The sequence below is a fragment of the Marmota flaviventris genome, chromosome 18, assembly GCF_047511675.1.
Source record: "Marmota flaviventris isolate mMarFla1 chromosome 18, mMarFla1.hap1, whole genome shotgun sequence".
Lineage (NCBI taxonomy): Eukaryota > Metazoa > Chordata > Mammalia > Rodentia > Sciuridae > Marmota > Marmota flaviventris.
This window is the reverse complement of record NC_092515.1, coordinates 27646990-27719078: the sequence shown is the minus strand read 5'-3', so window position 1 is coordinate 27719078 and position 72089 is coordinate 27646990. Positions and strand designations below refer to the sequence as shown.

At 40.9% G+C, this 72089-nt stretch overlaps 1 long non-coding RNA gene across 1 annotated transcript; it reads left to right on the top strand.

Annotated features, from left to right (window-relative positions):
* Positions 1-54694: 54694 nt before the first annotated feature.
* LOC139702716 (uncharacterized) lies at positions 54695-57663 on the top strand. The gene is made up of 2 exons (XR_011705293.1): positions 54695-55244; positions 56863-57663. It is a non-coding gene; the product is annotated as an uncharacterized lncRNA (long non-coding RNA).
* The last annotated feature ends 14426 nt before the right edge of the window (positions 57664-72089 follow it).

The following is a 72089-nucleotide window of genomic DNA, read 5'->3' as shown; positions in this document are numbered from 1 at the left end:
TAGTGAACTAATACACATTTTTTAAAAACAAATTCTGTAATTATCTTGTGAGCACCAGCCATGTTGTACTGTGGCATCTTAAAAAGTATCTTTATTGGCTGTATTTTATTTTTGGAGACTAGGAATTGAACCCAGGGGTGCTACCTCTGAGCAACATCCCCAGTCTTTTTATTTTATTTTTTAAAATTAATTAATGAGTTAATTAATTTTTAGTATTGGGGGTTAAACCCTGGGGTGCTTAACCACTGAGCCATATCTCCAGCCCTTTTTTTGTATTTTATTTAGAGACAGGTCTCGCTGAGTTCTTAGGGCCTCCTGCCCCAGCCTCCTGAGTCTCTGGAGTTACAGGCATGCACCACTGTTCCTGGCTTTATTTTTCAATATTGAGACAGGTCTCACTAGTTGCCCCAGGCTGGCCTTAAACTTGTGATCCTCCTGCCTCACTTCTGAGTCGCTAGAATTATAGGTGTGGGCCACTATGCCTGGCTGGCTGTATTTTAAATGTACCTCAAGGTGATGTGGGAGGAAAAATAGATGAAATGGGGTTGATAATTGTTGAAGCTGAGTAATGGGTAACAGGAGTGTATTATACTATTTGATATTTATGTGTATTTGAAAATACTTCTTATAAAAATTCAAAATAAACCCAACACATATACAACAATGTTTTCCATCCATTCAATTTTTGTTTTAAGTGGTCTCAAAGCCTCGGACAATCTTTGGAGAAAATGCTTAACATTTTGGCTGGTCAATGCGAGTGGGAACCTTCTGGAAGACTGATGGGTGTCATGGGAAGTGTTCCAACAGAGAATTTTGAGATGGCTTTAGCTGCCAAACAGACTTGGTCTCTCTTTGGTCTTCCCCAACTTTTTTCATCTTCAAATGCTTGGTGTGTCTGCAGATACTTCCCCAGGTGGCTGCTGGAGTGGTGGGAAACCTGGGTGTATTTCTATGGCTGGGTGTTGGCCCATGCCTCAAAAATTCTCTCATCCTATTCCCTGCACATTGAAAATGAAGCCTTTCCTGACCACCCCAAGTGCAAGTGGATGTTTCCTTACATTTTTGTACCTCTCTGATGACTTTGGTTTCTCTGCAGGGTTCTTGGAGTGCAGTCTGTTCTCCCTGGAGTGTGTTACCCAAGCAGAGACTTGAGGTTCTTCATGAACGTCCACTGGTCCACCAGAGGTGCAGCCTCCTCCGTGCCCCCTTTGCCAACAATGGACTTTCCTAATGCTGTGGGGGTGAAGGGCTTAATGGTGCTGTTTAAAGGGCAGGAGACCTGAGTTCTCATTTTGGCCTTGTCCCTGTGTAGGGCTGTCAGCAAGCCTGTTCCCCTGAACCTCACTTGTCTGAGGTCAGGATACAGAGCTGTGATCTCCTGCTGCTGGAAGGGACCAGTGACTAATTGGCCATAATGCTCCCCAGGTCTGACTACTTGGCTCAATTTGCTGTAGATGGCGCCCAACGGCTCCTCTACATGCCAGAGAAGTGTGATACATGCAGGAGCGGGAGAGGGCCTGTCCCTGGAGATCCCTACATTCCTGCCTGCTTGTGACACTAATTACTTGAGACACATCTGAACACATCTGATGTGCTGGGGACGGTGGTGGCCTGCATCCCGTTTGTCCCCAGTGATGAGCTGTCAGAATCATGACCCTGTTCCCAGCAGAAGAAAGCAGATGTGTCCTCTTCCATTAGTGATCACTCTGTAGCAGAGGGGACACGAGCATTTTTTTAATTTTAGGAAAGAATATCTGAGACAATCTCAGCACATCCCTAGAGGAAGGCCCAGGGAAAGACCCTGATAATGGGAGTGTCTCTTCTCTCCTCTCTTCCTTTCCTCTTAGGCTCAAGGAATTAAATGACATTTATAACGCCAGGAAATTCTTTGAGGGCTTTTTTTTATCTGAAGAAACAGTCGAGGATGGGAAGAAGAGAAACACTAATGGTTTGCTACTCTTCCTCCAAGTAGCCACTGCAGGGTCCCCCTCAAAGTTGCCTAGGGCATGGGAACCTAAAGCCCTCTTCAGACCAGCTCTTTGCCCAAGAGACACTGATGGATCCCAAGTGCCTCCCACAGCTCTCAAGAAGTTAGTGATCCAGCTGGGGACATGGGTAACTTCTCATGCCAGTAACACACTTTGTACACTCTAAAGCTCGGAACAGCATAGGGCACACCATTATTTTATGTGTCACTAAATAAGGAGATCATTCACCTGTGCTATCACTGACTTTTTCTTTTATAGATATTAAAAAAGACCTATTTAGATGCAGATATAAACTAAATAAATTTGTTAAAATATTTATCAGACTTCTTCACATACAGAATCTGTATTTTTCAAGTGGGGTTTCCCCTTTTCTTTTTAATTTGTTATTTTTAGTTATACATGACAGTAGAGTCTATTTTGACATATTTATACAAACATGGAGTATGTCTTATTCTAGTTAGGATCTCAGTCTTGTGGATATACACAATGATGAGATCAAGCTGGTTTCTCATGGAGAATCTTTGATGTCCATGCTTTTCTGTATAACATTGTTCTGTACTGAGAAGAGCCTCAGTTGTGTAGCCTTTCTTGAAAGATGAGCTTCACTCTGTTACTAGGATTATTTGCCAAGTCTGATAATACTAGTCAGCTTTCTGTCACTGTGACAAAATACATGAGATAATGGGAGGAAAGGTTTATTTTGGCTCACACTTTCAGAAGTTTCAGTCCACGGTTGCTTTGTCTCATTGCTTAGGGCCTGTGATGAGACAGAACATCTCGGAAGCATGTAGCAGAGCAAAGCTGCTCATAGTATGGCTGCTGGAAAATGAAAAGAGAGACATAGAGGAAGAGACTGGGGTCCCCATATGCTCTTCAAGGACATGCCTCCTGTGACCTACTTCCTCCAACTAGGCCCCTCTCCTAAAGTTTCCTCTACCTCCAATAGCACCATCAGCTGGGGATCAAGCCTTCAACACATGAGTTTTTTTGGGGGACATGTATGATTCAAACCATAATTTCTTTCAAACTTTGATTCTCTAACACAACAATCACAACTGTCTCAACTAGGCCTGGCCAGAGCAGGGGCAGTTAAGCCTCATCCCCATTGAAAAGTTAACTTTTTTAAAAGTGAATTTTAGAATCAAAGAAATATGGCAATAGAACGTGTCAAAGGCACAAGTATTAAATCAAGAGGCAGAAACAAGGAAAGGCACGAGTGCATGAGGTCCCAGGGAGGCACAGGTAGGAGAGGTCAGGCCTAGGAGGCTTCATGGAGGAGGTGGGTCTGAGCTGGGCCATAAAGAGGTGTGGAGAGGAAGGGGCAGGCACTTTAAGCAGGGCCCCTGGCAGGGGCATTGAAGTGGGCTGCCCTGAGGAGCACGAGAGCAGGGGGAGCGTGGACTGCTGAGGTCTCGGGGTGTGCAGTTAGCCTGGGCGGCAGTGGGGAACCACTGAAGTTTCTAATCAGGCAGTGAGTGCTAATGGAAAACACCTTTTAGGAAGAACACTGGATGTGCAGAGGTTGAGGCAAAGGCAACAGTCAGGAGGGGGTCTGGGGATGGAGCCCAGTGGTGGAGCACTAGTCTGGCTTGTCCTGGATTTGATCCCTAGCACTGGGCTGTGGGGAGGGAGGGTTCAGGAGACTATGGAGGGAGCTGAAGGGACAGAGAATCTGGAGCAGGGGACAGAGGGCTGCAGGATTGGTGAAGCCTGGGAGCGCAAACCACTGTCAGGTCTCACTCATGCCCGTAGCTGTTTTCCTGTGCAGGCTCCCCTGCCCAGAGGGTCTGGGCTTTGGCTAGCTCAGGTCCTCTCCCCAGGCCCACTCCAGTCCCCAGGATCCATCGTGGGAACATTTCTCCTTCCAAAACTCAAGGTCTCCCTGGATTGGTTCCAAGTCCTCTAAATATAGGACAGCATGTCATCTGTGATGGGTCTAGCCACAAAAGGACTGGCATGGGTTAAGGGGCAGCCACAGGCACGGTGAACCTTTTTTTCTTCTGTGATAAGACCTCTCTCTTCCAGAGCAGCACTGACTGCCTCTGCAGCCACTGACAAGCAGTGTGTCCCCCAATCTTCCAGGGATAACATCTGCCTTGCCCTGTGAGTCCTTCTCTCAGTGGTGACCAAGATGGCTTTCTGGCACAAGCTGGAAACACAAGCTAAATCTCCAGTGGGCCCCCATGCTAGGAGGCAGAGAGGGGAGGAACAAGAGACCTACAGGGAGAGCCAGGAAGCCGGAAAGGCTGCTGGTTGTGCAGAGAGTGGAACCGGTGTGGGACAGGGCATGGCAGTGAGCCCTCAGCGCCTGCAAAACCCTGACAGCTGCTTTCCTCTCTGGATCAAGTCACCTGAGGGCTTGCTGATGGCCCCAGAGGTGTCACCCTCACCTCACCTTACCTTACTTCACCTCCCCTCATCTCCCAGTGCCTTCCCAGGGAAACTTCTCTGCTTTCTTGTGGCTGCCTTTTGGGGTAGTGCAGGCTGCTCCCTGCAAGGACTGGGTGGAAGCCATTAAGCAGAAGTCTATTATGAGTGAAGACAGATTTAATTTGCCCCTGAGGTGAGAGCTAAGTGCACTGATTAGCTGTGCCATCCTGCCCACAAAGAAAAGTGGTTGAAGGGTGTGCTAACCATTTTAATTTTTAGATGGGGTTTAAAATAAACATCTCTTTAAGTTTTGAAGGCTTAATGATTCCTGAGATCATTCTAAATTATATGCTACTGTAATATTCAATTTCTGTATGTTTCTCCACCTTTCATAGTGTGCTGGGATTCCTTAACTCTTAGTTGTGAGGGTTTGGGTTCACTGATGGCGGGAGGTAGTAGGGATTTGTTGAGGACAGTTTCTCTGGAAGAAGGTATGTGACATAGGAATATGTGTGTATATGTATGTACATGTGTTTGGGTATGCATTTGTGTGTACAGGTGAAATTTTGGGGCGGCATGTTGTCTTCATGCACACCGTTATAATAATTATTATTATTTTGTGGCGCTGGAGATCAAACCTAGGGGCGTGCACATGCTAGGCATGTGCTCTACCACTGATCTACATCCCCAGCCCTCATGCACACCATTATTGGCCTGCCCATTAAAGGTGAAGCTCAGTCAGAGCTGTGCCTCTCCAGGTTACCTACTGAGTCTGTGTTAGGGCCACTGGAAGGTGTTTGCAGTCCCTGACCTGGTATGAAATGCCAGACATGATGGTATTATTAAAACTAACCTTGAAAAATCCCTTAGAACATACAAGGATTTGGGCATGCAGTGCTGTAGGGTCCTTGCACACCACGTTGAACTGAGGAAGAGTGCTATGCAGCTCTGTGGCCACTGTCCCATGAGGCCATGGAATCACCTGGGGATGGGGAGATGGCTGTGTATCCTCACAGGGTTTATTTCATTCAATTTAAATAGGAAGCCTCTTGAACACGGATTTCTGATAATGAAATTGTTTCTTGAGGTGAAGATCAAATAGGACAGTGGGACAGCCCCTTCTACACTGAGGTCAGAGCACTGCAAAGCACTGGGCTCAACATCTGTCACAGGACAAGCTCTCCCCTAGAAGCTGCTAATATTATTATGGGAGACTAGTATGAGTTTCCTCTAGGATGAATCTCAGAATGTCAGAGGTGGTGACGACCTTACTGTATTACTAATTTGATAATCACTATTGTGGGTGGCCAACACCCTGCCAGGGTAGTTTCCTGCTCAGAAGATGATGAGCCACCTGAGAAAAGAAAGTCTGAAATAATTAGTAAAGAAATAAGAGACAGAACCAGAAATTAGGTTCAAAAAAGGGGAGCTCCTGATAGGTTTTCCCGTCCACATAGGAGCTGGAAGCGAACGATTAGAAAATGGCTCTGGTTCTTTATTTAAGGAAGAGTAAGTACATCAAAGGTAGGGATAAGGTTTCAGCCAATAGAGTCTTGCTTCATGGTGTCTTGCAGTCTACAGGTTGATTGGCATCTTGGCAAGTCATGCTGTAAGGATGGCCTTAGGCTTAGCCTAAGCAACTCCATTTTAAAACTCCAGTTTGAAACCTGTAGTCTCACCAGGCACACCTATGGAGCCCTCCAGTATGGCCCTCAGATACAAACAAGTCACTTCTCCCCACCCTGACAAACTCAGAGTGAAGTCTCTGGCATGTTGCCCTCACCCTCTTTCACTTATAAGTTATTCTATTTTGCATAGAAGGAACCTGAGAGACTCTCATAAGAGTAACTACCTGATGAGTTATAAAGATGAAATGAAGGAATACACATAAAGCACTTGTAGAATGTTTCTTATCTTCTGGAACTATTTGAGTACTCTTCATAATACTTTTTTTAATCCTCAGAGAGACCCATGAGACTATCAATCCATTTTTCAGAGAGGAGGAAACTGAGGCACAGAGAAGTTGAATGACGGCCAAAAGTCATACAGCTTATCAGTGGTGGAGCATGATTCAAACCAAGGCAGTCAGTGGTAGAGCACTTGCTTGAGTTTCTTTCCTTTTGTCAAATTGGGAAAGCTTAACCAATTTCCAAATCCAGGTACCTTTTTGAAGCCTCTGAGTTTTAACAGGAAGACTTGCTATCCCGTTTTCTACCACGTGGCCTCAAGGTCGACATTGGCTGCCATATTTGGATGTTCTGTTATGCTGCAAATGCTGATTGCCTTTTTATTCAATCAGGCACCATGTGCTTAATTCTCCTTAAAAGAAGGTCTTGAATATTCATCAGGATATGTCTTTATGAATATCTCAGTTTCTTTGTCTGCTACTGCTGTTTTCTGCAATTATTAGTATTAGTTATTGGCTATATCAGCTGGTATTTGTCTCAATACTTAAAGAAATTCTTACGCTTCTTATGAGCTGCCATGATTATAATGTCCTATAACCTCACAGAGATTGATGGTTCAAATATATATAAGGTGGGAGAACGTAAAGCGGACCTAAGGTCTTCATGTCTTACTCCATCTAAATGAGAATTACATTTTAAAATTTCATAGGCATTTTTTTTGTGGATCCTTACTTGTTTTGTGTTACTTTTCTGAGTTTCAGCTTATGAAAAGGGGGCATGATAATTCGTGTACACATATATGCACACACAATGTCATGTGGGGTTAAGTAGACTGTTAGCCCCATATCATCAGGTATTTCCTAGTGGAGACCTTTGAATTGAAGAGAGAACACATTTCCAGAGAAGAGGGGAGGCTATTTTTATGTGTATGCAATGTGATGAAAAATCCATCATCAGGCCAGGCATGATGGCACATGCCTGTAATCCCAGCAGCTTGGGAGCCTGAGGCAGGAGGATAGTGAGTTTAAATCCAGCCTCAGCAAAAGTGAGGCACTAAGCAACTCACTGAGATCCTGTCTCTAAATAAAATACAAAATAGGGTTGGGGATGTGTCTCAGTGGTTGAGTGTCCCTGGGTTTAATCCCCAGTACCAAAAAAAAAAAAAAAAAGCCATCATCAGGAACAACAGGAAGCAATTATTCTGGAATACAGAGAAGACCAGGATGAGAGTCGAGGTACACAGGTCCTTGGCTTTGGGCAGGTAGGAGCAACCTAGCATTGACCTAAGCTTACCTGCTGCACTGAGACAGGGGTGCCAATCCCATCCTAAACAAGAGCTGGCTTTATGATCCTTTTGAAAAACAACTCCTCGATTTTTATTTCTTTAACTGGTGGAATGTCAACCTTCACTGAGTTCTTGACATTGAATGAGGTGAGATGTGCCTGAAGTTGGCCACTGATTGCTGAGTTTCTGCTGTGTGCCTGGCACTTGGGTATGGGTATTATTTAGGTGCAGTGCATCTCAGAGCCTCAGGTGAAATTTTGCAGACTCAGCTCTGAAAACTAGGATTCTTGAAATTAAACAAAATTTTAAAAACCCCCCAAATTAGAAATCCCAGGATTGGAATTAGATTTATCACTTGAGTGTGGGTGCCCAGCAGTGTGCTCTCCTTTGTTGGGGCTTTTGTCATGAGTCAGTGGTTTTGCAATTTTGGGTGATCTGGACAGCTGAGATTGCAGTTTCACTACTTTCTTGGCTGCTTCTAAAAGACTCTTGGACATGTGACCTCCCTCCTGCCTGAATCCCTGCTGTTCCCTCTGATTGGTACATACTCTTCCTGTATCTTTTGTTTGGGAAGTTCCTTCTCATTCTCCTTCCATCCAGAGAGGATGTCAGGGAAGCCTTTTTTATTTTTGTTTTATTTTTAAAATTTATGTATTTATTTATTTTTGCACTACAATACTTAATACACCATTATACCATAATTTATCATCTCTGATTATATATTAGGTATGTTGACACCAAATTCACATCTTCATACATGTATTTTGTATAATGATGAGGGTCTCCTTTCACCATCCATGCTATTCCCATTCTCCCTCCCTTTCCCTCCCACCCTTATTCCCTATCTAGAGGTAATCTTTCTCCCTTGCTCTCCCTCCTGACCCCATTTTGAGTCACTCCCCTTATATCAGAGAAGACATTTGGCATTTGTTTTTTTGGGACTGGCTAACTTCATTTAGCATAATCTATTCTAATGCCATCCATTTCCCTGGAAATGCCATGATCTTATTATTTTTTAGTGCTGAGTAATATTCCACATTTTTTTTTATCCATTAATCCATTTTGAAGGGCATCTTGGTTGGCCCTTCAAAATGGATTAATGGATAAATGCCACATTTTAGCTATTGTGAATTGTGCTGCTATAAACATGGATGTGGCTGTGTCCCTGTAGTATGCTGTTTTTAGGTCTTTTGGGTATAGTCTGAGAAGAGGAATATCTGGGTCACATGGTGGTTCCATTCCCAGTTTTCCAAGGAATCTCCATACTGCTTTCCAAATTGGCTGCACCAATTTGCAGCCCCACCAGCAGTGTATGAGTGTACCTTTTATCCCACATTCTCACCAGCACTTGTTGTTGTTTGTCTTCATAATAGCTGCCATTCTTACTGGAGTGAGATGGTATCTTAGAGTAGTTTTAATTTGCATGTCTCTGATTGCTAGAGATGATGAGCATTTTTTCGTGTATTTGTTGATTGATTGTATATCCTCTTCTGAGAAGTGTCTGTTCAGGTTCTTGGCCCATTTGTTGATTGGATTATTTGTTTTTTTGGTGTTTATCTTGTTGAGCTCTTTATATACCCTAGAGATTAGAGCTCTATCTGATGTGTGAGGAGTAAAAATTTGTTCCCAGGATGTAGGCTCCTATTCACCTCACATATTATTTCTCTTGCTGAGAAAAAACTTTTTAGTTTGAATCCATCCCATTTGTTTATTCTTGGCTTTAATTCTTGTGCAATAGGCATCTTATTAAGGAAGTTGGGGCCTAGCCCCACAAGATGGAGATTAGGGCCTACTTTTTCTTCTATTAGACACAGAGTCGCTGGTTTAATTCCTAGATCCTTGATCCACTTTTTTTTAGTTTTCGGCTGACACAACATCTTTGTTTGTATGTGGTGCTGAGGATTGAACCTGGGCCGCACGCATGCCGGGCGAGTGCGTTACCGCTTGAGCCACATCCCCAGCCCTGATCCTTGATCCATTTTGAGTTAACTTTTGTGCATGGTGAGAGATAGGGATTCAATTTCATTTTGTTGCATATGGATTTCCAGTTTTTCAAGCACCATTTGTTGAAGATGCTATCCTTTCTCCAGTGCATGCTTTTGGCACCTTTGTCTAACATAAGGTAGTTGTAATTTTGTGGGTTAGTCTTTGTGTCCTCTATTCTGTACCATTGGTCTACCAGTCTGTTTTGGTGCCAGTACTATGCTGTTTTTGTTACTATTGCTCTGTAGTATAGTTTAAGGTCTAGTACCACCTGTTTCACTCTTCCTGCTTAAAATTGCTTTAGTTATTCTGGGTCTCTTAATTTTCCAGATGAATTTCATAATTGCTTTTTCTATTTCAATGAGGAATGCTATTGGAATTTTGATTGGAATTGATTGACCTGTATATTGCTTTTGGTAGTATGGTCATTTTAATAATATTAATTCTGCCTATCCATGAGCAAGGTAGATCTTTCCATCTTCTAAGATCTTCTTCTATTACTCTCTTTAGGGTTCTATAGTTTTCATTGTAAAGATCTTTCACCTCTTTTGTTAGATTGATTCCCAAGTATTTTATTTTTATTTTTTTGAGGATATTGTGAGTGGGGTAGTTTTCCTCATTTCCTTTTCAGAGGATTTTTCACTGATATAAAGAAGTACCTTTGATTTATGGGTGTTGATTTTATATCCTGCCACTTTGCTGAATTCATTTACTAGTTCTAGAAGTTTCTTGGAAGAGTTTTTTTTTTGGTCTTCTAAGTATAGAATCATATCATCAGCAAATAGTACTAGTTTAAGTTCTTCTTTTCATATAGTTATTCCTTTAATTTATTTCATCTAATTGCTCTGGCCAGTGTTTCAAGAACTATGTTGAATAGAAGTGGTGAGAGAGGGCATCCCTGTCTTGTTCCAGATTTTAGAGGGAATGCCTTCAGTTTTTCTCCATTTAGAATGATGTTGGCCTGAGGCTTAGCATAGATAGCCTTTACAATGTTGACGTAAGTTCCTGTTATCCCTAGTTTTTCTAGTGTTTTGAACATAAAGGGATGCTGTATTTTGTCAAATGCTTTTTCTGCATCTATCAAGATAATCATATGGTTCTTATCTTTAAGTCTATTGATGTGATGAATTACATTTATTGATTTCCGTATGTTGAACCCACCTTGCATCCTGGGCATGAATCCCACTTGATCATGGTGCACAATCTTTTTGATATGTTTTTGTATCCAATTTTCCAGAATTTTATTGAGGATTTTTGCATCTATATTCATTAGAGATATTGCTCTGAAGTTTTCTTTCTTTGAGGTGTCTTTGTCTGGTTTTGGAATCAGGGTGATATTGGCCTTGTAGAATGAATTTGGAAGTACTCCCTCTTTTTCTATTTCCTGAGATAGATTGAAGAGTATTGGTATTAGTTCTTCTTTAAACATCTTGTAAAACTTGGCTGTATGTCTGTCTGGTCCTGGGATTTTCTTGATTGGTAATCTTTTGATGGCTTCTTCTATTTCCTCACTTGATATTGGTCTGTTTAAGTTGTGTGTATCCTCCTGACTCAATCTGGGCAGATCATATGACTTAAGGAATTTATCGATGCCTTCACTATCTTCTATTTTATTAGAGTATAAGGTTTCAAAATATTTCTAATTATCTTCTGTATTTCTGTCGTGTCTGTTGTGATATTGCCTTTTTCATCCTGTACACTAGTAATTTGGGTTCTCTCTCCTCTTCGTTAGCATGGCTAAGGGTCTGTCAATCTTTTTTTTTCAAAGAACAAACTTTTAGTTTTGTCAATTGTTTCTTTTGTTTCAATTTCATTGATTTCAGCTCTGATTTTAATTATTTCTTGCCTTCTACTGCATTTGCTGCTGATTTGTTCTTCTTTTTCTAGGGCTTTGAGATGTAGTGTGAAGTCATTTATTTGTTGGCTTTTATTTGTAAACTCCATGTAATGAATTTTCCTCTTAATACTGCTTTTATATGGTCCCAGAGATTTTGATATGTTGTGTCTGTGTTTTCATTTACCTCTAAGAATTTTTAAATTTCCTCCTTGATGTCTTCTGTAATCCATTGTTCATTCAGTAGCATATTGTTCATTCTCCATGTGATGTAGAAATTTTTCTTCCTTATTTTATCATTGATTTCCAATTTCATTCCATTATGATAAAATGCATGGTAGTATCTCTACTCCTCGAGGTTTCTTATCAGTCTCTCAGATCTGTCTACACTCTTTTCGAGATGATATACTTTTTCTTCGTTGTCTGATGTTCTGTCTTCTAAGTGGTCTACTCTACTGGTTATATTCTCATTTGAGTTTTTAATTTGGTTTATTATTTCCTTCATTTCTAGGATTTCTGTTTGGTTATTTTGTATAACTTCTGTCTCCCTGTAGAGTTGATCTTTTGCTTCTTGGATTTGTTTATGTAATTCATTGTCAATGTGATCTTTCATTGTCTGTATTTGCTGTCCAAAGTCTTCCTTGAAACTCCAGACCACCTGAACCATGGATATCCTGAAATCTTTATCTGACATTCTTTCTGCTGTAGCTGTTATCTCCTCTAATGTTGAATTGTCCTGCATTGTTTGTGGTCCTTCTTTCCTTGTTTTTTTCATGTCGCTCATGTTTCTTTCCAGCTCTGTGTGACTGTTGTGTTATTGTTTTTCCCCCTATAGATTTGTGTTGCTCTTGTATAGTTCAAAGATCTCTCCTTTGTGATGGGAGACAATGTAAACAGATCCCAATATCAACTATATATCATCTATGAGCTAGTTTTTGTTATTAATATATTTATAGTCAGTCTCTATGTCTAGAGCTGTTGGATTCAATTATAATTTAAAATATATTCATTAGCTTCATAAAAAGCATACAGTTTCTGGTGGCGTATAGAGAACTGAGGGTCGGGCATAGGACTTTATGTTAAAGGGGAAAGATGAGAGGGTATGAGGTTAATATATCTTAGCTACTTTGTAGGAGAACTCCAATGGAGGGGGTTATTAGCAGGAGAATAGACAGGAGGTATTTTAGGGTAGTTAAGTACATGGGAGGACAATATGAAGCATAGAAGCAAACACTTATTTGCATTTAGTAAATTACACGTAGTAGAAATAGTAACACTGGGGAGGTTGAGAGAGAAAGAGAAGGAAGAAGAAAAGTAAAAAGAAAAGCAGAAGAAAAAAGGGGGGGAAGAGATAGAGAGAAAGGAATGAAAAAAGAGAGAGGAAAAGAGAGAAGAAAAGATAAAAAGAAAAAAGGAAAGAAAGAAAAAGAGAAAAAATGCACTCTTAGAATTCTGTTTTCTTCTCTTCCAGTAGGTGGCCGTTGTGCATTCCAAGTTGAGTCTCTGCCCTCAGGGTGGGGGAAGCAATCCGTGTGAGGTGGCTCTCCTTCACCTGCCTGGTGCCTCTCCAATCCTGGTCTCTTCAGGTTGCTTCTGGTCTCTATCCCCCTCACCTCTCCTGCCCACCAGGCCCCAAGTGAAGTATCTCTTGTCCTTAGTCCTGGGTTCACTCTGGAGATACTTGGGAGGTGAGATTGTAAAGGTGGTGGACACAGAAAGCGGGAAGAGTTGGAGCCATCCTGCCATGGGCATGGGGAAGGGTCTCCATATTCTCTCCAGAAGAAGGGCATTTTTTTCCTACAAAGTATTACTTCTGAGGTGTCACAGTGACATGGCCAGTGAGCAGTGCTGACCTTTAGACCTAGGATCTGCCATTGGATACAACCCGGGAAGTCTGATTAGCACAACTCGCCAGGCTGAGGTTCAGGTACTGTCTTTTTGCCTCCTTTTCCGATTAGTCACCTAAACTAGCAGGAAGCCCAGCACTTCCTGATACTGTCATTCTGTATGATTTGGAGAATCCGGGGACAGAGCAGACGGGAGACTTCTGGTTAGTGACTACTGTGCTTCTTCCTCCCAGAGGGTGAACACTGAGCCAGGAGGGCTTCCCTTACCCTCTGTTGTAGAAATGATGCTCCTCACCTGCTCTCAGTTGACCTCTTGTGAAGTTCTCTCCTGGGTCCCTGAGCCAAGGTGAGGGCCATCTTAATCCACCAGCCTTTTGTCTTCCTGTCAGAGCACCTAAAGGAAGGGTCCATCGTGATGCCTTTCCTCCCTGGGGGTTCGTTGGCCACTTTGCAACTTTGTCCTCCTGCTTCCCACCTCCCCTTTCCCTGAGGCAATGTGCCACCAAATGTCCTGTCACCTCCCTCAGCACCTTGTGTACCACTGCATGCCCCAAAGGGGGCGCTCTAGTCTCTTCTCAGACAGGGAAAGACCTGCTCCAAGGCGACATTCTTTTACCCACCTGGAGAAACTCTGAGAAGCTCGGTTGGCAGCCTTTCTTGAAAACAAACAGAACCATTTTTGTTGGTGCATTTGTTTATGTTCCACTTGAAGTTGTATTTGACCTCGGGGCCCTGAGGTAAAAAAAGCTAGGGAGCTACAGGCCTAGGTGGCCCTGGAGCCTGTGCTTCTGCGTCACACTGATTCTACTTGGGAGAAGGAATCTTTGCACTCACTTTTCTGTCAAACTTCCAGGCCAGGGGTGGACTCATGTGGGCTGTGTTGCTGACCCCACATGTGCACCTGCCTTCTGTCCCTGTGCTCTGGGTTTCCCCCTCCTACATCTGGCTTTAAAAGCACCATAAAGATCAAGTTGCTAGGAGGAGGGAGGAGGTAGGGCCGGGGGGAACCTCAATGCTGCACACATTTAAACATCTGTGGCTGATTTAAGACCGCTCTAATTTAGCAGCTGTCTTGGCACAGCTGGCTGCCCTGGTGTACACCAGCTATTGAGCAAAGAATATAGTTAATGTGATTTATGCAAGCATTGCCACACACACGCACAAAGTTCCTAACCAAAATATGGCCTTGAAGGCAACTACTACAAATGGAATTTGGGGCATTTATTTGGGGGCTTAGTTCCTCTTCTTCTTTGGAGGGGTATGTGTATGTGTGTGTGTGTGTGTGTGTGTGTAGTAAAATTGTTTCAAAATTGTAATTTAGATTCAAATCTTTATTTTCAATTTTCTTCACTCCTAGGCATTTGCTGTTCATCCATTTTTTTTTACTACATTCTTTTGCTTATTTGCCTCTTTGCCATCTCCTCCCTTTTCCTCCAATCATCCATCTATCCAAATATACACCAGAACTCAATGACCATGCTTTTGCCAGATGCAAGTGTAGGCCCTGTCCTCAAGAGCTGGCCTTTTACAGATGTAGCAAATGCCGACAGTGCCCCACCTGTCCCCTTGGACCACTCCAGAGGTCATCTGCAGTGTTGGTGGACGATTTTCATACCTGCTGATTCCTTCCTATCTTGAACACTTGCTTTTCTGTGTCTGAGCACTTTCTCTGGCCATGGGCTTTATCCACACTGGCTGAGAAGTCAACAGAGCAACCTTCAGTCAGTTAGGGATGGGAATAGGTGGATGGACACCCTTGGTTCCTTGGCCCCTGGTACCTTGGTAGGATAATTCTGAGGTGTGTTCTGTGGAGTCCTTCAGAAGTTTCCTGCAGGACTGACCCCCATCACCACAGTGCTGGCTTGTTCACCGTCACCTTCCTGTACACTTCCCATTCTTGCACACTAATTCTTATCATCACCTCCAAAGGTAACTGCTGGCCCACAAGTTCTTGTCTGAGAGTCTGCTTTTGGTGGACTCCAAGCTAAGACAATAGGGAAATTAAGATATGTAAATAGGTAACTGGAACTGGACCAATGTGCTATACGAGAATTATCAAGTGTTTTGCATGTTCGGGGAGGAGAGAAAGCATTTATTTTCTTCTAAATGAAAAAAAAAAAGCACTTATTTGAAAAAAAAGTCAAATAGTTATTAAGTTACCTATAATTTACTATTTTTTTGGTTTTAAAGATATTTTTATTGGTGCATTTCCCCAGTGGCTCCCCTCCTCCTTCACTCCTCTCTTCTCCTGCACCACCTTCTTCTACTCTATTGGTCTCCTTTTGAGTTTCATGAGATCCTTTTTTTCCTTTTTGCTCTTTAGCTTCCATATATATGAGAGAAAACACCTGACCTTTGAATTTCTGAGTCTGGCTTAATTCATTTATCTTTCTTCTTTTCGGTTCTATCAATTTTCCTGTAAATGACATTAATTTCATTCTTTTTGTGGCTGAGTAAAACTCCATTGTGCATATTTACTACCTTTTTCTTACCCATTCATCTATTCCATAGTTTAACTATTCTGAGTTGTGCTGCTATAAACATGGGTATGCATGTGTCACTGTACCATGCTGACTTTAGTTCTTCTGGGTAAACAGAAAGGAGGGTTTAGCTGGGTCATATGGTGGTTCCATTCCTAGGCTTTTGAGAAAACTCCATATTGATTTCCATATTGGTTGTATTAATATATAATTCTACCAACAGTGTATAAACATTCCTTTCTTCTCACCTCATCACTAGCATTTATTATTATTTTTATTCTTTATGTTTGCCATTCTATCTGGAATGAGATGAAATCTCACTATATCTTTGTTTTGCATTTCCCTTGATGGTAAGTATGTTGAACATTTTTTCATGTATTGTGGGCTATCTGTATTTTTTCTTTTGAGAAATGGCTCTTTAGTTCTTTTGCCCATTTATTAAATGGATTTTTTGGGGGGTTAAAATTTTGAGTTCTTTATATATTTTGATTATTAATTCTATGTTGAAAGAATAGCTGGCAAAAATTTTTCTTCCATTCTGTGGGTTCTTTTTTCACACTATTGTTTGCCATACTGAAGCTTTTTAATTCGATGCCATCTTGTTTATTAACCATTGATGTTATTTTCTGAGCTTTAGGAGTCCTATGTAGGAAGTCATTGCCTATGCCTTTATGTTGAATTGTCACCCCTGTTTTCTTCTAGCAGCTGGAATTGGAATTGGAACTGGTCCCATTCCAGTTTGAAAATCTCCTATAATTTAAATTGCAATTTTCTCTGTAACCTCTCCCACCCCCTCGTCTTTCTTTTAAATGCTGTTTCTTCTAGTATTTGACATGATTCTCAAAATGATGTTCATAAACCATTCTTGTTGCAGATGAAAATTTTGTCTTTCCTACACCCTTTCATCTCTGTGCTGTTTGTTTTCATTGTCGTGGCTTTGTGTGTTGCTCCCTGCTGGGCCAGGCAGTGCACTGTGGTTGTTTTCTTAATTGTAGAACTTTTTCTTCCGAATGTCTACTGCCATTTAAAATTTTTGTTTATATACTTTCCACGTACATTTGGCTCTTTGTTCCTTCCTGGAAATTCCTGTCTTCTTGCTCTATCTGGATTGACTATTCTTTAGGGTTGCTGTATGATTATTGTCTTGAGGCTTCTTCTTGCTTTTGTTCTAGAAACTTCTTTTATATCTCTGTTAGGTCTGTGTTTTCTAAAATTTATGTCTTACTTTTTTTTTTTTTAATAGATTATCCCTTCATTCTGGGAGGAGTGCATCACCTAGTAACCTGCTGAGAAAGTACATATCATGGATTGATCTCTCAGTACTTTAATTTTGGGAGGAATCTTAAAGTCTAATACTTGTTTGATAGATTGGGAATGTATAGAATTCTGGAATTTTCCCTTGGAATTTTAAAAACATTGCTTCTGTGTCTTTAGGCTTCTGGTGTTGCGGTTGACCATTCTTGTGACATTTTTCTGCCTGGCTGGCTACTTGCTACTGTGTCCTCTGGTCGTTTCTGGTTTGGTGCAGATGTACCCAGGTCAGTGCCAGGTAACAGGAAGCTGGGAGCAATCTGGCTGCATGGTCCTGAGCAGCTGCTGTCCGTGTGAATATCAAGGCAACTCCTGCTACTTTCTTTCCCCCCCACCATGATCTCTTTATTCTGTCCTTTATTGATTTATCTTTTGTTCCAATGCCAATACCATCCTCTTTGAAGTGTTATAGTTTTTCAAACTTAATTTAAAAAACTGTGCGTTTGTGGATTTCTTTTGATGAAGCACTAATTGTACATGATATGCAATTTAAATGGTACAAAGGGATGATGGTTAAAGGAAGGTAATTCCCGGGGAAGCTACTGCTTCAGTTCTCTTGGATTCTTCCAGACATAGTGTGTGTGTGTATAAGCATATCTATGTATATTCCTTAACAAAACAAAACAAACAAAAAACCTCACAGCTAAACCCTGAATTACAATCACAGCATATATTTCTTGCGAGTTTTCTGTGCTTATGGAGGTTACGATTTTATTCAGGAAATTGACATTTAGCAAGACCAATGTTTCAGGGAGCTGTGGGAGATAGCAAGGTCTTTCTGAGAGGTTGAGGCCTGGAGGGAGGTAAGAACTCGCAGGTAGAAAGGAGGTCTGTCTTGTGACAGAGTGAGCATCACATTTGAGGTCTCCAGAGAACACAGAGTGGGGCAATATCAGGTGGAAAGGAGATGTTGGAGAGGTAGGCAAGGGTTAAATTCTGGAGAACTTGAATGTGTGGATGGCCTGGAAATTTTTTTGTTCTTTGAAATTAAAGAGATGAATTGATTCATGGAGGGGCAATCCCTGCCATGAGCAGAGCTAAAATAATAAATACAGATACTGAGTGCCCATTATGTGCCAAGTGCTAATCTAAGTCATTTACTTGCATTAGGTCCTTTATGTTTTATAACACCCTATGAAATATGAAATAGGTATTATTATCATCATCATATGCATTTTACTGATGAAACCTTCAGGCACAGAGAGGTGAAGTAATTTCCTCAAAGTCACACAGCAAATGAAAGCAGAGCTGGGCTTTGATTGTATTGCCTGATTCTAAAGACCTTACTCCCAACTCCTGCATCTTGTGCTTCTTAGCTTTAATTTTTCTGGCCCCCAGCATCCAAGTTCTTTTTCCTCAGCCCAAGGTACCTTCTCACATCACCTGGCAGGAATCAAAGTCCTTTACACTCCTAGATAATGCTTCTAAGAAAGGAGTCTGTGCATTAGTCACTCATATCTCAAGATATGTCAAAGAAGGTGACAGTGGTTTTGGAAATCATCTGTCCAGCCCCTATTTTCTACACGGGGGAAATTTATGTCAGGGGTGAAATGGGCTTGGGAAAGGAGAGTGTGGAAGTGCCATGTGAGTACTGTGTCCTTGTCCCCAGAGGTGACCCTACCTCAAGTCCTATCTCTGTGTCAAGGCAAGGACCTTACACCTGGAGCCTGGACACAGGTTTGAGTCCTGCCTTAGCCCCTGCCAGATGCACAATCTTGGACAAGGCACTGTGCCTGATGCATCTCAGTTTTCTTTTTAGAGAGAGAGAGAGAGAGAGAGAGAGAGAGAGAGAATTTTTAATATTTATTTTTTAGTTTTCGGCGGACACAACATCTTTGTTTGTATGTGGTGCTGAGGATCGAACCCGGGCCGCACGCATGCCAGGCGAGCGCGCTACCGCTTGAGCCACATCCCCAGCCCTCTCAGTTTTCTTTAAAACTTGTTATATTATTAATTTTTGGATAGGATTCAAATGAGAGGTATCTGTGGAAAGCATAAAGCAGTACTTTCACTTATTCAGTAAATGTTTGTTGAGACTCTGCTTCACGCTGGGCTCCCAGGGAACACAGACAGAAGTCCTGCCTTGTTCTGCAGCTGGGCTCTTTCACACACATCAGTGAACCCTTTCCACACTGTATTAAAAGTGAAAACAAAGACCTGAACCCTAGGAGTTACGAAAGGAGTACACACTGAAAGAAAGTCACCAGTTTTCAATGAGGGAAGAATAAGGAGTTTTGAAATCCTAGGGCAGGAGGGCCTGTCATTCATAATGGTTATTTTGATTAAGGATTGAATAAATTCATGGGTCTGAACACGGTTGGTCTAAGTAAAACCCATGTTCACTGTGTAGGAAAGAGACTTCAAATAGGTCAGTGTGGGACCAGGCCCTCTGGCACGCTCTGCAGCTTGAGCTGGTGAGAACAGTGCCGTTGTGCTCTTTCCTGGGCATGCTGTGCTAAGCAAGAACATTTCTCATTTTTGTATCATCCTTGATTTGAAGTCGAAGATGCTGAGGTGGGAAGACTAAGACTCACACAGGAGCCAGGATTTGAATCCAGGTTGACTTTTATGGATCCTGTGCTTTACACAGATTAAGGTCTGTGGAGTAGGATACCAGCACAGGACACGGGTGGGAGATCTCTTTTTTAGGGCAGAAGAAGGTGCTCTATGTTCACGCTTCTAATATCCAGCCCAGAGAAAATCTGGGCCCACAGGGGTGGAGTGGAAGGCCTCTGGAGGGCTTGGGTTGGGTGGGAGGCTCAGGCCAGACCTTGGGGAACTGCGAAGGGCTGTCTAAACCCTGCCTATTGTCTGTTCCCCTGAGAGCTCCCCCTTTTCTTGGCTCATCTCCCTGAAGGTTCCATTCCCCTAGATTAGTTACCATCCCCAAAGCAGCATCAATGAGGGCAGCCAAGGCCGCCAGTCAGCCTGGCTGCAAATCAAAATAATTTGACACATTTATTTTCGGGATTTCATGTGGATTATGATGTTCCCCAAAAGGAAATGAACAAAATCTATAAAAGAGAGAAAAACAGTGGGTTTTTTTTTTTTTTTTTGCCTTGGAATGATCCACATATGGTATAAATTATTGCAGAATTAGCATTTCTACACAATACCAGTGGCATGAGTAGTCAATAGAAAGTAATGAATCCCATGCAATCAATAGACAATAAATTCAGGAATCAGGAAACTGCCTGAATTCAAAAGGTTCCAGGAGGGAAACATTGGCATGAAGGAAGAGGCTGGCTGGGAGGGCTCTGCTCTATTATAGACGCACCTGGGAAGGGAGATGAGAAATGATGGAAATAAAGCAGGAAAGCAGCAACACCAGAGCCACCTTGTGCCCCAAAGTTTCCCTTAAGCCTGGAGCTATAAATTCTGCAAACAGCGGGCAGTGGGCAATCGGCCTCAGGGGTGGCCTGCTTGGTTTATGGACTTCAGCTGAGGGTTGGTTTTAGATTTGAGGTTGGAGAAAGAGTCTCAGGTTTGATTGCCCATTGTAATCAACCAGGGAGCTTTATAAAAAAGTACGGATTCCCAGAGCCTCATTCCTGGAAATTCTGACTTAATTGGTCTGTAGTGGGCCTTGGTATTGGTTTGTATTTTCAAAATCCTTTGGGAAATCCCAAAGTGCAAGTGACTATGGTCTGTGGCTGGAGGTTGAGTTGTGAAACTATCATTTAAGGGACCTTCCTATTTAACAGATGAGGGTTTCACAAGCTTAGCAGTTGGATGTGTTAAAGAGAGAAAGAAAAAAGTAACTTTCTTTAAAACAAAATTAGTTTTCATCCTCATATTTCCATTTAAAACTTAATTATACCTATTTAAGGTAAATTCAGGGAGTCTTGAAGTTTAATCCGTCCTTTGGATCCCTTTGTGAGGAATATTCTGCGCCTCCCCTTAGGTCATTAATGTGAGTGGATTAGGTGTGGCACTGGCTGGGAGCCAGCATCTGGCACGGAGATGAGATTGGTTCTTTGGCATCTCCTCTGGTGGCCTCTGTTCAGTCTACCCACCCTGTGTCCTCTCCAGAACTGTGATGCCTCTCACCACCCTCTCTGTCCCTTCCTGAGGCACACCTGCCTAGACAGCCTTCTCTTCCCCCAGCTTCATGCAGAAACCTCTCTGGGGAGCACACTGGTTCTGGAACCTGCTTTCCTGAAAGTGGATGCTCAGGGATCCTAGGCTTTCAGGCCCCCTAAACTCTGGGGCCTCCAGGGACTTTCCTTCTCACTCAGAGTTGCTGCTCTCAGAAGAGAGGGTCTGACTTGCTCTTAGAGACCCACACTGGTAACTCCTCCTTAAGCGCATCTGCTTTAACTCTGGATAAAATGTCTACCCTTCTTCAGCCCAGAAAGAGTTTTTTGTTCGTTGTTATTTTGTGATACTGGGAATGGAATCCAGGGCCTCGAACATGCTGGGCAAGAACTCTACCACTGAGCTACATTCCCAGTCCTTTTTATGTTGAAACAGAGTCTTGCTAAGTTGCTGAGTTGGTCTTGAATTTGTGATCCTCCTGCCTCAGCCTCCCGAGCTGCTGGGATTACAGGCATGCACCACCACTCCTGGCTTCTTTGTTGTTGTTTTTTTTTTTTTTTTAGTTCACCTCTCCCTGTGGCAGGAGAATTTGGCAAAGCAAATATTATTCCAAATCTATTGCTTATTCTGGTACCTTGGTTCTTGATTCTCAAGAAGGCTTTATGTCAAAGATTTTCCCCTGTTCTAAAGACACAAAAGGCATTCTTTTTTTAATTGGTTGTTCAAAACATTACAAAGCTTGACATATCGTATTTCATACATTAGATTCAAGTGGGTTATGAACTCCCATTTTTACCCCAAATACATATTGCAGAATCACATCAGTTACACATCCACATTTTTACGTGATGCCATATTAGTAACTGTTGTATTCTGCTACCTTTCCTATCCTCTACTATCCCCCCTCCCCTCCCCTCCTATCTTCTCTCTCTACCCCATCTACTGTAATTCATTTCTCTCCTTGTTTTTTTTCCCCATTCCCCTCACAAACTCTTATATGTAATTTTGTATAACAATGAGGGTCTCCTTCCATTTCCATGCAATTTCCCTTTTCTCTCCCTTTCCCTCCCACCTCATGTCTCTGTTTAATGTTAATCTTTTCCTCCTGCTCTTCCTCCCTGCTGGAAGTTTGCTGGGGCCCCTTCGGCTGTGGCTCTCAACATCTCCCCCTCTCTGTTTAAACAACAAGCATGTGGCTTAGGGACCGTGTCTGTTAGGCAGTCCAATTCAACATATGGTCCTTACCCGTCATCGGATGAACTGACCTCTAGGCGTCAGCCTCCTGTCTTAGGTTGGTACCACTGCAATTGGATCATACCCGTCACTGACTACCGGTCCAGCATACAGCTATACTTTGCACCAGTGGGGGGGTGAGGTTCTTTGCCTCACCTCTGTTGGCCCCCAAATTTTAGACCATCACTAGTAGAGGAGGATGCAAAATGCCATGACATTAAGCCAATTGAGGGCTCCTTTGAAAAATTGTACCACCGGTGACATCATCAGCAAAAATACCCCAACACTACCACAAGTCGCTGCACCAACAGATAGTTCACAATGCATACAGGTGAGCTCACAATGTGTCCAGGCAAGTTCTGCAAGCAGTTCAGTGATGGCTATTGTAGAAGCTGTAGATTGGTTTTATCTTTGACTTCACCAGCCCTGGGATGAAGATAGGAATTCTGGCAATAATGGCTAAAGAAAAAATTATGTAACATTACAGAAGGCACTAAAAGAAAACAATTTTCTTAACAATTTACATTGTCTTCACCGGCACTGGGATGAAGATAGGAATTCTGGCAATAATGGCTAAAGAAAAAATTATGTAACATTACAGAAGGCACTAAAAGAAAACAATTTTCTTAACAATTTACATTGTCTTCACCGGCACTGGGATGAAGATAGGAATTCTGGCAATAATGGCTAAAGAAAAAATTATGTAACATTACAGAAGGCACTAAAAGAAAACAATTTTCTTAACAATTTACATTATCTTTAAGAGAATTATTAAATATAATGAAAAGGAAAGGTGAAAGTAAACAAACAGATCTGTTAACCTTCTTTTTTGTTTACATATTAAAACAATCCTCAACAGTTGTTTACCCAATTTAAATTAAACCATATAAATCACGTGAAAAAAAAATATTTGGATCCATTTTATCATGAGCGCTCATCATATATGATATATGGACATACGTACATTCAAACATATAACACAAAACACAAGTGTGCACACATAATATAATACATACAACACATAACATTATAGTAAAGGCCTTATAACTTTTTACAGGTGAAATCTCCATTGCAATGTTTAAAAACTCTATAATCAAAAAATAGAACTGATCAGCAAAACATTAACCTAGGTATGTATGAGCTCAAAAAACAAAATAGAACTTCATGATGTGGCAAAGGGCAATAATAAAATAGATATTGAAAAAAGCATCCTGGTTCTGTTGCAGATGTAAGAATAGCCAAACTGGAGTTTTGGATATCAGTTGTTATGGATTTGAGCCAAATCATCTTCTTTTTGGTCTGTAGAAATCGCTTTAGTTAATCTTTCTGGAATCCAAATCGGCTGCTGTTCTCCCTGTGGAAACACATAAACAGACCCCCGACTCCAGACAATCACTGGGTCAGGACCTTGGTTAATCTCTCTGGAATCCAAATCGGCTGCTGTTCTCCCTGTGGAAACACACAAACAGACCCCCGACTCCAGACAATTACTGGGTCAGGACCTTTCCATTGTCCTGTTAGAATATCCTTCCAAAGTACCTTGGGCTTATGTACATTTTTTGGACACATATGCCTTTCCGCAGCACTAAGTCCTGATGAATCCAAATTTAAAAAGTTTAGAGTAAAAAGGGTTATTTTAAGTTTATCTTTGGGGAATATATACCCCTTCCCAATTCCTTCTTTTTGCTTTAATAAGTACATTTTAATAGTTTGATGAGCTCTTTCAACTATGCCTTGTCCCTGTGGATTGTATGGGATTCCTGTTATATGAGTAATGCCAAATGTTGAGCAAAATTGTTTAAAAGAGGTAGAAGTATAACCAGGGGCATTATCTGTTTTTAACTGTTTTGGAACACCCACAGTGGCAAAATTTTGTAAGCAATGAGCTATAACATCTTTAGTTTTTTCTCCGGCATGAAGGGAGCCCATCAAAAATCCAGAAGAAGTATCAACTGTAACATGCAAATATTTTAATTTTCCAAATTCTGGCAAGTGTGTGACGTCCATCTGCCAAATATGGTTAGGTATCAATCCTCTAGGATTGACTCCAAGATTAACTTGTGGTAAAAAGGTCACACAATTTTGACATTGTTTTATTATTTGTCTAGCTTGTTCCTTAGTTATTTTAAAACGCTTTTGTAAAGTATTAGCATTGACATGGAACTTTTTATGAAAATTTATAGCTTCTTCTAGTGTAGAGAAAATATGTATGTCATGTGTAGTTTTATCTGCTAAATCATTGCCCAAACTAAGGGCTCCAGGCAATCCTGTATGTGCCCTGATATGTCCTATAAAGAATGGATCTTTTCTGTCCCAGATTAGACTTTGTATAGTGGAAAGCAAAGAGAAAACAGTAGAAGAAGGGGAAATCCTACCAGCATCTTCAAGAGATACTATAGCATTAACTACATACTGACTATCAGAAAATAAATTAAATACAGAATCTTTAAACATCACAAAAGCTTGTAAAACTGCATTAAGCTCTACCTTTTGAGCTGATTGTTTGGGTACTAAAAATGTAAAAGTTTGATCAGGGGTAACTACTGCTGCTGTACCATTATTTGACCCATCAGTGAATATATTTGGAGCATTCATGATAGGTGTTTTTCTTGTCATTTTTGGAAAAATTACAGGATGCAATGACCAAAAAGACAATAAAGGATTAGATGGTAAGTGGTTATCAAATGAAACATTAGATTTGCACATGATTATTGCCCAAGTATTTAACTCATTAGCTAACTCATCAATTTGATTCATATTATATGGAGTAATAATTTTATTGGGAGAAATTCCAAACACTCCCTTTGCTGCTTTTATTCCTTTGAGTATTAATTGTCCTACAGCCTCAGGATACCTAGTAAGAATAGTGTTAGGAGAATAAGATAAATGTATCCATAATAATGGACCTTCTTGCCAAAATACTCCTGTAGGAATATTTTTTGTTGGTAGTACAATAAATAATAAAGGCAAACTTATATCAATTCTATCCAAATGCATATTTTCCATATATGTTTCAATGATTTTTAATGCCTTTCTTGCTTCAGGCGTTAACATTCGGGGTGAATTTGGATCTGATGGACCTTTTAGGATATCAAATAAAGGTCCCAACTCTCCTGTTGGTATACCTAAATAAGGCCTTATCCAATTTATGTCTCCTAATAACTTTTGAAAGTCATTAAGTGATTTGAGTTGATCTACTCGTATTTGAATTTTTGGTGGACGGACCATGGTTGAGGATAATAGAACTCCTAAATAATTAATTGGAAAATTTAATTGTACTTTATCTATTGCTATCTCTAGATTATAATTTTTTAATAAGTTTGTAAGTGTGGCATAACATTCTAGCAATGTGTTTTTATCTTTGTGTGCTAATAATACATCATCCATATAGTGAAATATTTGTAGTTCAGGATTTTGATTTCTAAGTGGCTGGATTGCTTTGTTAACATAAATTTGACACATAGTTGGGCTGTTAGCCATCCCTTGAGGGAGTACTTTCCATTCATATCTCTGATCAGGACCTTCATGTTTCAGTGCAGGGATAGTAAATGCAAAACGTGGACTATCCTCAGGATGAATTGGAATTGAAAAAAAACAATCTTTAATATCTATAACTAAAACATACCAGGTTTTTGGCAAAGCAGACAACTGAGGAATCCCTGATTGAGCAGGTCCCATAATAACCATCTCATTATTAATGGCTCTTAAATCTTGCAATAATCTCCATTTACCAGATTTCTTTTTGATGACAAAAATGGGAGTATTATGGGGAGATACAGAAGGTTGTATATGTCCTTCCGCTAATTGTTGTTTGACCAGGTCATGGGCTGCTTGTATCTTTTCTTTAGTCAGGGGCCACTGAGGAACCCATACTGGTCTTTCTGATTTCCAAGTAATTTTTATTGTCTCAGTGGCCCTTTCTGAAAATCCAACCCATGTCTGTCTGTTCCTTGATCTATTTGTATTGGTGCTGCTATACCTTGTTCTTGTTTTTCTAATCTTTTTCCTTTCCTAAAACCTTGTCTAGTCATAATAGTGGGTGCATTTTGGTTGATGTTATTTGTTAATGTCAAACCTAATTGATCTAGGACATCTCGTCCCCATAAATTTACGGGAAGATGATCCAATACATATGGCTGTATAGTTCCTTCACATCCTTCAGGATCCTTCCAATCTAATACCATTGCACTTCTATGGGGATTAGTCGCCACTCCTAGGCCTCGAAGCGTTTGAGTGGCTTGTTGTAATGGCCAATGTTTTGGCCATTCTTGACGAGAGATGATGCTAAGGTCTGCACCTGTATCCAGTAGCCCATTAAATTCATGTCCTTGAATATTTAGTTTTAGCATGGGGCGAGAATCTAAATTTAAAGAAAGCATAGCCCAATCTACACCTGTGGAGCCTAATCCCTTGGAACCTCTTTCTACAGTGCGACTGGAAAATTTATCATGTAGGCTGGGTATTATTAATAACTGTGCTATTCTATCTCCTGGTGAAATTACTGATATACCCTTTGGAGAACTGGCTATAATTTTTATTTCACCTTCATAATCGGGATCAATTACCCCAGGACTTATCATAAGTCCTTTTAGAGTAGAAGAGCTGCGTCCCAATAATAAGCCTACTGTTCCTTTGGGAAGAGGTCCTTTCACCCCTGTGGGAATGATTTGAACTCCCATCTCTGGAGTTAGTACTGCTCTGGCGGAGGCGCAGATGTCCAACCCTGCGCTCCCTCTGGTTTGTCTGATGAGGGATCTGATGGACAATGTGTCCTGGGCACTACCCTGATGGGGTTGCTGGGTTCCTCCAGTGCTCCGTATATTTGTGGTTTTGGGCCCTGGAGCATTGGGCCCCCCTGTCCATTTTTTGGCAATGGAGCCCAATGCCTTTCTCCACGATATCGTGGATAAACACCTGGTCCTTGTTCGTTTTTTGATAATGGAGTACCCTCTATGGTGGTTTGAGAACGGCATTCATTAGCCCAATGTCTCCCTCTACGGCATCGTGGGCAAATACCTGGTATTCTACTCCTTTGATACCTAGTTTTGTTAAACCCTCCCCCAATGGGGCAATTCCTTTTAAAATATCCTGTTTGTTCACAATTGTAGCATGTTCTTGGCCTGGCATCTAAAGCCTGTTTTACTGCAGCTGCCACAATTTGCCCTTGTTCATTAATGTCTCTGGCATCTAAAGCCTGTTTTACTGCAGCTGCCACGACTTGCTCTTGTTCATTAATGTCTCTACATAATTTAATATATGTGTTTAAATCTTCATGTTTCCATGGTCTAATGATATCTCTGCACCAACGATTCGCTTGCTCATAAGCCAGGTGTTTTAGTAATGGCATTGCTTGTTCTGTATTCCCAAAAACTCTGGTAGCTGTTTGAATAAGCCTATCTACAAATTCAGCGTAAGGTTCATTAGCTCCTTGTATTACCTTAGATAATTGACCTTGTAAACCTCCATGTCCTTGTAAAGTCTTCCATGCCCTAACCACATCTACAGCAATTTGTAAGTATATGCCAGGATCATATGCAATTTGTTGCTGCTATCCTCATAAGGTCCCTTTCCTAACAACATATCTAGATTTCTCTGAGGATAACCAGCTGCTGCATTTCGCCTAGCCGTCTCCTTGCAAAATTCCTCATTGGCAACCTTCCATAACAGGTATTGTCCTCCATTTAGCACAGCTTTACACATATTAGCCCAATCTGCTGGCGTCATGTTCAAGTTGTTAATGGATTCGACCATGCTTACAGTGAAGGGTGCTTGGGGACCATAGGTTGTTACAGCCTCTTTTAGCTGCTTCACTGTTTTGAAATTTAAAACTTGGTAAAATCGCTGCCCTCCTGCCTCAAATACAGGGCATGTTAATATTTGAGATCTTGTCTCAGGATCCCAACTATCAACTGCGGGGGTTGGGGACCTCCCAGCATATGGAGGTGGCCTTGTTAGTTGGACACTTACGTCCTCTGGTGATAGAAAGGTGTTAGTAGCAGTCTCCTGTTGTAACTTTCCCCCTGATGGCTTTTTCTGTTTTACACTTTCTTTCTCTGTCTGACTAGCTTGAGAGGCCTTCTCTTTTACTTGAATCTTTTCCTCTGTCTGACTAACTTGAGAGACCTTCTCTTTTACTTGAATCAATATGTCTTCTCCTTCCTCTACCATTGTCTGAACTGAAGGCTTTGGACTAAGCAAACAAGATATGAACGTCCACAATGGCAATGTGCCAATTGGCAGAGTCCCTGGGCTTTTCTTTTCTATTCTTTTTAAATCTTCACCATGATGGTTCCATTGTGATATATTTAACAACTCCTCCTTAAAAAGCCATGGGCTACATTTTTGTATTGTATCAACGTATGCCCTGACTGCTATTGATTTTACTGGGATGCCTCCTTCCTCTAACAATTTACTTAACACTCTTTCAGTTTGTTTTTTACTAATTTCTGATCCCGTATTTCTACTATAATACAACCCAACAAGATGACGCCTAACAAAACTGAAACAGAGTGAAACAACACAAAATCATTATAATAGCCTCCTGAAATGTCCATCCGTCCTTTCTCCCTATCTGTTCCTCAGATGTGAGCGGTTTTTCTTCCATCTTACACATCTCCAGGGACAGGCAACTTAAAACAAAAGTGAAACAAAATAACAAAAGAAGAATCTTAAAATGGCTACCCATCCTCTCGCCCTGCCCTCAGGGGCGAGCAGTTTCACTTACCCTCAGTCGCTCCCCGTACGGGCCACCAAATGCTGCAGTCTGGCTGGGCACAATCAGAAGCCACTTGTCAAAAGAAACTAACTTTATTTTTAGGACCACACACGCCAAACAAAACAGCCTCTCAGGAAAAAACCTCAGAGCCTCAACTGCCACCACCGGCTTTCCACAAGCCTGTCTCTCCCCCCACAAGCTTCTTTCCACCTCCCACAATCCTCCTGCTCTTGAGGCCCATTGGCTGGGTCACGTGGGCGGAGCCAAAAAAGTCCCCCAATGAGCAGCTCCGTGGTCTGAAAGGGCAGGGAAACAGTCCAATGAGCATCACCGCAGAGGAGCCAATCAGCTAGATGTTGCTGGGGCCGAGGAGCCAATCAGCTAGATGTTGCTGGGGCTGCTGTGAGCCAATCATCAGCCGGCAGCTGGAAGTTTGCTGGCAGCTGGAAGTTTGCTGGGGCCCCTTCGGCTGTGGCTCTCAACAAATACCCAGCCTACATGATAAATGTTTTTGGTTGCTCTCATTATATCAAAGAAGACATTTGGCATTTGTTTTTTAGGGATTGGCTAGCTTCACTTAGCATAATCTGCTCTAATGCCATCCATTTCCCTGCAAATTCCATGGTTTTGTCATTTTTTAGTGCTGCGTAATACTCCATTGTGTATAAATGCCATATATTTTTTTTATCCATTCATCTATTGAAGGGCATCTGGGTTGGTTCCACAGTCTAGCTATTGTGAATTGTGCTGCTATGAACATCTATGTGGCAGTAACCCTGTAGTACGCTCTTTTAAGGTCTTCAGGGAATAGTCCAAGAAGGGCAATAGCTGGGTCAAATGGTGGTTCCATTCCCAGCTTTCCCAGGAATCTCCATACTGCTTTCCAAATTGGCTGCACCAATTTGCAGTCCCACCAGCAATGTACAAGCGTACCCTTTCCCCCACATCCTCGCCAGCACTTGTTGTTGTTTGACTTCATAATGGCCGCCAATCTTACTGGAGTGAGATGGTATCTTAGGGTGGTTTTGATTTGCATTTCTCTGACTGCTAGAGATGGTGAGCATTTTTTCATGTACTTGTTGATTGATTGTATGTCCTCCTCTGAGAAGTGTCTGTTCAGGTCTTTGGCCCATTTGTTGATTGGGTTATTTGTTTTCTTATTGTTTAATTTTTTGAGTTCTTTGTGTACTCTGGATATTAGGGCTCTATCTGAAGTGTGAGGAGTAAAAATTTGTTCCCATAATGTAGGCTCCCTATTTACCTCTCATTATTTCTCTTGCTGAGAAAAAACTTTTTAGTTTAAGTAAGTCCCATTTGTTGATTCTAGTTATTAACTCTTGTGCTATGGGCGTCCTATTAAGGAATTTGGAGCCCGACCTAACAATATGTAGATTGGAGCCAAATTTTTCTTCTATCAGACGCAGAGTCTCTGATTTGATATCAAGCTCTTTGATCCATTTTGAGTTAACTTTTGTGCATGGTGAGAGAAAGGGATTCAGTTTCATTTTGTTGCATATGGATTTCCAGTTTTCCCAGCACCATTTGTTGAAGATACTATCCTTCCTCCATTGCATGCTTTTAGCCCCTTTATCAAATATAAGAAAGTTGTAATTTTGAGGATTGGTCTCTGTGTCCTCTATTCTGTACCATTGGTCCACCTGCCTGTTTTGGTACCAGTACCATGCTGTTTTTGTTACTATTGCTCTGTAGTATAGTTTGAAATCTGGTATCGCTATACCGCCTGACTCACACTTCCTGCTTAGAATTGCTTTTGCTATTCTGGGTCTTTTGTTTTTCCATATGAATTTCATAATTGCTCTCTCTATTTCTACAAGAAATGCCGTTGGGATTTTGATTGGCATTGCATTAAACCTATAGAGAACTTTGGGTAATATCGCCATTTTGATGATGTTAGTTCTGCCTATCCATGAACAGGGTATATTTTTCCATCTTCTAAGATCTTCTTCTATTTCTCTCTTTAGGGTTCTGTAGTTTTCATTGTATAGATCGTTCACCTCTTTTGTTAGGTTGATTCCCAAGTATTTTATTTTTTTTGAGGATATTGTGAACGGGGTGGTTGTCCTCATTTCCATTTCAGAAGATTTGTTGCTGATATACAGGAATGCCTTTGATTTATGCCTGTTGATTTTAATCTGCCACTTTGCTGAATTCATTTATTAACTCTAGTAGTTTCCTTGTAGACCCTTTTGGGTCTGTTAGATATAGTATCATATCATCCGCAAATAGTGATAATTTAAGTTCTTCTTTTCCTATTTTTATGCCTTTAATTTCTTTTGTCTGTCTAATTGCTCTGGCTAGTATTTCAAGAACTAAATTGAATAGAAGTGGTGAGAGAGGACATCCCTGTCTTGTTCCAGATTTTAGAGGGAATGCCTTCAGTTTTTCTCCATTCAGAATGATGCTAGGCTGAGGCTTAGCATATACAGCTTTTACGATGTTGAGGTAAGTTCCTGTTATCCCTAGTTTTTCTAGTGTTTTGAACATAAAGGGATGTTGTAGTTTGTCGAATGCTTTTTCTGCATCTATCGAGATGATCATGTGGTTCTTATCATTAAGTCTTTTGATGTGGTGAATAACATTTATTGATTTCCGTATATTGAACCAGCCTTGCATCCCAGGGATGAATCCTACTTGATCATGGTGCACAATTTTTTTGATATGCTTTTGTATTCGATTCTCCAGGATTTTATTGAGGATTTTTGCATCTAAGTTCATTAGAGATATTGGTCTGTAGTTTTCTTTCTTTGAAGTGTCTTTATCTGGTTTCGATATCAGGGTGATGTTGGCCTCATAGAATGAATTTGGAATATCTCCTTCTTTTTCTATTTCTTGAAATAACTTGAAAAGTATTGGTATTAATTCTTCTTTGAAGGTTTTGTAAAACTCCGCTGTATATCCATCCGGTCCAGGGCTTTTCTTGGTTGGTAGTCTTTTGATGGTTTCTTCTATTTCCTCCTTTGTTATTGGTCTGTTTAAATTGTGTGTATCTTCCTGATTCAATCTGGGCAAATCATATGACTTAAGAAATTTATCGATATCTTCACTATCTTCTATTTTATTGGAATATAGGGTTTCAAAATACTTTCTAATTATCTTCTGTATTTCTGTAGTGTCCGTTGTGATATTGCCTTTTTCATCCCATATGTTAGTAATTTGAGTTCTCTCTCTTCTTCTCTTCATTAGCATGGCTAAGGGTCTGTCGATCTTATTTATTTTTTCGAAGAACCAACTTTTAGTTTTATCAATGTTTTTTTTTTTGTTTCAATTTCGTTGATTTCCACTCTGATTTTAATTATTTCTTGCCTTCTACTACATTTGCTGTTGTTTTGCTCTTCCTTTTCTAGGGTTTTGAGATGAAGTGTGAGTTCATTTATTTGTTGGTTTTTTTCTTTTATTGAGGAATGAACTCCAGGCAATGAATTTCCCTCTTAAAACTGCTTTCATTGTGTCCCATAGATTCCGATATGTTGTGTCTGTATTTTCATTTATCTCTAAGAATTTTTTGATTTCCTCCTTTATGTCTTCTGTAACCCATTGATCATTCAGTAACATATTGTTCATTTTCCAGGTGTTGCAGGATTTTTCCTTCCTTCTTTTATCATTAATTTCCAGTTTCATTCCATTATGATCAGATAAGATGCATGGTATTATCTCCACACCTTTATATTTACTAAGAGTTGCCCTATGGCATAATATATGGTCTATCTTTGAGAAGGATCCATGTGCTGCTGAGAAGAACGTGTATCCACTTGATGATGGTTGACATATTCTATATATGTTGGTTAAGTCTAGGTTATTGATTGTGTTATTGAGTTCTATAGTTTCTTTAGTCAGCTTTTGTCTAGAGGATCTGTCCAATGGAGAGAGCAGTGTGTTGAAGTCACCCATAATTATTGTGTTGTGGTCTATTTGACTTTTGAACTTGAAGAGAGTTTGTTTTATGAATGTTGCAGCACCATTGTTTGGTGCATACATATTGATAATTGTTATGTCTTGTTGGTGGATGGTTCCTTTTAACAGTATATAGTGTCCTTCTTTATCCCTTTTGATTAACTTAGGTTTGAAATTGATTTTATTCGATATGCGTATGGCCACTCCTGCTTGCTTCCGAGGACCATGTGAATGGTATGATTTTTCCCAACCTTTCACTTTCAACCTGTGTATGTCTTTTCCTATCATATGAGTCTCCTGAAGGCAGCATATTGTTGGATTTGTTTTTTTAATCCAGGTTACTAGCCTTTGTCTCTTGATTGGTGAATTTAAGCCATTAACGTTTAAGGTTACTATTGATATATTGTTTGTACTTCCAGTCATGCTTATTTATTTATTTATTTATTTTAATATGGCTCATTTTTCCTTTTTGGTTATTTTTTTTTTCTTCCCTTTACTGAGTTACCTCCCACTGTTAGTTTTGGGTGCTGTTTTTCAATTCCTCTTCTTGTAGTGTTTTGCTCAAAATGCCTTGCAGTGCTGGTTTTCTGGCTGCGAATTCTTTTAACTTTTGTTTATCGTCAAATATTTTAATTTCATTGTCAAATCTGAAACTTAATTTTGCTGGATACAGTATTCTTGGTTGGAATCAATTATTTTTCAGCGTTTGAAATACATTGTTCCAGGATCTTCTTGCTTTCAATGTCTGTGATGAAAAATCAGCCATTAACCTAATTGATTTACCCCTGAATGTAATCTGCCTTCTTTCTCTCGTAGCTTTTAATATTCTCTCCTTGTTCTGTATGTTGGATATCTTCATAATTATGTGTCTTGGAGTTGGTCTATTATGGTTTTGTATGTTTGGGGTCCTGTAGGCTTCCAGGATTTGGCAATCCATTCCATCTTTCATATCTGGGAAGTTTTCTAGGATTATTTCATTCAATAGATTGTTCATTCCTTTGGTTTGAACCTCATACCTTCTTCTATCCCGATGACTCTCAAGTTTGGTTTTTTTTATGACATCCCATATCTCTTGGATAGATTGCTGGTGATTTCTTAGCATCCTTTCTGTGTTGACTATATTCTTTTCAAGTTGATACACTTTGTCTTCATTATCTGATGTTCTGACTTCTATTTGATCTAGTCTATTTGTAATATTCTCATTTGAGTTTTTAATTTGGTTTATGGTTTCCTGCATTTCTAGGATTACTGTTTGATTTTTTTTAAGATCTCTATCTCCTGGTAGAGCTCGTTCTTTGCCATTTGAATTTGCCTATTTAATTCATTTTCAAAGTATACTTTCATTGTTTGGACTTGCTGTCTAGTGTCTTCTCTAAGATTCCGTTCCATCTGAGTTAGGTATGCTTTGTGTTCTTTCTCTGTCCATTTTTCTGATGCCTCTAGGTTCTCCTGTGAATTTAAGTTGTCCTGCATTGTTTGTAATCCCTTTTTTCCCTTGTTTTTTCATGGTGCTCATGTTACTTTCCAACTCTGTTTGACTGCTATGTTTCTGTTTTCTTCTTTAAAAATTTTTGGTTTTTATAGTTCCAATATCTCTCCTTTGTGTTGGGAGACAATGTTTAGAGATGTTGGATTTAATTGTGATTTAAGGTAAATTCATTAGTTTCATTTAAGGCCTACAGAATTTGATGGCATGTATAGAATTGAGGTTTGAACTTAGGATTTTATGTTGAGGTCGGGCGATTTGATGGTATATGTTAGCTTCTTTGGGGGGTTGCTCAAATGCAGGCGGATATTAACAAGAGAATAGACAGGAGTACTTGGGAGTAGTTAAGGGCTTAGGCGGACTATGGAACAATTCGTAGTATTCATCTATTTGCATTTAGTAAGTTGTACGTAATCTGGGTGGTCATGCTTAAGAGGAAAGATGGGGAAAAGGTAAGGAAGCAAACCAAGAAAGAGAGAGGGAGAGGGGAAAGAAAGAGAAAATAATAGAAAAGAAAAAGAAATGATAATAAAAAAATAATAAAATGCAGTAAAATAAAAATTACATTTAAAAAATATTAATATAATTATAGAAAAGAAAAAAAATTAAATTAAAAAATTTAACAAAAAAATTAAAAAAAGAAAAAAGGGACACTGTTAGGCTTCTATTTTCTTCGCTTCCAGTAGGTGGTGCTGTGCCTTCCCGGCCAAGATTTTGCCCTCCGGCTGTAGAAAACAATCCGTGTGAGGCTGCTCCCTCCTCCCCCCCCCCCCCCCCCCCCCCCCCCCCCCCGTCTCTCAAAACCTGTTAGTTTAGGTTTATTCCTGGTTTCTAGTCCCCTGGTTTCTCCTGTCAGCCAGGCCTTTCCTAGTGTGATACCTCTCAGCAATTCAAGCTACACTCTGTGCCTGCAGTTTCCTGGATGTGGAGCGCGGCTTTTGGGAACCGGCACCTTATTGTTTTGATTCCCTCCACTAGCCTCTGCTCCGAGAGCTGGTGAGAGTTTCGTTTTCGCCGCTGGTGGGAGGGGGGAGTTGGAGGTCAGATGCCTTTACCTTTCCCCACGTGTCTATTCACGTTCACTCTGTTAATCACGCCCCCAGAAAGCCAGGGAGAGATTTTCTGTGATTTCCCCACTGTATGGGAGATGGTCTAAATGACACAGACCTGTTCTATTGCTGCTGCAATCTGTAGAAAACTGGCGATGGTGACGTCAGCTCTCCAAGATGGTGGCTGCTGGCTTCCTCGGTGGGCTGGCTGGTGTGGAGGATATAACTAGGCCGCTTCCTTCCCCCGTCTCAAACCCAGAACTCAGCCCGGAGCACAGTGAGGGCACAGCTGGCAGGAGCCCACAGAATCTGCAGCACCGTTTCTCTGCGTTGCTATCTCGCTGTTTCTAGGGATGCCGTTTCCCAGCATGCTGCAGTATCTAGCAGCGGGGAGGGCCGCTGAATAAGCAGCTTGAATCTCAGGGCGGACAGTTCACTCGTGGTTGAGCCCCAGTAACTGATCCCCGGGCGATGGAAATCCTTCCTCTAGGTTTTGGTGCACCCCAATTTTGCTGGAAATTCCTAACAAGATAGCTTTTGGCCATTCTAATTCGTCATTCTCCTGCGCAGTGACGCGGTACACGGGGGTGATACACTCCATTCGCCGCCATCTTCCGCACTCCCACAAAAGGCATTCTTGAAGCTCAGAGGTCAGGAACTGACTCTGCATTGCCCTGGGAATAGAGATGATTCAGAAGGAACATTCAAAGATGTTAGGCTCTGCCTCCTCTCTAAGAAAGGGCATTTTATTGTCTCATTTTTCTAAGGTCACTTTCATTCCTGCAGAATCAGAGAAACAATAGCACCAATTGCATTTGTATAGTGTCCTGTGGCTGTAGGGTAAATTTAGATTTGTTTTGTGTACCACAAGATCTCTGTGGTCCAGTGCATGCCTGTCTGGCCCCACATCCCAGGCTTTAACACCTTGCTCTTTCTTGACTCTGGGCTGCTGCACAGGCTGTTCCTTTAGACCCAAATGCTTTCCCCCAACTGTCCAGTTGCAAAATCACTAACTCCTATCAGCCACTGAGCTTCATCTCAATTGTTTGTCAGTCATAGAGCTTTCCTGGACCCCTGCAGCAAGCTTTAACATGTTTCCTATGTCCTCTGCTTTTTCTGGGGCAGCTTCTCCCTTCTCTCAAGTTCACCGGAGACAACCTCTTTTTAGCTGTTTATATTTGATTACTGATGTTTATCTATAAAAATCAATATAAAAAAACTATATTTCACTATATATCTGAACTAGACATCTATTAATACCCCTATGTGAATAATGGCCTTTTAATATCTCTTTTTTTTTCCTGTTTATATTTATATTATTATGTTTAATTATATCTGGTTACCATTTTGTACTTAAACCTTTATATTTCTTGTCAAACAATTTTGACAGTGAATGTGTTCCCTCCACAGTTTATGAGGTCAGGCCCCTTCTCTCTACAGTTGTTAAGCATTATTCCTCGTTTTCCCAGAATTGTGCCAATATAGACTCCCGTGAACAATTTGTAAATATTCTAGATGGATTTGTTCCCACTTTTACCCAACCCCTGAGACACAATTGTGATTGACTTTTGTGTGTCTGCTCTCGTTGTGGAGTTGAATCCTTGGAGGCAGGGGCAGAGGTGATTTGTCATTGCAGCCCAGGGCCTACCAAGGCAGCATTCATTCATTCTGTAAGAAGCTTGAGAGAAAAAAGAATAAATAAAAAAAGGAGGATCTTATGAAAATAGATAGGTAGGCTGAAGGAGGGGACCCAGTGGAGGGAGAGGGGAGTATGGAGTAATGAAATGGACCAAATCTCACAATGAATCCCATTACTATGTATAATTATCATTCACCAATAAAAATAAAAGAGATTGGGTCCATATTTGGAAATAGGTAAAAGAGACTGGTGTTTTCAGTACTGTGGTGGGTTGGTTGGTATGATTCATTGACTTTCTGTTTACTAGGCTATTTTACAATTTTTATAGTAATTTAAAGTTTTTAAGGCAGAGATGAACTTGTGGCTTTTGGTCTGGTTGAGAGGCAAATAACTCCTAACAATTGGAAAAGCTGACCTTAAAGATTATCGTATTTGGCTCTGAAGGCATGGACTAATTTTATATCTAACATAGTGGCCATATCCTAATGTTCCTTTATTAAGTAACTTAAAATGCCCTTTCCTCACATTCTCATTTGATAGGTTTTAACATCTTACTGCTTCTCTTAATTAATGAGTTGAATGAAATCTTTGACGGGTTTATTTTATGTTTGCAGGAGAGTCAGGATTTTATCTCTTTGAAAATTATATTTCAATAGAACAATATGGTATTAGTCAAATGTTAATCCCTCAATAGTTTATAATGGGCATCTCATTCAAGTCAAGACTGTTTTTTTTCTTCTTTAGGTAAAATATAGTTACTGTTTTGTAAGAAACAGGGCCACAGTTCTGGTTAATGGAAAGAATTTCTATTCCTCTGGTTAGACACCAAAAAAATGGATTTATAATTTGGAAGAGGGTTACTATTCTAGTAAAGGAGGGTTTGTCTTTAGGAACTTCAGAAATAAACCAACCTTTATCCTCTCTGTTAAAGAGAATCTTATCAGCCAGATGTGATGGTGCATGACTGTAAGAGAGTGAGTCAAGAGGCTGAGTCAGGAGGATTACCAGTTTGAGACCAGCCTCAGTAATTTAGTGACAGACCCTCAGCAATTTAACAAGGGTCAAAATCAAAAATTAAGAAAAAAGGCTGGGAATGTAGCTCAGTGGTAAAGCACCCCTGGGTTCAATCCCCAGTGGCCCCCCCACCCCAAGAGAAAACCCTAACAGGTTACAAAACACTCGTCATCCTCCACATTCATCTTTTTTTCTGGGTCTGTCTGCTTTTTATAAGAATGAAACCCTCCGCCTGGCCATCTGGGGAAGGATGTCCTCACTCCCAGATCATTCTTTCTAATTTCCCAAATGTCTGTCCTGCAAACCTGGCCATTGCTTTATTTCCTCAAGGTGGTTGTGAGGGAGTGATTTTCATTTGGGAACAATTTTGCCCCTAGTGGGTGTTTGGCTTTGAGGTGGTGTGGGGAGCCAGTCTGAATGATTTGCATTCTCCTTCCCTGAGCCGGAGAGGCTCTGACCTTCACTACATCTTGTAGTGACCTGGACATTGCTCTGGTCCCAGAGGTTGAGGACGCATCTTCAGACATAGGCTTGTCACCCCATAGATTGAGTTACGTACGCTCACCTATTCCTTTGTGATATTACTCCTTGGCCCTGTTGGGATAGAATGTTCCACAGAAAAGCCCTTTGTGTGTCCCCTTCTCTTGCTCTGCTTTTGGGTGTGGCCTTCCTAGATGTCAGTCAACCTGCTGACAGCAGACATCAGGAAGCTAGACTCAACCCCCTGAAACCTGACCCCTTGCCTTATTTGAATGGCTTCTCCTCAATAAAAGGGTTCAGCACGAATTTTCTCTCTCTCTTTCTGTAGACCCTTAAAGTCAGAGGAGCCATCACAGCACCCCCAAAGAAAAAGGTATCTCTGTCTCTTGTGTGGTTATTTCATGCAGCCCAGTTCCCCTGGAGAGACCCTGAGTGTTTTTGTTGTGAGGAATGTGACCCAGTGGGAGTATAATATTGCCAAATATCCTGTGCACAGGACAGCCACGACAAAGGATCACCTGGCCCAAAATGTTGATAGGATCATGATTGAGAAAACTTACTGTAAGGAGGGCATGAGATAGCGACTTTGTATTCCCCTCTCATTTTACAGATGAACAACTGGAGATTCAGAAAGAATGTTGCCTTGCCCAAGGACACACAGCAAGAGGGGGATGGCGGGGACCAGAACACCGTTCTCCAGACTTATTCTATATTCTCAGGAATGTTGCTGCTGCTTCTTTCTTCTTCCTCCTCCTTTTCTTCCTCTTCCTTCTCCTCCTCTCCTCCTCCTCCTCCTCTCCTCCTCCTCCTCCTCTCCTCCTCCTCCTCCTCCTCCTCTCCTCCTCCTCCTCTTCCTTCTCCTCCTCTCCTTCTACTCCTCCTCCTCCTTCTTTTTTTTTTGTTCTCGGGATTGAACTCAGGGACACTTGACCACTGAGCCACATCCCCAGCCTTATTTTTTATTTTATTTAGAGACGGTCTTACTGAGTTGCTTAGCGCCTCACTTTTGCTGAGGCTGGCTTTGAACTCATGATCTTCCTGCCTCAGACTCCTGAGGTGCTGGGATTACAGGCGTGGGCCACCGCAACTGGCTGGAATGTTGCTTCTTGAGGCTATAAGAGGAACTAAATAGGTGCGATCATAAAAGATGGCAAAGCACTGGTGGTAGGAAAGGGGAAAGTTGGCTGAAGATGAGGCAGAGGTGTAAGCCCACCTAGGCTCATTTGACAAAGAGCTAACACCATGCCTGGAAGTTTGCACCTTTAGCAGTCTGTCCTGGTGCTCTGGCCTCTGTGGGAACTGGAGAGACCTTCAAAAATCTCTGAAGGTCATCACAGCATACGCACGCGGGTTTAAAGTGAATACTCCCTTCTTTTGTTTGTGTTAAGATGCAACCCTGTCTTGGGCTCTGAAAACAATGGTGTACATGACAGAGATGGAGGAAAGGGGAGGTAAACAGGGGTGAGTTTAGTCTTCATAAACACATGGAAGCCGGCCAGCGCTATGAGGCACGCATGATTGCCCTCTGCCAAACAGCCAGCATTAGTGATCAGTTCTGGGAGTTGAGTGGATGAAGAATAAAAATGAGCTGTTGGCTCTGGGGAGGTATGGGCAGCTCTTTAGAAAGATTAAAGTTACCTTGTGTCTTTCTGTATCCTAATTACCTTCCTGCTAGCTGCTGTCTGTGAATAATATGAATCTGCAGTAGCTGTACAAAGCAAATGGACCATTACATGGTTTGACAGAAGTCATGAGAAGGGGGCTGAGTGAGCTGGAGCAAGAGTAGTCCTTACATAAGACCTGTTTCCCCAGTACCTTTGCTGGTACCCTTCTCTGCCCTTGGTACATCATCCATTGTCTGCCTACCCACTCCCCTCACCCAACATCAAAATCCTTCTGCTCTTTCATACTAGATACCACTTCCTCATGAAGTCTGCCTCAATTTCCACCTGAAAGAAACATTTGTCCCCTGAATTCTCAAGGCTTGTCTCTTCGTCTGCCTGTTTCTGGTAAACATTATAGTTTTCTCTGTATGTATCCCTTTCAAATTCACATGTTGAAATCCTAACCCTCCATGTAATGATATTTGGATATGGTGCATTTGAGGATTGATAAGATCCTGAGGATGGAGCCCTCATAAATGGGATTAGTGTTCTTCTAAAGAGTCCAGAAAGCTGGTTCTCTTTGCTTTTAACTATGAAGATCTAATTAGAAGATATTTGTCTGAACACTTGGTAGAAGGACATCACCAGACACTGGCTCTGCTGGCACTTTGATTTTGAACTTTCCAGCCTCCAGAACTTTGAGAAAAAATTCCTATTGTTTTTAAGCCACCCAGTCTATGGTATTTTGCTACAGCAGCCCTAGGTGTCTAAAGATATGTGGTTGTTCAAACTCACAGGCGATTCTCCTTACTTTGTGGTTATCTAAAAGAAAACACATACAAAGACATTTTTGTGGGAATCTCGGAGGAGGGGGTGGTACCTCCAAAGCCTACAGTTCCCTCCTTGTCTCAGGGAACTTGTGTGCTAAATCCCTGCATAACCAGACTTCTGAGGGCTAACTGATTTGTTTTTCTCCCTGCCCTTTCCCAGCAGGCACCGGATTGGCTGACTCCTTTCTCCTCTGTAATGGAGATCAGGGTCCCTCTCCTGCGTCTGTTTACCCCATGCCTCTGGAAGCTAGCCTTGAAGAGTGATCCTCAGGGATCACTCTTGTTCCTGCTCACATCTCAAGCAGCCCACCAAAGCATCCCCTCCAAACAGAAACAGGGTTCTGGATGCACAAAGAGGACTCCTGGTGGTAGATTTCTCCCTGGTTGCCCCATTCCCTGGACCCTTGCTTTCCCTCCCTCTACTAATCTGAAGCAGGGTGGTAGCTTACTCATCTTCACATTTCTGCTTCTACTCCTGACCCTGCTCTTGACTTACACAGGTGCTCAGAATCTGTTTGATTGGATGAATGCATGAGACATTTTTTTTTTTTTATAAAGTCTCTGCCAAGATAGGCTGAGGACCTCAATTCCTAACTGAAAGGAGCAGACTTTGGCCACTCTCCTTGTTATTTCTGTCATGTCTTTGTGATGGCTTCCTAAGGAAGCTTGCTTATCTAGACTCGCAGGGGGAAGAACAGGAGAGTGATGGGTAGGATTCTTTCCTGAAGGATTCCTCAGGCCAGGAGCTGAAGGACATGTGGTAGCAGGATGGATTCTGTGATCAGTAGAGTAGAAAAATGGAGAAACAAGAGTGTCTCTATGTAAAACTTTCAAACTTTAAGAGAAGAGGACCCCCCCCCCCCCTTTCTTTTAGTGTGAAGCCTCAGGCAGTGGAAACGGTGAAAAGAAATACTCCAGCTGAGCTTCGCTTTAGCAGAATCTAAAAACTGGTGAACCTTTATAAAAAATATAGGTTTGGTTTCAGCAGTGGAATTGAACAAGAATATAGGATTCTCATCAAATATATTGCCTGCCTATGTCCAAAATTGAAGGGAGTCTTTCTAAAGTTATACGATGCTTCAGTGTCATTCCAAAGTATTTTCTTAGTCCTTGACATTTAATCATTCACAACTGCTTTTTACTGCCTCATTTATATTGCCACTCTGATCATAATATTATCATGCAATTAAATGGCATAATGTCTTATAAAACTCGCTATCTACCATGTAGGTCCTAGGTAGTGGTTAGAACAGTTGAGTTGGCAATCAATGGGACATTAAAGTATTTTATGAGAATTAAGGAAGACAAGATATGTTGAATTTCAATGGCAGGCAGCTAAATCTTCTAACTCCTTGGTGAAGCTTGTATTCTCATGAAGTCTCTGGTTCTAAAGTCAGTCTTCAGAAGCAAATCTAGTCAATTATATTTGAGGAAACAGAGGGGAAAATAAGGGGTAAGTGAGGCAAATTCAACTAGGTCACCTTGAAATCTTTAAGTGGTCTTTGAATTTGTATAAAGGAGAAAGAATCCTATTAGGCACAAGAGAAGTGGATAAAATATAGGATATAAATTAAAAATGATGCTTTTTGGACTTAAGGTCTGACAAATAGGAACTCAGAAATCACCATTCTAGCCTAACAATAAGTGAAAAGCTAAGCAAACTCAAAAATCAACAGCTCTTCTAAGATCCATCAGAGAAACAAGGTCACAGGGAAACCACTGCCTCTTAAATTGGAGAGACAGGTGGATACAGAGAGCCACAATTTACTGCAGCAGAAGCCCACAAGCAGAAACTTCCATGGGACCCAGTGGTGGGGGAGGAAATCCCAAACCGTTATTGACAAATTGCTAGTGACTCAGTGTGAACAACTCTGAGTTGAAAACTCCAGGAGGACCTAGTCATGGGTGCTGCTGTACTTTTGAGAGTATTCCTTCCAAGAGCTCCATAAATTTATCATGGTGAATATCAGAGAAAAGAGTCCCCTGTGCTTCCAGCAGGGGAAGGGGAAAAGGAATAATTTTGAAATATACCAGAGCATTCTGTTATTTTTTAATAAGGTCTATTGTCGAGAGGAACTATTTTATCAGAGTCTAATTTTCTGGGGTTTTATCAGAGCTTAGTCTTCCTGGGGATAAGGAAATACCCAACTCTACCAGGTTCTAGCCTTCTGGGTGGGAAAAGGGAAATAATACCATTCCCTCTATCCTTCCACCTAGGGGGAGCGAAATACCCATCTAGCCCATTCTAGTCATCCTGTCCTACCCAAGCAGGGAGTAAAAAAACCTGAGAAGCACTGGTGAAGTTTTGAGACTTTATCCTAGGATCACAGAGTACCTCCCCTCTCCCCAGACCTTAATTTATGACTGAAGGTCAATTTACCACAGTTCCTTTCTCCTAATACATCACGTCCACATTTGAACAAAAAAATTACCTAGCATGCCAAAAAGCAAATCAGACAGTTTGAAAAGACTAAAAAAGCACTAGATTAAGAAAGAGTCTGATATGGCAGAAATGTTAAATAAAATAAAACATTATGTTTAATATGCTATAGGCTTTAATGAAAAAATCAGACAAGATGATAATACAGATGGATACTGTGAACAAAGAGAGGGAAATTCTAAGACATAATAAAAAGAAGTGTCAGAGATTAAAAATACTGTGAATAAAATGAATTATTTTAATGGGCTCATTAGTAGATTGGACATGGCTGAGAAAAGCCTCTTTGAGATTGATGATATGTCAATACAAGTCTCCAAAGCTGAAAAAGAAAGAGAAAAAAGACTGAAAAAAGGCTCCCCTAGAACAGACTATCCAAGAACTTTGGATACAGTACAAAATGTGTAACATTCATAGATGTCAGCTTTTTTGCTACTGTGACTAAAGGACCCAACCAGCACAATTATAAAGGAGGAAGAGTTTGAGGGCTCACAATTTCAGAGGTCTTTGTTCAGAGAAAGCTGGCTCCAATCTGCAGGGCTCAGCTGAACATCATGGCGGGAGAGGATGGTGGAGGGAAGCAGCTCTCATTACAGTGATCAAGATGCAGAGACTCCACTCTCCAGAAACAAATATGTATTCAAAGCTATGCCCCAATTCCCACCTTCTCCAGCCACACCCTACCACTTCAGTTACCACTTAATTAATCCCTGTCAGAGGATTAATTCCCTGATTGAGTTAAGACTCTCGCAACCCAATCATTTTTCCTCTGAACAGTCTTGCATTGTCTCACATGTGAACTTTTGGGGGACACCTTACATCCAAACCATAACAATAGATTATGAATACCATGAAAGAACATCGGCAATATTTGAAGCAATAATGACTGACAATTTTCCCCAAATCAATGTCAGATGCCGAACTACAGATCCAGAAAGCTCATGATAAATAGCAGAAAAAATGAAGCTAGATATATAATTTTCAAAATATAGAAAATCAAACATAAAGAAAAAAGCCTGAAAGAAAGACAGAGATAAAAAAATTCTTACTTACACAAGTATAAAGATAAAAATTGCATTGGACTTCTCCTCAGAAACTATGCAAGCAAAAAAAAAAACTAGTGAAATATTTAAAATGTTGAGACAAAGAAACTACAAATCTAGAATTCTGTACCTTGTGAAGTTATCCTTCAAACGTGAAAAGGAAATGAGGACTTTCTCAGACAAATAAAAATTTGTTGCCTATAGATCTGTCTTGCAAGAAATGTTAAAAGAAATTCTTCAGAGAGAAGAAAAATGATATAGATAAACATAAAGAAAGGAAGAGCATCAGAAAATGAATAAGTGAAGAAAAAAACCCATTTATTTTGCATACTCTTAATTGATCTTACAGGCAACAATTTGCTCAACATAATAATAGCAACAGTGCTGTGGATTATGTAAGCATATGTGTGTTGTGTGTGTGTATATATATATATGCTTATGTTTCCTTATGTATAAATGAATGAACAGCAATAAAATAGGGACAGATGGGAAGAATCAGAAATATTTTGTTAAGATACTTGCTCTACATATGAAGTGATGTAGTATGATCTGAAAGCAGATATGGAATAGTTATAAACTTATATAAACTTATATTTTTAAGCAACTGCTTAAAAAGTAAAAACAGAAGTACATTGTATGTAATAGTGAGAAACTGAAAACTTTCCCATTAAGATCAGGAGCAAGGGTGCCCTCTGTCACCATTGCTTTTCAGCATTATACTGAAAGTTTTAGTTAATACAATGAGATGAGAAAATAAAATTTAAAAAGATACAATCGGTAAGGAAGAAAAATGATTTTTTTGATGATGTGATCATCTCTATAAAAAAATCTAAACAATCAACAAAGACTTCTCAGAACTAATAAACAATTATATCAAGGCTGCAAGATGCAAACAATATACAAAAGTCAACGGTATTCCTATATACCACAAATGGACAAGTGGGATTTGAAACTAAAAACAACTATTACTTACATATGCAACTCCCCCCAAAAACTACCACTTACATATGCAGCCCTCAAAATGGAAATACTTAGGTAAAAAAAATCTAAGAAAATATGTATAAGATCTATATAAGGAAAATTTCAAAACTCTGATGAAAGATATCAAAGAACTAAATAAATGGAGAGATAAACCATGTTCATGGATAGAAAGACTCAACAGCATCAAGATGTCAGTTCTTCACAATTTATCTGTAGATTGAATGTAATCCCAATCCAAATGTCAGCACACTGTTTTGTATATATTAATGAACTGATTGTAAAGTTTATATGGAAAGGCAGAAGACTCAGAAGAGCCAACTCAATATTGAATGAGAGAAAACCAGAGCACTGACACTCCACAACTTCAAGACTTATTGTAAAGCTGTGGTAATCATTAGTATGGTTTAGTGAAAGAACAAACAAGTAGATCAAGGGAGTAGAACAGAGAAAGCAGAAACTGACCCACACAATTATAGTCAACTGATCTTTGATAAAGGAGAAAAATCAATCCAGTATTATGTTTTCAATGCTGGAACATCCATACACACACAAAAAAGGAATCTGGATGTAGAACTTATACCCTTCACAAAAATTAACTAAAAAATGGGTCTCAGACCTAAATGTAAAACACAAAATAGAAAAACTTCTGGAAAATAACAGGAGACAATCTAGTTGGGTATGAAAATGATTTTTTTTTTTTTTAGATTCTGGAGATTGAACTCAGGGGCACTCAACCACTGAGCCACATCCCTAGCCCTATTTTGTATTTTATTTAGAGAAGAGTCTTGCTGAGTTACTTAGTGCCTCACCATTGCTGAGACTGGCTTTGAACTTTCAATCCTCCTGCTTCAGCCTCCTGAGCCACTGGGATTATGGCCACCACGCCTGGCAACAAAGACTTTTTAGATACAACATCAAAGGCACGATCTATGAAAGTAATAATTGATAGCTGGTCTTCAATGAAACATCTGCTATGTGAAAGACAATGTCAAGCAGATGAAAAGATAAACCACTGACTTGGATAAGATATTTTCAAAGACATATCTGACCAAAGACAAAATATGTGAAGGATCCTTGAAATTCGATAATAGGAAAGTGAACAATCCAGATAAAAAATGGACAAAAGACCTGAGCAGACACCTCACAAGAGAATATATACAGATGACAAATAAACACATGAAAAGATACACAACATCATATGTTAATACTGAATTGCTGTAAAATATACCCACTTAGGAAGACAATTTGACAGCTTCTTACAAACTAAACATATTCTTACCATGAGCCAGAATTCCTTGGTATTTACCCAAAGGAGTTGAAAACCTATGTCCAAATAAAACCTTGCACATGGATGTTTATAGCAGCTTTATTCAAAATTGCCAAAATTTGGAAGTAACCAAGGTGTTCTTCAGTGGGTGAATAAATAAACTTTGGTACATGGAATATTATTCAGTGCTAAAAGAATAAGCTATGAAAGACATCGAGGAAACTTAAATGCCTATTAGTAAGTAAAACTCAAAAGGCTTCTTTTGAAAAAGAATAGAGATTATTCGTGTTAGACTTGCTGTATGCTCCCACTTAAATATATTCTGGAAAATGAAAAATTACAGAGTCAGTGAAAAGATTAGTGGTTGCCAGGAATTGGGGGAGGGAGAGACAAATAGGTAGAGCACAGTGGATTTTTAGGGCAGTGAAACTATTCAGTATGATACAATGGGGGGTGTCCATTATACATTGGTATAAACTCACAGAATGTATACCAAGAGCGAGCCTGAAGTAAACTCGGACTTTGATGACTTTGTATCAATTCAGGTTCATTGATTAAGACAAAACATGGTGTGGGATTAGGACTGCAGTGTGGGAGTGTCAGTAGTGGCAGAGATTGTACACGGGTATAGACAGGGGTTATATGGGAACTCTCTGTACTTTCAATTTTGTTGTGAACATAAAACTGCTTTGAAAGGTAAGGTTTATTAGTTTAAAAAGAAAGATGCTTTAGATGAATAGTTATTAATACTAAAAGTTATTTGTAATATTTTACTTGAAAAAAATGATAAACCATTTACTATTATGAATTTATATTTATTATGTATATGTTTATATCAGAACACTATAAAGCAGATAATAACACCTTTATATGTATACTCATTTAATCCTTTTAATAAAACTATAATGTAGGTTTGTAATCACCAATATAATCCACTTTTTATTAAAATGCATAGAAATGGGTCTTGCAGAGTATGAAACAATTCTTGGAATTATTGAAATAATTCCTTGAAGGATCTGAAAGGATTATGTTTGACCAGTCTTTCTTTTCTTTTATTCTTCTTTTATGATTTCTCCATAGTGAATATATATTGATATTTCTTAAGAATAAGTATTTTTTTGCTTATTTTATTTATGTTAGATTTTTCAATAGTTAGCTTGAATTGCACATAAGTGTGTAGAATGAAAAATGAATATTCTTCTACAATGGTCCCCAGTCTCTTTACTTCCTGTAAAGGGAGCCAATGGAAATGGTTTCCTGTGTATCTTCTCAGAGATTGTCTCTATTTATATGTATAGGAGTTCTGCTTTCTTCCTCCCTCAAATGGCAGCATCCCATATACAGTTCTTCACTTTGTCTTTTTATTTAGTTGCACATCTTAAAGTCTGTTCTAAATCCATACATATAAAATAGCCTTGTTGGTTTTAATGGCTGCAAAATATGTTTTTGTGTGAATGCACCATGACTTATGTAACGCCTCCCCAATAATGAGTATTTAGGATGCTTTCTAGTCTTTTGCTATTGTATACATTGATGTTACAATAAATATCCATCCACACACTTCTTTCTGAACATATACCAGAATATCAGGGTATAAATTTCTTGAAACCAAAGCTGTAGGTCAGAAGGAAAAATGCATTAATTTGTTTTTTTTTTTGGGGGGGGGGGTATTTTCCAAATCACCCTCAAAGATTTTGTGCCAGTTGATACTTCCAGCAAAATGGTTGAGCACTTCTGTCCATAATGTGTAACTATGAATGGTAGACAAGTATCTAAGTATCCCTTTCTCCTCATTCAACAGGGTGCTGTCAAATATTATTTTAAGTAAGAGTGAAAAACAATAGAGGACATTTGTGTTAGACTTGGTCAGGCATTTATGTTGGAGTTACCAGAAGGCATTGAGATTGGAGTGAAAATAGGTTTGCAAACGATTGTTTTTGAAGAAAATTGAGAAATCCCTTTATGCGTTACTGAAGGGCTTTGCAGAAGATGTAATTTATCTTCTTGTTTATCTCTTTCCCTTTCTCCTCCTCCTCCTTCTCCTCCTCCATCCTCCTTCTTCTTCCCAGTGGTGGGGATTGGGCCCAGGGCCTTGGGCTTGCTAGGCAAGTACTCTGCCACTGAACTACAACTCCAGCCCTGCAGAGATGCAACTTAAATGAGTTGCAATAGCTTGTTGTGAATTTCAGAGAAAGTTATACACTAAGGTTTGACAATTGTGTGTCTTCTAGTGAGGATTCATGTATTTTACCAAATGTTGTGGTTTGGATATGAGATGTCTCCCCAAAGTGCCTGTATTAATGCAGGAATATTCAGGGCTGACATGACTAGATTGTAAGAATTGTGACCTAATCAGTCCATCCTAATTTGTGTGGACTAAGTGGGTGGCAACCATAGGCAGGTGGGGAGTGGCTGGAGAAGCAGGTCACTGGGGGCATGCCATTAAGGTTTATATTTTATCCCTGAATCTCCTCTCTCTTTCTCTCTGTCTCTTCCTGGCACCATGAACTGAGCAGCTTTCTTTCCTTGTCATGCCCTTGTGCCATGGTGCTCTGCTTTGCCTCAGGCCCACAGCAATGGAGTTGGTTGATTGTGGACCCAACCTCTGAGACCCTGAGCTCAAAATAAATTTTTCCTCCTCTAAGTTATTCTGGTCAGGTGTTTTGGTCACGGCCATGAAAACCTAACTAACTCACCAACTCTCCCTAGAATCTTCCCTTGATGAAAGTAAGTCAGTGAGACCCAAACTTTCACTGCTAAAAAGCAGTGAAAAGGATTGAATATCAAATGTTTTTGATCTTTGCAATGGATTTGGGGTCCTTGCAAGGAGTTGGCCTGCATGATAGGAAGAAATGCTCCAAAGCCACCAAGCTTGGAAGTTAGGCTCCCAAATAGCATCAGGGTCGATAATTACTTTATAACAGCATTATATCCAGTGCATTGATTTAGAAAAAAACCAAGTCCATGTAATCTGCTTGCACAGAGGGAGAGGGAATTGTATAAGCAGGTGCAACTTGAACTGAATTATTTCATTACTTGTTTATCATGTTTGGCTGCTGCCAGAAGACAAAGATACCTCAGACGATTTTTTTTCCTCTCTTTTCTCTCTCTCCCTTTGTCTCTCTTTTGAAACAGGTAACTTCATTTTGTGAGATGCAATAAGACCCACACAACTTATTTAGACACAGGCCAGCACTGTGATATCTAATTGTTATTTTCTTGGATGTTTATTGGGTTTTGTGAACCCTTAGTGATGGTTCTATCATGTGTCTGATAAACAAGGAAGACTAAGGAGGGAAGATGCAGCCATTCTCTTCTGAAGGAACATGAAATGGGATTTGTGTTCTAGAGATGACAGGAGGAATTGCTGCCAACCTTCCACACTTTCAGGGGGTTTTCTCTCTGCAGGTGTAACTGATTCCTTACAACAATTCCTGAACCCAGAACATGAGAGATCCTGCCTCTTGGGTGAGCACCGCAAATCTGACAAGTAGCCTTTCTCAAACACCTCCAGGGGTCCCCCCTGGGGGAACCAGCCTATTCTTCACATCTGGAATGTGTGACTCCCTCCTCATGTTCCAGGGAGTTGGACTTGGGATGTAGATCTCAGTCAATCATCACATCCTGTTCCTTGGCCACTGGGATTGGTTCAGAAATGAGCACATGACCCAGTGACAACCTGTGAGATGCCAGGTGTTTGCTGGGAATTCTGGTAAAGAGACCCTTGGTCATTTCTAGTGTATTCGAACAGAAAACATTGGATACTTTGGAATTGCTGTAGCCATTGAGGAGAGTCTGCTTGAGAGAAAGCGGGTGGGGGGGGAGGGGGAGAGAGAGAGGAATCCGTAACATAGTCAGGACTCTGATCCAGTTGTGCCTAAAGGCAGATCTACTTCTAGTCTCAGTTATCTAAGTCAACAAAGTCCATCTTGGTTTAGATTTTTCTCTCATTTATATCTAAAAGGGGCTGGGTGTGGTGGCATGGCCTGTAATACCAGGTCAGTCTCACAACTTAGGGAGACCCTGTCTCCAAAATAAAATAAAAAGGTTCGGGATGTAGCTCAGTGGAAATGAATGCTTGCCTAGCATACGTGAGGCCCTAGATTCAAGTCCCAGTACAGGAAAAAGAAAAAAAAGCTGTATCTAAAAGGATGCTGAACCTGATTTTACCTTCTGAAAATTAGAAGAGTGTCAGTCCTCTCCTTAGCTGACTCTTAGAAACCTCCTCTTTAGTTCCCTGTAGCCTCCTTGTTCCTGCCTGACTGCATTGACACTATTAAAATTTCCATGCTCTGTTAGGAACAAACTTTCACTCAAGACCTTACAGCTTATTACACTTGGAACGTGTGTGGAGGTTTGGGGAAGAAATTTGATGTTAGAGGATTAAAGGGTAAGGGATAGAGTTGCCAGGCTGCAGGTTCCATGGTGGCAAGGATTGGGCCTGCCTTGCTTTTCCTTATGCTGTGTCCCTAGCAGTAAGTGCAAAACTTGGCTGAGTTCAAGGATGAAAGTTTGCCTGGAGTAAGGGGTCTAAGGATCATTTAATTCAAGTTTCTCATTGTCCAGTTTTGGGGCCAGGTGCAGTGGGAATAGGGTAGTGGCTTCAATGTCTCTCACCCTCTGACCTGAGTCCAGTGCCTCATTCTTGGTCTTGTTATCCTGACCTCCTCCTTTGTGTCGAATGCCACATCAATAACCCATTTCATCTACTCATCCATCATTAAGACACGATACAGGGGACAGACATATTTACCGTGGATTGGGCTATCAGGGCCCAAAGGAATTTTTTCAATGAAGTAACCCATGCTGAGACCAAATGTTCCTTTTGGCTATAATTTTGGCCTAAGTTGGAAGAGTCGGCAACTCTGATTTGCAATTCTGCTCTTGGACAAGTCACTGACACCCTTGCTGAGGAAACTGAAATGCAGTCATGGTGAATAAACTCCCCTGCCCTGTACACCTTCCTTCTTGGAACAAAGATACTATGTTGGTATAAATGTTTTGGAAACCATAAAGTGCCATGTGGTTGTTATTGTTGATGATATTATTCTTTTTTTATGCTAATAACATGGATAGCAACAACAAAGTCACTTTTACCCTGATGAGCAGAGAAAGAACGTGGGAGAACTGTCTGTCAACATGGGTTCCTAACACAGGATTTTCCGAGCCACAGTTGAGAGTGGCTGCCATTTCTTCCTCCAGGCTATCTCAGTGCTTGAGGGAAGAGTCTGCCCTTAGGTTGCCTCATCTGGGCAAATTTAGCCTAAGGTGGGTCTTTTTTATTTATTTATTTATTTTTAGATGCTGTACTTTTTATTTTTTTAAAAAATTATTTTAAAAAATTTTTTATTTGTTTAAGGTAGGTCTTAATGCTCTCAGGCTTCTTGCTTCTGACAAAAGAAGGGTAGTTTTAGAAGACGCAGTGTCAGGCAAGTTGCCTGGCATTCATGATGACAAGAAAGAGGGTAGCAGCTATCTTTTTGAAGTAATAGTGTCAGTGCTCTAAAGACTTTGACTTTGGGACTTGGTCTAAGGTAACTGGTTGGATCATGTGACTCATGCAAGGACCCTCACTGTGACTTTTGTGTGCTGGCCTTGGGATGGCCTGGATCTTCTCTCAAGAGATATAAGCGCGTTCTCTCTCTCTCTCTCTCTCTCTCTCTCTCTCTCTCTCTCTCTATATATATATATATATATATATATATATATACACACACACACACACACACACACACACACACACACACGTACCCCTATTTATGAGATAATGGGGGCATGGAGATTAAATTGATTGCACAAGATGGTACTTGGCTAAAAACAGGTGGAGGCTGTCAGGGGCTAGAAGGAAATTCTCCTTCAAAGAATAGCCTGACACTTACAAGAAACAGCCCCCTGGGAGACATCCTGCCTGGGAGACACCCTGCAGCCATTTATCTCACCTGAGACATCCTGCGGCCACCTATCTTCCTGAAACCTATCTTCCTGAAACATCCTGCGGTTATCTCACCTTGTGCAGACATCCAACAACTGCCGATAAGAGAGCTTCCCCATCCCCAGCATATAAATACCCCTGTGTGAACAATAAAAGTTTGCAGCTTGATCAGAACTTTTGTCTTGCTGTCACCTTTCGTGTCTCTTGTCCCTTCATTCCTCCCCATCTAGGTTCGCTGCCCACGTTGATGTGTCCTGCCGGACGGGACATTTGGCGCCCAGTGTGGGGCTCGAGCCTTTGACTGAGGGGGAACACCGTCCTCCGGGAAGACTTGGCCAAGCGGGAGCGCGCGATTGCCTCGGCAGACACAACCGAGAGACAGATCCAGGAGGAGAGAGAGGACGACGCAAGGTGAGTGACCCACCATGGGACAAGCAGTTTCGTCACATGAGTTGTTTTTGTCAGGCCTCAAGGAGGCCCTCAAGACACGGGGGGCACGTGTTAAGAAAAAGGACTTAAAATTATTCTTTTCATACATAGGAGAATTGTGTCCGTGGTTTCCCCTTGAAGGGACCATTGATGGTAAAAGATGGCTTAGAGTAGGAGACTGTTTAAAAGATTATTATGAATCCTTTGGCCCAGAAAATGTGCCTGTTCCCACCTTTTCTTACTGGAACCTAATTAATTCAGAAAAAAAAAAAAAGCTTAAAAAAAAATAATAAGAGATATTTTTTGGCCTTTATGTTCTAGAAGTTTGTGCTAGGAGAGTGAGAAAAAGGGAGAGAAAATGTGATGTTTACCTGGAGAGAAATAAGTTTCAATTTTCTATTGTTTTTGTCAATACTCAGAAAGTATGTACAGACCTTTTTACTACTTGATTGTCCTATGAATCAGAATGGCTATAACTCAGCCGCTGGGGACAAGAGACTTTAGCCGCTGCTGCTCGCTATGGGGTCCTAGCCCCTGCGGCCAACAGTGCTTTTAATCCTTGAATTACTTGACCTAAATGCCAAACACAGACTAACTTTAAGATCTGATGGTAATGCTAGCGTTTGCTGCTAAAAAACCTTTGGAGCACCCACGTGCCACAGAAAAAAGTGCAGGATGTACACGAGCTGCAACCGCAGGTCGCAGAGACAGAACAAGCTGCTACCACAGTAGGATCTTGGCCAGGCGAGGGAAAAGGCAGACAAAATCAATCAAAATGCAATCGGCTAGGAAAACTTTTGCCCCGAAAATGGGCAGCGGACTCCATGTTGTTTGCATCACCATGGTAACCATGGGGTGCCTGGCCGGAAGAGCAGGCTTCCTGGTCCCACCTCCCACACTTCCGATTGGTTCTTCCACAGTCACTCAGACAGGACTTCTAGTCCCGCCTTCCAGCCACTAATCTGTACTACTGTGTTTCAGATTTATACCGGAGCTGTTCAGAGCCTGTATTTTTAAGAATGCCTACCTGTAAATGCTAACGAAAGATATCTTTTTCAGACAAAATTTAATTCCACAGCTTTCTATGTTGCAGCCCTAAATTTAAGTTAGTTCTGAGTTAAATAACCTGACTTTTCTCTATAGTTGTGTTACTAAATAATGTTCTATTGAAGAGAGATATCAAACATGCTTCTTTATGTTTTACTTTTAATTTTGGAGGTTATGAGGATGCATTTGCTCGCCACAGGAACAAAGCCGGCAATATTCCTGTGATGACCAAAAAATCCTTATTCTCATTCCTAACTATAAAAAATAAATATGTATAATCCTTATTGCCTAATAATTCTTACTGTTTAAGACAAAGATTAGTTTTGGTAAATAAATTCACATTGTTGATTAAACATTAAGTATATTGAACTACTAACTTAAATCCGATTTTAACAATTGTCCTTAGAGACTAAAATCAATTGATTCTAAGACACTGAGATACTAATTTTTACATATTTTGTTTGTTAGATAATCATAAAATTTAAAAAAAACACATTTTATTAAGATTAAGTTTCTCCAAATTAAAGTTATATATTAATTTTAAACAATAAAGGTTACAAACTTAAAAAAAATTCATTGATATTATATAAGTTCTCTGACTAGATCTATTGTCCATAAAAAATACAGTAAGATTTATATACTGCTCCCTACACAGGAAATAACCTTAATCATATTTTTTAAAGACAATTAAGAGATACCTATTTAAAGGATAATATTCTAAAATACAGAGATTTTGGGATCGCCTTAACCATGCATTATTTGCCCTTAATTTTCTTACCCTAGACAGTGAAGGCCATTCGGCCGCAGACAGACACTGGCATCCCTCGTCCAATTCTGTTCGCCCACCTGTTATGTGGCGCGATCCCCTTACAAATAAATGGAAAGGCCCAGATCCTGTCCTCATCTGGGGACGAGGCTCAGCTTGTGTTTTGGACCAAGAGCAAGCAGCCCCAAGATGGTTACCAGAACGCCTGGTTAAACAGGTTAATGACTTACCTCAACCCAGGGACGGAGGCCCTCCCCCTGAGGACAAATTTTCCTCTTTTGCAGATGCAGCCAACAATCTGTGTGAGGATCCTGCTTAAGGCACTTCTGCTGAACAGGTTTGTATACGGAGGCCTTAGCCCTCCACCTTCCAACATCAGGGAGTACCTTTTTGGCCCCCCCTGCGAATGCAGGGGAGGATCTTGGACTCAGGCTCCCACTAGTTGGACCCAGATTGCTGACTGCGTGACTAAGGTGGCTTACCTCCATGCCGAGGTTGAGTTCATCAGCCTAAATGGGTATGTGTTAACAAGCCAAAGATTATTCTCCCCAGTACAAGTAAAGCTCTCCAAAATTGTTCTGCAACTTGTATGCATACCCAGGCGATGCATGTCTCTTGTTATGCGTCAGCCTCAATTTGTGTTAACAAGCAGGGAGAACAATTTTTTGAAGCCACCCTAACTAAAACTCATGCAGCAGAGGGGACCACTATTCATTATACCCCCCTCCTCTTTGACCGGAGGAGAAGGCATATACACCAAGTTACAGTCAGCTGGATGCCAAGGCACTGTTGGTAAACCCTCCTGCTGGCCCATTAAGGCCCCTACAGGGGTCTCTGATGGTGGAGGACCCACTGATGCTGTGAAGCATCTTCAGATAATCAAACTTTTGAAACCCCAAATCCCTGAGCTCACATATCATCCCTTAATGCTGCCTAAATCCCAGCTCCCAGATTTAGATACCAATACATTAGATATTTTGGAAACTACCTTCTCCTTGCTTAATAATTCCAACCCCACCCTTGCTGGTGATTGCTGGCTCTGCATGACAACAGGGGCAATCATGCCTATGGCAGTTCCTATTAATTCTATCATAGACAATGATAATACATGCCAACCTGGATTTCCTTTTAAAGTACAGCCTATAGGCACTTTTACATCATGTCTTTTAGGCGCGATGCAGAATAATACCTATGATATTGATGTTGGAGTTACTTCCTTTGGAAATTGCTCAACAGTAAAAAATTATTCCTCACCCACCCCATCTCTTTGTCCCCCCAATGGCACAGTTTTTATGTGTGGAGGAAACTCAGCCTTCCCCAGGCTTCCAGCGAATTGGACCAGTGGCTGTGTTCTTGCCTTATTACTCCCTGATATAACTATTGTCCCAGGAGATGAACCTCTACCCATTCCTAGCCTAGACACCTTAGTCAAAAGACACAGGCGGGCAATACAGGCCTTACCACTCCTTGCCAGCCTTGGAATAACAGCTGCTGTGGGCACAGGTACAGCTGGCTTAGGCACGGCTATACACTCTTACCGTCGCCTATCTCAACAACTTATAGATGATGTACAAACTCTATCAGGAACTATTAAAGATTTACAGGACCAAATAGACTCCCTGGCAGAAGTGGTCCTTCAAAACAGACGAGGCTTAGATTTGCTGACAGCTAACCAGGGAGGTATTTGCTTGGCCTTAGGGGAAAGATGCTGCTTTTATGCCAATAAATCAGGCATAGTACGCACTAAAATTAAGCAGCTTCAAGAAGATCTAGAAAAGAGAAGAAGGGAACTATTTGAAAATCCCCTCTGGACTGGGCTTAATGGATTTTTACCCTACCTTCTTCCCTTATTAGGCCCTTTGTTGGGTTTGCTTTTAATGGTGTCCATAGGACCCTGCATTATAAACAGGCTGGTACAATTTATTAAAGAACAGATTAATATTTTGGCCTCTAAGCCCATACAGGTCCACTATCACCGTTTGGAGATGGAAGACCGCGCTGCCAACATTTAAAAGGATGTTCTACCCTTCGTTCAGGCTTATTTCTTAAGTTTACATCCCCACAGATCTCTCTTTCTTATATAAAAGTATAAGTAACAGCTCTGACCAACCATCTTCTGCCCTTTCCATAAGGGTTCGCTCCTCCATGGGCCCCTCCGCTTGGGGGAGGACTCACCCATGGAGTGAGGATGTTAGGCCATAATGACAGAGGGTGCAGGAAGGACTGCAGGAGGATGGATCCACGGATCCCAAAACCCAAGACCTCTGAGTGACACGCTCTGGTGCATGGCGGTTGGCATGCTCCCCCCTCAAAACCGTCTCCTCCAAAAACATGCCAAGGCCACGAAATCTCCTAGTGAAGACGCTCGCTCGGATCAGGAGATATTCTAAGGCCTTCTAGAGGAACAGAGCCTCTATCACCCCCTAAAAACATGGCCGGTAAGGTATGGTCAGATATTTTATATAAGAAAGGGGGAAAATGTCAGGGGCTAGAAGGAAATTCTCCTTCAAAGAATAGCCTGACACTTACAAGAAACAGCCCCCTGGGAGACATCCTGCCTGGGAGACACCCTGCAGCCATCTATCTCACCTGAGACATCCTGCGGCCACCTATCTTCCTGAAATCTATCTTCCTGAAACATCCTGCGGTTATCTCACCTTGTGCAGACATCCAACAACTGCCGATAAGAGAGCTTCCCCATCCCCAGCATATAAATACCCCTGTGTGAACAATAAAAGTTTGCAGCTTGATCAGAACTTTTGTCTTGCTGTCACCTTTCGTGTCTCTTGTCCCTTCATTCCTCCCCATCTAGGTTCACTGCCCACGTTGATGTGTCCTGCCGGACGGGACAGGAGGCAGAATTTGAACTTATGGATTCTAATTCCAGAGCCCAGGCCCCTAACTACTTGCTGCCTTTCCTTCATATGCACTTAAATTTCTCTGCATCCCTCGCTACTTATGCCTGGTCTAGAGCAGATGTGCAACAAGTTTGTTAAAGTGATAGGTAACATCACACATAAAACAATAAGGGAAATATCGGTAATTCCAATGCCTCTGGTGTACATTCACAAAACATAGGTGTACCATGAAATTCATTTCTCAGACTCTGCTGCAGTTAGGCAAAGCATATGGAATTGCAATGTGAGCCAAAGAGACCCGGATCCCCTGGGCCTCTGCATGTGGGAACTCCCACAAGTCTTCCATATATTCTTTCTCTTTTTTTCTTCTGCAGCAGGCTTGGGGGAACTGAGCGGGGCAGGACCACAAAATGCCACAAAATGGAAGGAGTTTGGATACCTGTATCATTGTGTGGAGAAGAGTTGTTCAGAAAAGTGGCCTGACACAAAACTGGACGTTTATCAAAGCAAGAGTACTATTTGTGTGTGCATGTGTGTGTTACGCTATTGAAATATTGAATTTTGTTAGTTACATACTCCAGCTAATGCACTTCTTTACAAAAGTTTTATTTTAGTCTGACATTGTTTGTTTAAGAATCTTTAGCTGGGCTCATTGGCACACCCCTGTAATCCCAGTGGCTCAGGAGGCTGAGGCAGGAGGATCACAAGTTCAAAGCCTGTCTCAGCAACTTAGTGAGGCCCTAAGTAACTTAGCGAGATCCCTGTCTCAAAATAAAAAATAAAAAAGAGCTGAGGATGTGGCTTAGTTGTTAAGCATCCGTGGGTACAATCCCTGGTACAAAAAATAAAAAAATAAGAATCTTTAGCTACGATATTTAGTATAACTTTTTTTTCCTCTCTCTCTCTCTCTCTCTCTCTCTCTCTCTCTCTCTCTCTCTCTCTCTCTCTCTCTGTGTATGTGTTTGAAAAATGTCACTTTGGATCAGTCAGTCCCAAGCAAAATTTCTCATTTATCTCCATTCTGTTTCCAAGTTCAAATTCCTTAAGTACTTACCTTCTTTTTCCTGCCTGTAGCTTTTAACTCTCCACCAGACATCCAGAATTAAACATTAACCAGCTTATACAATCTCCTTTTCAAACAAACACTTTTCAGCTAACTCCGAAGCTGTCTCCTTGATTTTCTTTCAGCGAAGCTCTTAGCATACAGCTGTATAAAGCCCAAATCTCTGGGCAGCATGGCAGAGAAGTGCACTGGTATTTAAAAGGAAACCTTTCCAGTAATGCCTTTAGATGAACCCCTGAAGTGCAAAGAGTGGCTGATGGTACACCTGCTGCAAACAATGGGCTGTGTCTGGCTGAGGTGGGGATGTGCCAAGCGTTCACGCCTGGGAAATCTTCAGAGCCTCAGAAAAGACAGGAGGAGGATGCATGACTGGCACAGCAGACGGAGGCAGGGCTTTTCTGATGCCTGGAGACAGCCACTAATGGAGGAGATGAAGGAAATCATGGCCATTTTAGAGTCATTACAGCTGATGTGGGAAATGGGAAAAGCTATTATGATGTTTGAACTGGTGAATCTCTCATCAGCTTGTTCAGTTAGAATTTAGACTCCCTTGCTGGCCCCAAACCACAAGAGTGGCTTGGTTTGGGAGAGATTGGCTTTGTTACTCTAAACAAAGGATGGGGAAACCGAGGAAGCACAGTGGCTTGTTCTTACTTTTCTAATAAATGACAGGGCTTGGACCTGGACTCCTGTCTTTCTGACGTGTTGTGCTTTTTGGCTGTGTTGCCCGATCTTGTTAGTGAATGTGTGTCTGCCATGATTATTCTAAGAAATCCCCTCATAGTCAATGTAGCCTGGAATTTGCCCACCAGTCTTTCTTCTTTTCCTATTTGTGGTGACTCCACTTTCTTTTCATTTTTTTCAAAGAGTAAGGGGTAGTCTGTCATTTGGTTTAACGGCTGCCCATTAAAATCTCCAGGGGGGGCTTCAGGTATCAATGCCTAGGCCTCTAACTTCAGGGATCCTAACTCAATTAGTCTGGTGCTGGGGCCTGGGCATTGGTAGTTTTTAAAAGGCCCCAAGTGATTCTGATGTGTAGCCAGGATTAAGAATGACTATCTTAAAAGTAGACTTGGACAGAGGGGAGGAGAAAGTGGAAGCAATTCCTTTAAGTTTAAGAGAATAAATTTTCTCCCAAGGGATTAGAGAGACTATACTGTGGTTAGCTGGCCATAAATTGGATTTAAACTTTTTAAGCAAAAGAAGGAGGTTTCTAGTGTCACAGAACTGATGGTCTCGAATGGGTTGAATCCAAGAGCTCTTTGGGGGTCATGAGGCTCTCTGCCTCTCTGTCCCCAGCTTCTGCTTTCTCCTCCTTCCTAATTTCACACTGCAGATTGGCTTCCCTGTGTGTCACGGATGATGGCTGCACCAGGCTCATCCATTCCAGTTTGGCAACCCTGTGGGGGAAAGCAACTACTGTTTCCAAATGTTTGTGTTATCATTCTGGGAAAGTTCTCAAACATGAGTGCACTCTGGGACCTGTCACTCTGTCTTGTGACCAGGAGAACACTGGAGATACAGCCCTTCAGATCTTAGGGATGGAGGCAATAGAGCAGATGTAGCCCTGGAATCTGCTAAGAGCCAAGTATATGATGCATGGCATTTTTGGTCGAAAGGTGAGCCAGCTAGCCATTGAGATGATATGATTATGTTAAGATTTGCATTCATATGGATATTGGACTCCTGCTGTTCACCTAGGCTGGCTACGGGACTCCTGGAGAGTTCCCATTGGTTGGGGAAGTACAGTAGGAGGGAGTTCCGGGGGAGGAGCTCTCTCTGCGGGTCCGAGAGGAGGGCGAGTGGGTGGAAAAAATCTTCCCGGGCGGTACCGGACATTGGCGGCAGTTTCAAAAAATAAACTTTGTTCCTGCTTGAGTGGCTCGTGATTTTGTGCCCAGCCAGAATGCGGCAACTGGTGGCCCGCAAGGGGAACGCCTGAAGCTTGGAGGTGAGTAAAATTGCTCGCCCCTGAGGGAAGGCAACAAAATGGGTGACCATTTCAAAAAACAATGTGTTCTCCTTTTGATTTATCTTGTTTTTGTTTCAAGCTGCCTATCCCTAGAATTTTCTCAGGCAAACTGGGAAAAATGGTTGGCTCAAGGTTTGAAGTTGTTCGGCCTTGAGAAAGAGAAAATTGATACAACTATTCTTTGTTCGGTTTTTGTTTCATTCTGTTTCGGTTTTGTTTTATGCTATCTTATTGGGTTGCGTTACCTTTATAGTAGATTAGAAACTAGTAAAAAACAAACCGAAAGACTGTTAAGTAAATTGTTAGAGGTCCAGACTATGGTAGAAAACATGTTAGGTCAAGCAAAAGAGAAGGTCTCTCAAGCTAGTCAGACAGAGGAAGATTTGAAGAAAGAAAGCTTAGAGGAAAAACAACCATCAGGCGGGGAATTACAACAGGAGGCTGCTACTAACCCCGTTCTATCACCAGAGGGCATAATTCAACCAACAGCTCCATCTACAGCTGAGCGGCCCTCAACTCCCATAGTTGATGGACGGAATCCTGAGGCAGGACCCCAAAGATTAGCATGCCCTGTACTTGAGCAGGCAGGAGGGCAACGAATTCACCGTGCTTTAGATTTCAAAACAGTGAAGCAATTAAAGGAGGCTGTAACAACCTACGGGCCACAAGCACCCTTCACTGTGAGCATGGTCGAATCCATTACCAACTTAGACATGACGCCAGCAGATTGGGCTAACATGTGTCGATCTGTGCTAAATGGAGGACAATATTTGTTATGGAAGGTTGCCAATGAGGAATTTTGCATGGAAACAGCTAGGCGAAATGCAGCAGCCGGTTACCCTCAAAGAAATCTAGATATGTTATTAGGAAAAGGACCTTTTGAGGGTCAATGACAACAAATTGAATATGATCCTGGCATATACACACAAATTGCTGCAGACGCAGTTAGGGCATGGAAAACTTTACAGGGGCATGGAGATTTACAAGGACAATTATCTAAGGTAATACAAGGAGCTAATGAACCTTACGCTGAATTTGTAGATAGGCTTATTCAGACAGCATCTAGAGTATTTGGAGATACAGAACAGGCAATGCCATTTATAAAACAACTGGCTTATGACCAAGCAAATCATTGCTGCAGAGAGGTCATCAGACCATGGAAACATGAAGATTTAAACACATATATTAAATTATGTAGAGACATTAATGAACAAGGGAAAGTCTTAGCAGCAGTACAACAGGCTTTAGATGCCAGGCCAAAAACATGCTATAATTGTGATCAAACAGGACATTTTAAAAGGAGTTGCCCCATAGGAGGAGGGTTTAACAAGGCTAGGTATCAAAGGAATAGAATACCGGGTATTTTCCCACGATGCCGTAGAGGGAAACATTGGGCTAATGAATGCCGTTCTCAAACCACCATAGAAGGTATTTCGTTATCAAAAAACAGACAAGGACCAAGTGTTTACCCACGATATCGTGGAGAAAGACATCAGGCTCCATTGCCAAAAAACGGACTGGAGGGCCCAATGCTCCGGGGCCCAAAACCACAAATATACGGGGCAATGGAGGAACCCAGCAGCACCATCAAGGTAGTGCCCAGGACGCATTATCCATTAAATCCCTCATCAGACAAACTAGAGGGAGCGCAGGGTTGGACATCTGCGCCTCTGCCAGAGCAGTACTAACTCCAGAGATGGGAGTTCAAATCATTCCCACAGGAGTAAAAGGACCTCTTCCCCAAGGAACAGTAGGCTTATTATTGGGACGCAGTTCTTCAACACTAAAAGGACTTATGATAAGTCCTGGGGTAATTGATCCCGATTATGAGGGTGAAATAAAAATTATAGCTAGTTCTCCAAGAGGTATATCAGTAATTTCACCAGGAGATAGAATAGCACAGTTATTAATAATACCCAGCCTACATGATAAATTTTCCAGTTGTACTGTAGAAAGAGGTTCCAAGGGATTAGGCTCCACAGGTGTAGATTGGGCTATGCTGTCTTTAAATCTAGATTCTCGCCCCATGCTAAAACTAAATATTCAAGGACATGACTTTATTGGGCTACTGGACACAGGTGCTGACCTTAGCATAATATCTCGTCAAGAATGGCCAAAACACTGGCCATTACAACAGGCCACTCAAACGCTTCGAGGCCTAGGAGTGGCAACTAATCCCCATAGAAGTGCAATGGTATTAGATTGGAAGGATCCTGAAGGATGTGAAGGAACCATACAGCCCTATGTATTGGATCATCTTCCTATAAATTTATGGGGACGAGATGTCCTAGATCAATTAGGTTTGACATTAACAAATAACATCAATCCTAATGCGCCCACTACTAGGGCTAGACAAGGCTTTAGGAAAGAAGAAAGATTAAGAGAACAAGAACAAGGTATGACAGCACCGATTCAAATAGATCAAGAAACAAATAGACATGGATTGGGTTTTCAGAAAGGGCCACTGAGACAATCAAAATTACTTGGAAATCAGAAAGACCAGTGTGGGTTCCTCAGTGGCCCCTGACTAAAGAAAAGATACAAATAGCCCATGACCTGGTCAAACAACAATTAGCGGAGGGACATATACAACCTTCCGTATCTCCACATAATACTCCCATTTTTGTCATTAAAAAGAAATCTGGTAAATGGAGATTATTACAAGATTTAAGAGCCATTAATAATGAGATGGTTATTATGGGACCTGCTCAATCAGGGATTCCCCAATTGTCTGCTTTACCAAAAACCTGGTATGTTTTAGCTATAGATATTAAAGATTGTTTTTTTTTTTTTCAGTTCCAATTCATCCCGAGGATAGTCCACATTTTGCATTTACTATCCCTGCACTAAATCATGAAGGTCCTGATCAGAGATATGAATGGAAAGTACTCCCTCAAGGGATGGCTAATAGTCCAACTATGTGTCAAATTTATGTTAACAAAGCAATCCAGCCACTTAGAAATCAAAATCCTGAACTACAAATATTTCACTATATGGATGATGTGTTATTGGCACATAAAGATAAAAACACATTGCTAGAATGTTATGCCACACTTACAAATTTATTAAAAAAATATAATCTAGAGATAGCAATAGATAAAGTACAATTAAATCTTCCAATTAATTATTTAGGGGTTTTATTATCCTCAACCATGGTCCGTCCACCCAAAATTCAAATACGAGTAGATCAACTCAAATCACTTAACGACTTTCAAAAGTTATTAGGAGACATAAATTGGATAAGGCCTTATCTAGGCATACCAACAGGAGAGTTGGGACCTTTATTTGATATTCTAAAAGGTCCATCAGACCCAAATTCACCCCGCATGTTGACGCCTGAAGCAAGAAAGGCATTAAAAATCATTGAAACATATATGGAAAATATGCATTTGGATAGAATTGATATAAGTTTGCCTTTATTATTTATTGTACTGCCAACAAAAAATATTCCTACAGGAGTATTCTGGCAAGAAGGTCCATTATTGTGGATACATTTATCTTATTCTCCTAACACTATTCTTACTAGATATCCTGAGGCTGTAGGACAATTAATACTCAAAGGAATAAAAGCAGCCAAGGGAGTGTTTGGAATTTCTCCCAATAAAATTATTACTCCATATACTATGGATCAAATTGATGAGTTAGCTAATGAGTTAAATACTTGGGCAATAATCATGTGTAAATCTAATGTTTCATTTGATAATCACTTACCGTCTAATCCTTTGTTGTCTTTTTGGTCTAAACATCCTGTAGTTTTTCCGAAGATGACAAAAAAAACCCATATCATAAATGCTCCAAATATATTCACTGATGGGTCAGATAATGGTACAGCAGCAGTAGTTACCCCTGATCAAACTTTTACATTTTTAGTACCCAAACAATCAGCTCAAAAGGTAGAGCTTAATGTAGTATTACAAGCTTTTATGATGTTTAAAGATTCTGTATTTAATTTATTTTCTGATAGTCAGTATGTAGTTAATGCTATAGTATCCCTTGAAGATGCTGGTAGGATTTCCCCTTCTTCTACTGTTTTCTACTATACAAAGTCTAATCTGGGACAGAAAAGATCCATTCTTTATAGGACATATCAGGGCACATACAGGATTGCCTGGAGCCCTTAGTTTGGGCAATGAGTTAGCAGATAAATCTACACATGACATACATATTTTCTCCACAATAGAAGAAGCTATAAATTTTCATAAAAGGTTCCATGTCAATGCTAATACTTTACAAAAGCGTTTTAAAATAACTAAAGAACAAGCCCGACATATAATAAAACAATGTCAAAATTGTGTGACATTTTTACCACAAGTTAATCTTGGAGTCAATCCTAGAGGACTGATACCTAACCATATTTGGCAGATGGACGTCACACACTTGCCAGAATTTGGAAAATTAAAATATTTACATGTTACAGTTGATACTTCTTCCGGATTTCTGATGGGCTCCCTTCATGCCGGAGAAAAAACTAAAGATGTTATAGCTCATTGCTTACAAAATTTTGCCACTGTGGGCGTTCCAAAACAGTTAAAAACCGATAATGGTCCTGGTTATATGTCCACCTCTTTTAAACAATTTTGCTCATCATTTGGCATTACTCACATAACAGGAATTCCATACAATCCACAAGGACAAGGCATAGTTGAAAGAGCTCATCAAACTATTAAAATGTACTTATTAAAACAAAAGGAGGGAATTGGAAAGGGGTATATATCCCCCAAAGATAAACTTAAAATAATCCTTTTTACTCTAAACTTTTTAAATTTGGATTCATCAGGGCTTAGTGCTGTGGAAAGACATTTGTATCCAAAAAATGTACATAAGCCTAAGGTACTTTGGAAAGATATTCTAACAGGACAATGGAAAGGTCCTGACCCAGTGATAGTCTGGAGTCGGGGCTCTGTCTGTGTTTTTCCACAGGAAGAACAGCAGCCGATTTGGATTCCAGAGATACTAACTAAAACAATTTCTACAGACCAAAAGGAAGATGATTCGACTCAAATCCATAACAGCTGATATCCAGATCTCCAGCTTGGCTATTCTTACATCTGCGACAGTGATTAACCAGGATGTTTTTTTTTTCAATATCTATTTTATTATTGCTTTTTCCCACATCATAAAGTTCTATTTTATTTTTGAGCTCATACAGACCTAGGTTAATGTTTTTTCTGATCAGTTTTATTTTTTGACTGTGGAGTTTTTGAACATTGCAATGGAGATTTCACCTAGGTAAAGCTACAAGGCCTTTACTATTGTCTTATGTGTTATACGTTACGTGTGCACACTTCTGTTTTGTGTTGTATGTCTGTATGTACGTATGTCCATATATCACATATGAGGAGCGCTCATGCACATGGATCCAAAAAAATTTTTTTTTTATTATTCACGTGATTTTAATTTAATTTGGGTAAACAGCTGTTGAGGATTGTTTTAATACATGAACAAATAGAAGGTTAACAGATCTGTTTGTTTACTTTCACCTTTCCTTTTCATTATATTTAATAATTCTGTTCAGGATAATGTAAATTGTTCTAAATATTGTTTTCTTAGTACCTGTTGAAATGTTACATATTTTTTTTTTAGCATCATTGTCAAAATTCCTATTTTCATCCCAGTGCCGGTGAAGACAAAGATAAAACCAAACTACAACTTCTTCGAGAGTTATCACAACAAACCGTGTAAACTGATACATCAATGATTTATAACTCAACAAGTAATGCTCAATCAATAAGTCGATTTATTTTGGAAGGATATGGACATATTGATAGATTCCTCTGCTTTGAACTGCTTACAAAACTTGCCTGGACTATGTATCACTTGTATGCTTTATTTTGGGAGGATATGGACATATTGATAGATTCCTCTGCTTTGAACTGCTTACAGAACTTGCCTGGACTATGTATCACTTGTATGCTTTGTGATCTATTTGTTGATGCAGCGAATTATGGTAGTGCTAGCGTATCTTTGCTGATGTGTCACCAGTGATGCAATTTTTCCTAGGAGCCGTTAATTGACTTGGTGTCATGACATTTCTGTATCCTCCTCCCTTCTACTAGTGATGGTCTAATTTTGGGGGCCAACAGAGGTGAGGTAAAGAACCTCACCCCCCCACCGGCACCAAGGCCAAATTTGGGGGCCAACAGAGGTGAGGCAAAGAACCTCACCCCCCCACTGGTACATAGGCCTATCCACAAGTATGGCTATATGCTGGACCGGTAGTCAGTGACGGGTATGATCCAATTGCAGTGGTATCAACCTAAGACAGGAGGCTGACGCCTAAAAGTCAGTTTTCCGATGACGGGTAAGAACCATATGTTGAATTGGACAAACCTAACAGGCACGGTCCCTAGCCAGATTGCTTGTTACTTAAACAGAACGGGGGAGATGCTAAGAGCCAAGTATATGATGCATGGCATTTTTGGTGGAAAGGTGACGCCAGCTAGCCATTGAGATGATATGATTATGTTAAGATTTGCATTCATATGGATATTGGACTCCTGCTGTTCACCTAGGCCGGCTATGGGACTCCTGGAGAGTTCCCATTGGTTGGGGAAGTACAGTAGGAGGGAGTTCCAGGGGAGGAGCTCTCTCTGCGGTCCGAGAGGAGAGGAGGGCGTGTGGGTGGAAAAAATCTTCCCGGGCGGTACCAGACATTGGCAGCAGTTTCAAAAAATAAACTTTGTTCCTGCTTGAGTGGCTCGTGATTTTGTGCCCAGCCAGACTGCGGCAGGAATCCTTGAGTGTGGCAGCTTGCTAGGGCAGCAAGAGAATAAAGAATGTTCTGGAAAGAGAGAAGAGCTTGTGAAAGTCCCGGGGTTGTTAACGAGTGCAGTGTGTTTAGGGCATGGTGAGCTCTCTTGGTGGCTGGTGTTCACTGGGGCCATGGTGAAGATGAGATGGTGAGATGGTAGCAGGGACATGTTGATGAAGGTCCTTTTAGGTCATACTGAGGATCCTAGATGGCATTTAGTAGGTTATGGACACTACTAGGGTTTAGCCAGGAGGGTGATTGGTTAGGTTTGGTTTTAAAAGATTACCTTTGGTTGTATTTATTAGGTCGGTGGTGGTAACTTAGAACAAAGCAGCCCACATAGAAAAGAAACATCAATTTGACGCTGGCGGAAATGCCTGTCAATCAGTGGGATCTCCTGACTAATGCCTGTCAATCAACAGAACCCCTGGCCAATCCTGGAGTTCAGCCAGCTTTCCTGACCAACTCCAGCAGGACAAGGGTCTCCCAAAACACCTTTTCCTGCCCCAAGCCCTTCGCTTCCTGCTGTAAGCCCCATAAAAGTCCAGTCCAGTCAAGCTCCCACGCGGGTTCTCCTCAGACCCTTCTCCTGTCCACTCTGTAGGTCTGATGGAGTTCCGCCGCGGAGTGATATCTCAAATAAAGCCTCCTTGGGTGGCCTTTTAAAATCTGCCACCTTTGGTCGCTGCCCACCTTGCCTGATCTTACAGTAGTGTATGGATAGGAAAGTTTGGGTTTAGCTCAGACTGCCTTGGGCTGTATTTGGCATTATTGCAATGACCCACCATGAAGACCCAGGGATGTCATTCCTCATGTTGATGAAGCACTTTGTAGTTTTCAAAACACATCTGGGTTCATTATGGAACTCGAGATAAGTGGGGAGGATAGTATTATCCTCAGTTTATACATTCTGGCCCTGAGGTCTTTGTCACAATTTGTATTGTGAATATATGATTCTATTCCGAGGCTTGTTATTTCACTCCCCTAATGGTCTCTTTTGATAAACTGAAGTTCTTACTTTTAATATAGACCAATTTATCAAATTTGTCTTTTATGTTTAGTGTTATTTGTGCCCTGTTTAAATACTTCTATTTACCACAAGGTCATAAAGAGATGGCTTTATTTTGAGAAGAAAAGTCTTATTATTGAGTGAGTGACATTGAGCTGAGTGTTAAAGGATGCAGAAGAGCGAGCCGGCAACCGCTCTCAGGCAGCTACACTGACCCCTTTGCTCTGACTTCTCCTTCTGTGGATCCGTCTTTGGAACTACAAATCTCTTTCTCCCTCAGGTTAGACTGGCGCACAAAGAGCAGAGAGCTGAGGAAAGCGATTGGAGCAACATCATTTATTTCAGAGTCCTCAGTATTAATGGATTATGCATCTGGCAGGAAACAACAACATCAAACGTGTGAAGAATTGCCTTAAGGTTGACAGAGGTGAAGGCAGCAAGCTGAGGTAATGCTTTCGGGGCAACTTGTGGCCTCCCAGGCCATTTAGAAAGAAGGACGCACCTTCAAAGCACTGGAAACAAACAAAGGACAACCCCCCTCACCCCAGTTTCCTAGCAAGTTTGATTTGATTTAAGAAGCTTTTGTGCAAAGTGAAAATCAATAAAAACAGAACTGGCAGCATCTCTTCATCAGAGAGACTGTGAGTGTTCCAACAGGAGCTCCACTTCCCGGGCTCTGGGGCCTCAATCAGGAGAGAAAAACCTCAGGCCATGTCAGAGCTACACTTTAAATTTTTCTGACCTTAAATTAATTTGGGTTTATTCATTAATGGTCAACAAGGACACTGAGCACATGTGACATGATCATGTTGTCTTCAGGCACGCCAGTGAATACATCCTCAAGATCATCCCTGTTTTGGAATTGGTCCTTGGTCAAGGGACAACAAAACAATGTTTTGACCCTATAAAATTCTGAGCACCACCCACGTTGGTTGATGTGGATTTGGGGGCAATGTTTTGGAGCCAAGACTTTTGGAATCAGGGTTGAATCCTGGCTCTGTCTTTTACATGCTCTGAGATCTTAAGCAAGAGACTTATACACAGTGCCTCAGTTTCATCTGCAGAGGGAGATTGAGAAAACAGTTGTGTTAGTCTAACTCTTTCTATTACTGTGACAAAGTACTTGAGATAATTAACTTAAAAAATGATAAGATTTATTTTATTTTGGCTCTCAATTTTGGATGTTTCAGACCATGGTTGGTTGGGTCCATTGATTTTGGGTCTATGGCAAGGTGTGTGTGGAAGAGGAAGACCATCTGCTTCATGGCCAGGAAGGAAAGAGAGGAGGGGAGGCTGGGGTCCTCTCTACTTCAAGGGCATATCCTCATGACAGAAAGACCTTCCACAAGGGCCCACCACCTAAAGCTTCTCCCAACTCTCAGTAGTGTCATTCTGGGCAATAATAATCCTTTAACACATGTACCTTGGGGAACATTCTAAATCCAAACTATAGCACTGGTGGACTGAATGAATTAGCTAAGTTAATACAGGGAAGGCACTAGGAACAGCATTGACATGCAGTCAGTAATCAGTAAATATTATTTACTATTACTCTTAGAGTCATCACTAAATGTCTTCGAGCAAAATGGATTCCTAGGTTCACAAAGCTAGCTGAATTTTCATAACAACCAGAGGGAAATTATTAAAATATTTTTCAGGCATGTTTACCTGAAAAATCTAGACAAAGAAGGTAAAAAGTATAAGGCCATAAACTGCCTTTAAAATGATCTGGCTAGTTACTTTGAATCTCCACTCTTTGCTGGTCAAGATATGCACTGGATCCTTGGAAGAGAAAGCTTCAGGCAAATCCAACTCCCCCAAATCAGCTGCTCAGAAAACCATATCCTTGAGAAAAATTCCCATTCAGGTTAAATTGCAAAGTACAAATTTATAATTTATACTTCTCTAGAAAATATGTGAGGTCTAAATTCCACCCCACTACCACTTGCACTTTTTTTTTTTTGGTACGAGGGCTTAAACCCAAGTGTGCTTAACCACTAAGCCACATCCTAGCCCTTTTTATTTTGAGACAGAGTCTCACTATGTTGCTTAGGGACTTGCTACATTGCTGAGGTTGGCTTTGAACTTGTGATTCTCCTGCCTCAATGTCCTGAGATGCTGGGATTACAGGAGGGTACCACCCCCACTTTCACCCCCTTACTTGCACTTTTCATGTGAAAAGTGATAGAGTTGAAATAATCTGTATTAGAATGTTATATAATTTATTTATAAATGCTTAAATATTTATTTCCGTAGTATCACATTCTGGCACCTGAGGGCTTCTATGTTCACTTAAGGGCATAAATGACCAAGAACAAATAAATGAGTGACAGATTGCTAGAAACATGGCTGAATCAACAGCACATAGAATGTTCAATGATGCAAAGGCTGAGAATTTATTACATGCATGCTTATAATCTGAAATTTATTCCTTAGTGTCTTAAAACTTTCATAATTCCTTGTAACCCCTTGGGATTTGTTATAGCCAACCTCTACAGCCACATAGTTTGGAGGAGAAGGCTGAGGGCACCAACTTCAGACTCAGGTATGAATTCAAATCTGTCACTTATTTACTATGTGACTTTGTTATTACGTGGTATAAACCTCTATTTTCTCATTTAAATAAAAAGAATAATAATGGTTTATGTGGCAGGGTCTGTGGCTATGTAAAGTACCTGGTCCAGTCCCTGGCATGCAGTAACTGTTTAATAAATAGTAGTTCATTTCTTTACGTGGTAGGCAGAATAATGACTCTCTAAAGATGTCCAGATTAGAATCTCTAGAATATATTATGTCACCTGGCAAGGGAGATTATAGATATGATTACATCAAGAATCTTGAGATGGGGAATGTATCCTGGAGTAGCCAGGTAGGGCCTGAGGTGATCATAAGAGTTCATACAAGAGGGAGTCAGGAAGGCCAGAGTCTGAAGGAAGGTACTTTGACCTGGAGGCAAAGTGGAATCTGAGGATACTACGCTACTGCTTTTACTGATGAAGGTGGAATCCATGAACTAAGAAGTTGAAAATGGATTATCCTATAGAGCCCCCAGAAGAACTTCTGACCTCTAGAACTATAAAAGAATAAATTTGTATAGTTTAAACCATTTTGTTTGTGGTAATTTGTTATGGTAGCAAGAGGAAACTAACACATGTTGTTTTCTCCTTGGTAACAAGATGATTCTTTTCCCTGTCCTGCTGTGTCACACCACAGACAAACCACGCCAAAGTGCTTGATGCCTATAAATTGCTGTTTACACGTGAAGAATTGTTATTATTAATGGAGGGATGATTAATTAAGTGTTTGCTAGCCACAAGAAAGAGCTAGGGACACAGGACCAGGGATGGAGAGGAACAGGAGGCAGAGGCAGGCCCAAAGAGGCCATAGTGCCTGGTGCTCATCCCAAATTGATAAAGACATTCTGCCAGGTAATTTAATACTTGAAGGTGGGGATTATGGCTCAGTGGCAGAGCGCTTGCCTCAAACATGTGAGGCACTGGGTTTGATCCTCAGCACCACATAAAAATAA